This window comes from Mytilus edulis, chromosome 8 (assembly GCF_963676685.1).
Source record: "Mytilus edulis chromosome 8, xbMytEdul2.2, whole genome shotgun sequence".
Classification (NCBI taxonomy): domain Eukaryota; kingdom Metazoa; phylum Mollusca; class Bivalvia; order Mytilida; family Mytilidae; genus Mytilus; species Mytilus edulis.
The window spans coordinates 72010724-72082812 of record NC_092351.1 but is presented as its reverse complement, the minus strand read 5'-3'; the positions used below and the strand labels follow the sequence as shown (position 1 = coordinate 72082812).

Below are 72089 nucleotides of genomic sequence, written 5' to 3'. Positions count from 1 at the left end.
CTGACATAGAAGGCTATATTTTCATATACCATATAAAGATAAGGTGTTCTAGTAAAGCAAACTGATATTTCAGTCTGAATTTTACTTCGTCATTTGAAAATAAGGAAATCACCGATGTCATATTGTAAGTTCTGATGATCCCTGAAACTATTTACTAGTATCTTGTATAACTTTACAAGTTTTGGTGTTACAGAGTTTACGGCACCAGATGCGCATTTCGATCATTAACTAGCATCACTTGATCAACAAGGCCTAAAAAAGGAAAACATAAAATCAATATTTAAACCAAAAGGGACCTAAACCATTAGCATACAAAGAATTGGAACCATGCACGATGAAAATATTTCAGTCATATTAATGGTTACTTAAATATTTTAAAAATGCAAATTCAATAAGGAATGACTGTAATATTCGAAATAACATAAAAAATGTGGGCGTAGCGGGTTATTCTAAAATGTGCACCACATTTTCTATGTTATTTCGAATGGACAGAAAAAATATTCCAATCATTTCTTATAATTTAATTCTTAATTCCATTTTAAACCCGAGTAAACCATGACAAAACTTTGATGACGTCACGGTCACATGAGAAAATTATGTCTACTGATAAACAAAACAACGTCATCCAATAAGAAGACGCGTTACATCCGAAATTAATTTATTTTGAAATGATCACAATATTTGAAATTCTAGTACCGACGTATTTCAAAATCCAATTGTGTGTCATCGTCTGCAGAAGTTTTCACATGGTCCAAATTTTAACATCAACGGTACCGAACTTTTCCAAAGAAATGCTTCATCATGTTTACGACTTTTATATTGCTATGACTCACCTTTACATAGTCAATAATAGTGCATCGTTGATATGTCAAGTTAATGCACTATTATTGTCTTAATACTGCAATCTAGAAAAAAACCATTTCAATTGTTGTTTAATGTTTAAATTTTATGATGTCAAAAATTGGGGAAAATCCACCTTTATAAAGGTCTCATATCAGGCAGAGAAATATACAGCACAATGAAATGTACATTGCCTGTTGAAACCTGCAATCCATGGTGAACGAATTCGTTTAAGTATGGACTAAAATATCACCAATAAGAATAAACATCATGATTTATAGGTTTCAAACAAATACATATTAACAAAAATTGTAAAAAGAAATAAGTTTGAGTCGTTCCATGCATCATTGTATACATTGGAAACAAGAACATTTGAAGAGGTCGTATGAAAATTAAATTTTGTATGCATGGGGAAAAGTGATATCGGGTTAATGACTGTAGATGACATATTAATATACAGTCAACGCATTTTGACTGCTCAAATAGAACAAATGCCGCGTAAAAAAGTATATGATGACTATGTTGCCAACAAAAAAACCAGATACACACATGAGGGAGATATATTCAGGGTATTTGTGATGTAAACAAAGATTTCCAATTATCTATCAAAGTTCAGATGAAGTAGGTGTAAAAGTTATAAGCAACCATGGTGTCTCCAGCAATGAGAAAAACTAGTATCATACCGAATGTCGATGTTAAATATATTTGCTGGAGCCAAACCCTCTCCATATTATAATCATTTATTCTTACGTTATGCGCCTTTTTGTATGCTCACATCATCTGTTAGGAATGCAAAAAGTCTGAATACTAGACTAATTGTATCTGAAACAGAAGATTTCAAGATTGCTGAAGTATTTGGGAGGTTTAATCGAAATATATAAATTGTTTTTAGAATAAAATTGAGAATGGAAATGGGGAATGTGTTAACAAGCCAACAACCCGGCCAATGAGCAGACAACATAGTTTTTGTATAGAAATGCTTATGTAATTTCAATGATTTAAGTTCTTTAAGCAATAGTAACTAGATTTAGACTTCAAATGAGTAATTACCAATCAGGAGCATAGGATTTCAGCCTGGATCATATTTGGGGTTATAATAATCAATCGTATATTCCCTGTGTTTTGTAGACTGGTGTGTGCTTTTTTGTCGTGGTTTTATTATACTATAAAATTCTCTTTCATCTATTTGACTAATAATTTTTGTATTCAACTTGGTATTATATGTCGTATTGTCACAACAAAACGAACATCACTTCAATCTTAAGATACCATAATCTTGATTTAATCTGTAAGTTTACCGTTAACTGCATTTTCCCGAAACACATGCGTAAGTTGAAATATCAACCGAGTTTGGATTTTCATGCAAGGGTAAGCATGCCTTACATGCAGGGGACGCTTTAACTATCAAAATACCTGGTCTGTTAGTGTTCATGTCTTGTCCTCAATTTTTGTTTGTAACCGTAAGCTTGATATGCTATTCTTAAACAATGAACAAATAGACCATCGATAAACTACTGTTTCTATTAAATCAGATCTTTAGTATTTGGGGAAAGTCATTTCTTTTCTCTTAAACTATGAGCAAAAGAGAGGCGAAGTATATCAAAACATCCACACTGACGAGTCAAAATTTAACTGACAAAACCATGGCTATCAATCAAACCATTAATTTTGATTTTTGATAAATGAAGCGATCATCAAACATCTTTAAACAAGTGTTCAATTTGTAACCAGTTCAACAAGTAGTCTTTTAAAAGCTGATTCATTAACTCGCTTCTTTTTGGAGAACATATGATTCCATCCGATCTTGTTTGTGACCTTCATGTGTCTCTGTTAATTTGTAAAATTTGATTATCGATTAATCATTGTCAACTTAATCCATAATGTTAACGTTTCTCTTATCTCTTGAAATTTGATACCCTGAAGAATGACAGTATTGTTCGATCTCTGTATCCCTGATCAGGTCAAAGTTTTGCTTCAAAGTATTTTGCCTTGAAATAACTATCGCATTAGGTACACAGTTAATTAACTGGTATATAGATCAGGAGACGAGGTATGACTTCCGATGAAACAACTATCAAACAGTCACAAAAGAAAAACAGTGTTAACCAACTGTACAACTCCACAGTTGCCCTTCATTTTAACTTTGGTTGATTTTTGTCTCATTGGTAATTATGCAACATCTTCTTATGTGTACATAGACCGCGAACGTCCTTATACAATGCACAGTTACAACCTTGTATTAAGCCATAAGCATGATGAAGGTGGCACCTGGAAGTTTTGAAATAGTTGAGAAAAAAAACCTGCCAGACCTACTTTACAAAATAAGCGATGTCAAATATGACAGACACCATCCAAAACAAATAATTACCAAAGGATCAGCACTAGAATTTATAATACCACGGTCACGAGGGTTCAACTCATAACAATCTATGAAAAAGAACAACACCTCTGGCTGAACCCCTTTTACAAACATTTAATTACATGATTGTTATAGACTGTTTTTGAATTTGAACAAGCCGACAATGAACTGCGAGAACTCTCAGAACCGTTCTGATTTTATAGTTTACAGGCTAGGTATTATGCGCCAGCGAACTAGTTAAACCCAATCCCATTCTTAGTTGCTTGTCCTAAATCAGAAGCCTGTAATTCGTTTATGCCGTTTGTTGCTGAATATCATATTATTTTTTGTTTGTCAATTTGGGGCTGACTATGCATTTGTTTTTTTTCTTCTCATTATTGAAGGTCAAAGCTGATCTATAGTGTTGTTAACCCCTATGCTATTAGTCTCTCGTGGAGAGTTGTATCATCGGCAATTTTACCACATCTTCTTATTTTTCTAGGGACTAGTTATATATATAATAAAAAGTAAAATATGGTGCTCGATTTAATCTTTGTTGTCAGTTTTAGACCTGATTTTAACATCAGATTTGATAGCCACTCACCACTAGCTGCATAGTAAGTTGGAGCCTATGATTTGTAGTCATGACGAATAATGCGTATCAAAAACTATTATCTAATTAAATCTACATAGTTGTAATTACTCTTTTAACTTTTATTCCAACAATTTGCCGACCAGTGATATTTACAGAATAGTTTTATAAATTTCCTCTGTTAAAAGGCGCTCATTATCAGTACCGTCACTCTTTAGAAATTACACCTTTACATCAAAGCGGAAATCTAAATCATTCTACTGTAAGCATTCAACCAATCTACAGGTTTATAGTTTTATTGCTGCTAAATCTGTTGTGCTGGTGTTTTTCTAATTGTACTGTTGTTCACAAATATACAACTTTTTTTGTAGAATTTTACAATCTAATTGATGCACATGTTCAATGCCAAGTTTTTTTTCAGAAGTTTCAATTTTTTATTCTTACTTCATATACATGAGGATTAATCCTAATATTGTTTTTAAAGTATGCAGGCTATTTGGTCATTATTCTGATGACAAACAATGTAATAAGCGTAACACAAGTAATTATACTTCAACTGAATTATTGAAAGAGTTAATGTTGCAACCTACATCAAAAGTTAAATTTGTGATTTGTGTCATTGAGCTTCGTGTAGAAAAGATGTTAATGGGATTTTCGGCTTCTTTTTTTTTATCATTATTGGTTTTCTGTATTTTTGTTATTTCATTCTTTGTGTTCGTATGAAAAATAATACAAGTGATTGTTAATGGTATTTTAAATGCATTTATCATTTGTAATCATTAAAGTAATTTTTTTAACTACTTCACTCCGATATTATACTACTATCAATAATTATTTATTTTTTCATTTCTAAAATATCGATATGCCTTGCATTTAAAGATTACTATATGAATAACGTTAATCAGGATTAAAAATGCAGTTTTCCTGTTTATTAACTAGTTTAGGATGATATACACATTGAAATATGCAAGCTTTAACTTTCTAACTTGTTTAAGCTGTTCTTTCCATCCATGAATCTATGCGCGTCTTACTTAAGGTTTATGACCCCTTCTGTAGCTATTCTTGTTCCAATTTACAAACTTTCATTGTATCAAAACTACAGATATATATGAATAACAGAGAAGGGCCGTTTTTTACATACACCAAGGGGAAACTTGATGCAAAGCATTATTATTTACTGTTTCATTTCATTGAATCGAAAAAGAGTACTTTATGGGAAATAAACAAATATTTTCTATAAAAAATCCACAGCCTTTAATACAGCGATTTTTGTTATAAAATTTGAAACATAGATTACTCACTTGCTTTTCTATGATGTGCTAGTGTTTATTTTTTACAAAAAGTTAAAACCAACCTGTAAATTCCAAAATACCTCGTGCTGAGTCACTAAATCGAGCTCACCTTAAAAGGTGTACTTGATTTGGTCCATATTTTTATTTGTTTTAACCAATAACTACATTAATAAAAGGAAATCAATACTATCACTGCATGCATTAATCCTATAAATATATATCAGTCATCAAATTGCCAAGTAATCTATGAGGGTGCATGGATAAAGACTGTGGATTTTCTATAAAATTTCCATATGTTTAGTATTGAATCAACACAAGGATACATAATCCTTTAACCCTTCATAGCAACTATGCTTGAAAACGTATCCTTTTATCAAAAGCAAGTGTCTACTCATTCAGCCAAATGTTAATATCTCTCACTTGAAAGACGCACTTCCCCTACTCGCATTTATATAAAATACATTAAACATTTATCTGAATTTGATATAATTATCCTGAATATTGCATAATAGACTCATTCCATTCTCACTTTTCACATATATATTTACCAAAAGAAGACTCATCAGTGATTCACGATTTGACGAAATTGAAAAGACACAACTGTTACAGTTTCTACTAAAAAACAAAATAGTTAGTACAGATAAGTGATCTTTTTGTTGTACAGTTTGATTTACAACCTGCGTTTAATTTCTAACTTCAAATTAAAGACAAAGCTGGAATTATCTGTTGTTCACGATCAAACCCTGAACTCCTGTATTGTGTGCTCAGTTGGTGTGAAAAGGGTTGTTGCTGTCTTAATGTATTCTACTATTTCAGCATTTTAGTACCTTAGTGTTTTTTAAATGTTTTCTTACTGTTGATCGGGACCCTTCCGTTATCTTGGATAAAAAGAAAATAGCACAACGCAATCGATCTGAAATATATAGATTATAAGTGACAAATACAATTCATTGTTTTTTAAAAGGTCTGTTTTTCATATATTTTGTGTTAACTTGATTTTCATTTTTAATTTAAGGGGAAACATTTCATTTAATCCATTTTTAGAGTGATACTCTTTTATTGTGTTGTTTGTTGGTCAATGGAATTATTTCTAATGCCGCAATGTTTTTGGTTCTGAGAGTAAACTCTAAGAGCCGTCCTCTCATATTTCATTTCTAAATTCGATTGCTTTATTTCTATTTACACAAAAGTGAATCTTTCTTGTAAAATATTTACAACGTCTGTAATTTTGCAAAACCTGTAGAACCAAAAACAACTCGCTGACGCATATTTACATATAGTAAGATATTTTGAGGAAATGTCATGATAAAAACAAAAATTTGGCTGAATGATATTTTTTTTATTGTTTTACCACAACAACAACACAATTCTGAATTATTCACAAACCAAATGCAATCTAAACATCTTTATAAACGATATGATCACATGATAAACGTTTTTTTTTATTATTAAATGCACTTTATAGACCATTAAAAAATGCTATCCATTCAGGATAAAAAGCTTCAAGTAAAAAGTTAACAGCAGCAGCTAAGATCATGGCGAGGACGAGGTTTTTTTTCCAAAAGCGAACGAAGAAATAAAGAATATTTAGTATTTGATAACTCTTTGGGTCTCCTGTCGCACAGAAATATGCAAAATGTTCGCAATTATTTGTTATCAAATTGTACTGTGTATGTAGGAGTCTACCTCTTACATGATGACAAATATAATGGGCCCTTTCCTTGGAGTCAACTTTCGAAATAGCTGTGTTTTCATGGTGTAGAGTATATAAAGATGTAGGATAAAAACATTTTAAATTTTCTTTAATTGAAGCCTTGCTCGTTTGGGACCCATTTATATTTGGTGATTGCTCATAAACTGTGTACATGCCTTTTTCTGGATACACTTCCCCGACTATGGCATGGTGGTGATAATTTTTTGACTTTCCACTCCCTCTTTTAAAGACGACATGATCTCCAGATTCTAATTGAAATATATTTTCAACTAGTATATCTGTACCTTCTTTCTGTTCATTTAACATTAGTTTTCCGTAATCACTACCATGCCAGGGTATATCATAAAACTGCGTAAATTTCTGCTGGAATGAATTACGAAACATTAAATATACTTTATATATATATAGTCAATAATCAAAATATCTAGAGTATACATAATTAGTACAGATCTATACAATAAAAATCATTTGTTTCTGTATATCTGAATAATTTAAAGACACATAAATTTTCCCATGAAATTGCCGAGCATATTGAATGAAAAATATATTTGACTTTTAAAAGAGTTTTGTCAATGAAAGGAATAAAGTATGTAAAATCTGTTTCAGTATTTCTATAATTGCATGCATATGATGCAATTCAGTACATCTGAGTAACATTTACAAACATAAAATATGAAATAAAAAACCGTATGAATCTGAATGAACATTTTTATATGGTACTTGTCTTTCCTGCCAATTAAAATGTTGCTATTGTATAGATACAGTTCTAAATAAAATGTCGCATTTGCATTCATACTACATGTACATTTTAAAAAAACACCACATTTTGATTAACCAAATTCAATGTTTCATTTTTCAAATTTAGGTGTTTGTGCCAAGTTACAAAAAAGTATATTGAAGCAAACTCAGTGTGATTGATTATATTCATATAGAACTCATAAGATAAAATATAATGTTTAATGAAATAGTTCAACAATAACATTTGAATACTGCCTGTATACGTGAATAAACTGCACTGTAATACAACATTTAAATGTTCATGTTTGTGTACTTAATTTGCAATGTCCGCCCTCCCTAAGAGTAGGGGCTATTTCCCATTCTCCTTTTCAGTGTTCTAATTTGTCCATTCGTCTGCAAAGTACATCTGTGGAACTTGTGACAGAAAGTTTGAACTTCTAAATAAATGACTTTATATTTGGTCTGCAGTTTAATCAAGAGTGATATGTATTGTTTTAACACTTGCTATATATATGTAGGATTTTTTGTGTCACACTTCTTCAATGGATCTTTTTTGATAAAGTGTTTTACAATGATGAGTTACATGTAAGTCAGCACTTTCAAGATCTATAAAACCCCTTCTTAATGTTTGTTGATAAATTAAATTACTAGGGATATAACAAATCCCATTTATTCTTGTTATTTATGTATTTAGTACCTATATATTGCATTTCAAAACACCTTAGATTAAGGTTGATACTATTGCACGGAAAATAAAAATGGCTTGTAGAGTAAATCCTTGATTTGTATGTTGCAAATATTGTATAATAATTTTCAGCCATTTGCAAGATTCACGAATTTACCCGTAACAGCTATATTAAGTTACTGTTGAAATGGGAGACAACACTTACAAAACCATCTAAGTAACGGATGCATTTCGTACTCAGAAATGATGGAATTATAATCAGAAAGATCAGATACGTGCATACAAGCAAAATTTTGTGCTATATGACTTATAAACAATTGTGTCCTATAATAGTTGGGTCATTACTTTTAAACACAACATCAGGATGTGAGTTTGAGCATGATAAGAAAATACTTTTTTATTGAGAGTTTGCAGGTAGAAGCAGAATTAGTGCATATGTTCCGGACCATATGAGTATTTGGACCATACGCGTATGGTCATGACCATATGCGTATACTCATATGGTCCGACCATACGCGTATGGTCCGACCGTACGCGTATGGTCGGACCATATGAGTATATACTTGTTTGGTTATAAACGGGCCGGACCATATGAGTATTTGGACCATATAGGTATATTTTTCAAAAATATGCGTGGGAAAACTGCAAAAAATAACAATGATTGCTACATGCAATTGTATTATTTACAATTCAAATAACATTAAATATTGGTGGCAAAGCTAGTTTTCTCGCATTATTATGCGTAGGGTGACACTAACGTCAACATGGTATAGCTTTTCTTGGTCCCGGGTCATTCCGATGTGTCTACGGTGAAAACCCTCTAGATTTCCAATATCGCTCCAATATCGTAAAATGACTGAAGTACATCATATCACTAGACAACAGGTTTAAATAATAAACTAGTGTCCTCGCCGGTGACGTCATTCATTTTTTTAAATACAAAACATGTATAAGTATAAAAAATTATGAATATTGCACTGCTAATGCTAGTTATATTAGGTTTCAAAAGTAAGCAATTTATTAGACTCTCCATCCTGTTGACTTTTACGTCAGTTTATAGTAAAACAGCTCATTAAAATATTTTTGGAAGTTAACTTCCCAGGTCGACATTTTCCCATTCACTCGTGATAACATATCGGTAATGAAAAAAAATGTGTTAACTATAATTTTGACTAGTGATGCAATTTACTGTGTGAAACTGCTTATTTTATTTTTTATTCTTGTTATTACTAATTTTAATGAAAAAATGACCTTTGGTAGTGTCTTTTTAATGACGTAACAACTAACACGATTATATAAAGAGGTAAGCATTTATGTACATGTTAATTACCCCGACCATACGCGTATGGTCCGACCATACGCGTATGGTCGGACCATATGAGTATATACCCATATGGTCATGACCATACGCGTATGGTCCAAATACTCATATGGTCCGGAACACATACATGTATGTTTATTGATTACAGAAGAACAAGAAAGATCTGTACAACAAAATGTTCACAAGATAATAATTTTATTGTATATCAGATCAAACATAGACAATTTTTCCATTACAGGAATATTAATATCTGTTTGTAATGCTGTTATTATTTGGATTTTTTTCTAACCATAGTTGTTTTTCTTCCAAATCAAAACAGTGTTGATGACAGGTGTAGAATTAGACATGTTAAACGGGTGTCTTCTTTTCCGTCCGCAATTTTTAAGGAAAGTAGAGTCGAAATTTAGAATCATGGTTGAAACCTTAACCATGTTAACTGCACATGTATAATATAAAAAGAACATAATATTTTTGCTTTATCTAATTTAAAATTCGACGGGATAGCGATTTTTTTTCTTTTATTGTGTTTTTGTGTATCTTTCGTATTTGTGAATGCAAGTTTGAAGTAAATATAAAAAAAGAAAACGTGGTGAGATTGCCATTTAAACAAGTGAAAATTCTCAATTCAAAATTATGACTGAGTATAGTTACTGTATAATAATAAGGAGCCCAAAAATAGTTTGGCACTTGTAAATGCAGTTTGATATTTGGTGGGATGAGGGGTCAAATTAGTAAATACTCTATTTTGTTAGCATTTTAAGACTGATTTGCTTTTAACTAAATACCAGTTGTATCTAATTTTCATAACCTCTGCCGACAAACTGCATGTTTTACAGACATTATTATATAATAGGATCTTGCACGGTCAGCTCTATTTCATCACTGAGAAACCGTGGTTTTCAGCACATATGGTTTTGTCGACCAGTTTTGAAGTGTATATTTTTGAATCTGTTGACCAACAGATAGAAAATCTTGATCATGTAAAATATCTGCCGATTTTGAAGCTTTTCCTTTTTTTTCCTAGGTATATTTTGCATTTCATGCGATCAATTACAAAAACTCTTATTTCAAAAATTAAAATAGGTTACACATTTTCTTTGATCCATGTATGAATTGAAAAATAACCATTTTATTGAGTAGTTAAGCATGTTAAGTACGTTCACTACGCTTCTATAGAAACTTTACCTTTTTATACCACTTTTATTAATAACTACATTATGTAATCTGTGTGCATATAATGTGTTGATATGTCATAATGTGTGTCTATATTGTTGTTTGGTCGATTAAAGCTTGTGTAATATGTATTTGTAAACTAAATCTTAACTTCTAAAAGTTAGGAACTGCAAAAATATGTCTTGCCTAAAATACATTTATCGTCCTCGTGGTCAATGTGTAAGGTGACGTGAAGGTCAAACTACCTCATAATTTATTAATGATACCTCCACATGCCAAAATTGTAAGGTCAATGTCAAAAGACGGAAAAGTTATGGCCTGGTTGTGTTTTATACGAAAGAAAACAACATCAAGTTGAAATTTAGATAAATTTGAAGGTCATATTAAGGTCATTATAATGCAAGACACATAACCGCATGATAATACATTCACATGCCAAATATCTAAGGAATAAATCAAATGACATAAAAGTTATGGTCATTATGTACTATCATAATGGGCTTTTCTCTTATTTTATTGAATACATTTTAGAGTGGGGGCGTAAATTAAACTTTCATACGATAAAAAATCTGGTGGTTAATTTTATAAATGTTTGCAAGAACAACCAACTGGTATAGCATTCCAAATAGTTAGAAAAAAATTAAACGACACATTTTTTTTTCAAAAAAAGTTCTTCTCCAAATACTAGAACCATCACATTCACTTTTCGGGCTGACTCTGATGCCCTCTTTTTTTAAGTTCGAACAAAAATTGAAATCCAGAAAACAAAACATCAGGTAAATGGGTACCCTTATAGTCACCTCAGCTATCGTTATTAACTATGCTCTTGTTAATTGGTGATTTTTTTTAAAATAATAACATATTCAACATTTGCCCAATATTAGCATGTAAAAGATTCTATATTTCAGTGGCCAAATCTTTTAAAAATATGGTTCAAATCTTTTAAATGTTTTATAAGATGTTGAGCTTGGCTATTAGAGTTATTAATAAGAAAAAAAACAAGAAATATTAAACGACAAACTTTTGGGGGTATAGTGTTGGGCAACCTCTAGATAGGTACATTGTAAACAAATCTAGAATTTTCAGTTAGGTCTGAATTCAGATTATTAACTTTAAATTTGTTTATTACTTTTTCAAATTATGTTACAAAACATAGCAGTAAAGTCTTTATTCAGTTAGACATCTTTAAATGTTTTAAAAAAAACTTTTTCGGATCAACTTGGATTTACATCAAACTATTCAGCGATCTCAATTATCCATTCAAAGTAAAACGGAAATTTGCGACCGTCAAATCAAACTTGATTGTGGCTACTCCTCAACCACAGTAATGTAATTCCGATTCTTATGCATTACAAAAAGAAATAATACGTTAGAGCTTGAAGTAAATGGGAAATATGTCTAAAATAACAATTTCCCGAATTTTATAGTGAGTCCGTGTATATGTAGAGACGCATGTTATCATCCTTGTTTTCAGATAAACTGATTCAAAGTTGACTGCTATGTTTAGAAGTTTGTTTGATTAGAGGTTGTAAAATGTCCGGTGGCAAAAACTTCAGGCATGTTCAGGACGACTCAATACAACAGTTGTGGCTCAAAGACACATTTATAATGCATCCATAAAAGAATTACTATTAGAAATATTCCATCAGTTGTAAAAGTGATTGATAAAATAGCATATATTTCTAATGATGTAAACATGTAGGTTGTGGGCGTATTTGGGGACAAACCTTGCAGACTGTACATTTGAAAAGACCAAGTTCACAATTCTGTCATTCGTAAAAATTATGCAATAAAAATATATGAGAATATATTTATGCATCCTCTATAAGTAAACCACATGGTGCATTACGTAAATTCCAACCATTTCAAACAAAATTGACTAAAAGTGTCTCAAAAATATGCCGTTTTTTCACTCAATCCTGCGTTTCTAAAATTTGTATTTATATTTTGCATCCGAATTACAAATTCAATGTAAGAGACAGCTTAACAGTCAATGAAAAATTATCTGGGTTCTTGAAGCAGAATAAACAACACTTCTATCCTGTGAAAAGACAAGAAGGGACAAGTCACAAAACACAAGATATTAGATCGATTTCTATTGAAATGAGCTTCCCATACATTTTTTTTAGGTTTCAAGGCGGGAGACAGTAGAAAGGGGACGGGAGAATGGAGAAATGTATCCCCTGTCCAACCCCTACTAAATCTAAAACTGTTCAAGCGGCAACATCAAAATTCATTTATTCTGAGTTTTTGTGGTTAAAAGCATTGTGCATAATCTTTATATCAGTTGGTTGAGGCAAACTAAAGTTTGAGAACGGAAACCAATTTTAAAAACTATGATATGTAAATTCGGGTGGACGTACAAACAAACAAGGATAAAACTCAATGCCCCCTTTTCTACGGCGCGGGCATAAAAATGTACATTTATAAAATAAAATAGAATTCCGCGAAACTTCATGAATGGTTTTTGCACAAAGACGTTATGACTAAATAAAGGCAACAGCAGTAAACCGCTGTTCAAAACTCATAAATCCATGGACAAAAAACAAAATCTGGGTAACAAACTAAAACCGAGGGAAACGCATTAAATATAAGAGGAGAACAACGACATAACACTAAAATGTAACACACATAGACAAAATCCCACGAGAATAACAAATATAACATATATATATAACATCAAAACCAAATACATGAATTTGGGATAGACTAGTACCGTGACACGTCTTATCGCAATGTAAATTTACACTCAAAAATAAAAGAAAACAAACGACACAACGTTATAATGTAATACACACAGAAACGAACTATAATATAACAATGGCCATATTCCTGACTTGGTACAGGGCATTTTTAAAGGAAAAAATGGTGGGTTGAACCTGGTTTTGTGGCATGCCAAACCTCGCACTTTGATGGCTTTGTTAAATATAACATTAAAATGACAACATAATAATACAGGACTACAATACAAATAAAAAGCAGAACGTATTTGGCAAAGAAACACATGAATAATAGATAACAAAGGTCATCAGATTTTAAATTCATTACGTCAAAAACGCGCCTCGTCCAAACAAGACTTACCAGTGACGCCCAGATATAAAAGTTCGAAAGTCAAAAAAAGGGTTCAAAATAGTACAGCTCTGAGAATCAAAAGTTGAAAAAGGTTGTGCCAAATACGGCTAGGGTTTTTTACTTGTGATAAGAACATCCTTATTATATAAAACAATTTTATGCTATTGCAAACAATAAATTTTATGAAATGAATATAAAAGATGAGGATGTTCACTTTGATGCATGCCTTTTTGTGCATCTTCGTTACATTTTTTGTTTTTATAGTGATTAAGATGATAACACAATGTTGACTACTGTACCCCTATTTTTGACATTTTTACCTATTATGTCTGTTTGTTTTGTTCACGCATCGGTGACAATATAATGGAATTTGATGCGACTGTCATACAAGTGAGAGGTTAAGCTAGCTATAAAACCAGGTTCAATCCACCATATTCTACATAAAAAAATGCCAGTACCAAGTCAGGAATATGACAGTAGCGCGACGTCATATAAATGAAAACTAACGAACTGAAGGTCATAACGTTACTTGCACGATTCAAATTTTGATAAAATTACATCAAAACGGCAATTTTGAGTTACATTGTAAATAATCAAACCAATTTAAATTGGCGGGTCCCTCCTTTTTTCAATTATTTGAAATCGAGTTATCTCCATGTGTACGAAAATCTATTACCATTCATATATTTGAATTTTACAGCAATAAATCAAATTAACAAAAAAACCTTCTTTTTTTCAAGATAGATATATAATTTAGTCTTTAGATAGCTTTAAATTTGAATGTAAATCCAAGTTGCTTTGAAAAAGTTAAAAAAAAACACATTTAAGGACAACAATCTGAATTAAATCCGAACTGCAAATTTAGCTTTTTGTAGCTAGATTAATTAAATCCTTAGATATGACAAGTGCATAATTTGATGAAAGTCCAAGTTATTTTGAAAGAGTTATAAACGAATTTTAAAATTACTAACTGAATTCAGTCCAAACTGAAAATTCTAGCTTATTTAATAACCTATCAATTAAACTCTTAAATTTGACATAATAAACCAAAGTAACGAACAACCTAGCATCCTCTAAGATCAATATGTATTTGAGATAACTGAATAATTTGATGAAAATGTAAGTTGTTTTGAAAAAGTTTGAATAATTTAAAGATGAGTATTTGAGTTTAGTCCGAGCTACAAATTCTAGCTTTTTTTTAACTAGCTAAATAGTTTGATGAAAATCCATGTTGATTTAAAAAAGTGATAGAAATAATGAAAGATGACTATCAAAACTGAAATTCTTGCTTTTTGTAACCTATTAATTAAATCTTTAAATTTCAAAGCAATGAACTGAACTACCAAGTAACCTGAGGTTTAGTAAGATCAATTAACAATTGAATTAGATGGACTTGTTCAGACCGGTCAAGCCTAAATTTGAAGATCAAGACAGAATCAAGACAGTTCGAGACAGGTCAAGACTGACTCGAGACTCGTAGAGTCTTTGTCGAGACTGGTCGAGCCTTTGTCGAGACTGGTTAAGACTAATAAAGACTGGTCGAGCCTTTGTCGAGAGCATTTCAGTCTACAGTAAGATTATCAAGAAATTACTAGTCGGACTTATTAAGTGAAGTCAGGTACAGTTAAGTACAGTTAAGTATTGTCTAGATAATGTCGATTCTAGTCGAGTAAAATCTGTGCTCGACCTTAATTCAAACTATGGTCATTTCAAACTCTATGCAGTTTGTGATGTAAGGAATGCGTTGCTAAAGGGAAACGTTTTGAACTGTCGTCACTTAGTATATTTTCTGCTATGGCGTACATGGTATATTTATCATCTTTATCTCTCTTTTGAAATGATCAACCATTGGTGAGGCGGTTATCTCTTTGTTTCAATGAGAGCTTAACCACTGCTCAAGGGCGAGAGTCTTTGGCTCGATCCTCGCCAGTTTTAAATTGGAAATTCACTACCTCTCTGCCAAACACGCAATATTTAGGAGATATAACAAAGATTGGTCGATTCAGGGTCAAAATCATGCGTCTGAGTAGGATGACATGTATTTCGGCAGTATTATACAACATTGGTTCATATTTATCTTCTCGTCCTTAATATGAATATGTAGCATACATATGCAACGAACACGTATATATTTTATCCTACCTCCTATCAATACTTCTAATGTCAAATATCCTTGTCAAATCCTTAATCCGCATCAAGCAAAAAAATCTATTACATAATGATGGTCAATGTTACTTACATTACACCATGCCGGCAATAATTCTTTCAGAAAATTGAATTCCTGGACCCTCTGAAATGGATAAAATACTACAACTTGATTTACTTTAAAAAAAAAAAAAACAATGCCTGGAAATGTCTTTTGTATTTGGTCTCCGGTATATTCCTGGACCCTCTTAAATGGATAAAATACTACAACTTGATTTACTTAAAAAAAGAACAATGCCTGGAAATGTCTTTTGTATTTGGATTCCGGTGAATTCCTGGACCCTTTGAAATGGATAAAATACTACAATTTGATTTACTTTTAAAAAAAAATGCCTGAAAATGTCTTTTGTATTTGGACTCCGGTGAATTCTTGAACCCTCTGAAATGGATAAAGCACTACAATTTGATTTACTTTTTAAAAAAAAATTAAATAAAACATACCTGAAAATGTCTTTTGTAAATTGAAGGGATAGTTTCATCTCGATTTTCAACTTTAATTTTAAGAGACAGATTTTGACAAACTCTGGTTTCCATGATTCTGAAGTTGTTTGAAAATATCCTTCTAGATATTTTACGCCCAAGAAATATGATACGAAAATAGATAAACCTTGAAGAAAGACATAAAAAGTCTTATTGGGCATTCATTTGCAAAGAATATTGACAAACAATTGTCATAATTAAAAATATGAAAGATTACTCATATCGTACGTATTATAGGTATGAAATACGTGAGTGTCAAAGTGATCACCAGCCCCATGGTTAGCATTTCTGTGTTGACATGAATTATCATTGACGTGACATAATTAAAAATTAACTGTCACGAAACTTTGAATTTTTGAAATATTAAGGCTTTTCTACCTCAGGAAAAGGTAATCTTAGCTGTTTTTGGCAAAACGTTTTTGAATTATTGGTCACCAATGCACCTCAACTTCGTGCTTTACACGATTAGATAAAAAAATCATAACGCCAAACAAGTTCAAAGTTGAAGAGCATTGAGGACCCAAAGTTCGAAAAAGTTGTGCCAAATACGGCTAAGGTAATCTTTTACTGGTATAAGAAAATACTTAGTTTTTCGAAAATTTAAAAAAAGCTTTGTTACAGAAAATTTATATAAATGACCATATAATTGATATTCATGTCAACACCGAAGTGCTGACTACTGGGCTGGTGATACCCTCGGGGACGAAACGTCCACCAGCAGTGGCATCGAACCAGTGGTGTAAAAATTAAGTCCATACGTCGAGATACCTATGTATGTCATTCTATTGGGAATCTTCACCAAAACATTGTCTTTTACGTTTTAAATAGATAATATTACTCAAATCTATTAAGGTAGATCATAGATATATATTTCTTGAGATAACATTTTCGAATACTATGCCAAGATGACGATTTTACAATGCCTTTTCTAAAGAATCATAAACAAAATATGGTTCATCGTGCCATTGTCCAAGCTATTAGAAGATGCAAATTGCCTAAATATGATTAGATTGTTCATGAAAAAATAAACAGTGTGCATAAAAACAAACTTTATGGGATCAAATTTTTGAAAAAGTTATGAGAAATAGCAAAATATTTGTTTAAAAATTTGACTCATATAATAAATCACAAAGTTTTCTTCACATATAAAAAGTTTAACAAATACACTGCAAATCTGTCTTTAAGTTCGCAGACTTGGCCAAATAACTAGACCGATTTTGTACTTGGGTTGTACAATCAGAATGGCGGTGTACCATGAATCTACCTTAAGCGTAATACTATTGAGATATTATATCTTTTATCTGCAGAAAAAAGTCTTAAAAATATTTTGAAAACATGACACCTTTTATGTTTCTTTGGATATAAGAGCAGAAATGAATGAAATGAGCACTTTGAATTAAAAGTCTAATCTGATGGTGTTCATTTTCATAATAAAATGTGGATGACGATAGCAAATGTCACAAGACAGTTCTACTTATACAATTGTACCTTTAAGGTGTAATACCATATAATCATTGTTCGTCACATCCTGATGCATACGAAATCAGGACATGATTAAACTTTACTCATACCAAGTATTTCTAAGATTGAAACACATTCTTTAGAAAAGTGCAAATTTAACAAGGACGAATTGTGGAAAATCATTGATGGTTTTACAGCTAATATTGGAAGCTGTACATGCATCGGTTAACCTTGTGAGTACTCTCATGTGTTAAATTTTCTTTCTATTTAAGTGAAATATTACAAATAATAGTTATTCTGAGTTGATTGAGTCTCCAAAAACACATTTTATGAGAAAATGTCCTTGAATTAGGACTCTACCATGAATATAAGTTGAGGTGTAAAACCACAAATCAATAGCCCATTTCTTTAAATGTTCAATTTTACATTAATGGCTACTTTGTCTGAAGTTCAAATAGAGCGGCATTTATTTCATGTTTAAACTATACCCTATCCTGACTTGTGCTCAAAAATTCTCCATACCTTTAATTGCATTTGAGAGCGTCCTGGTTCCCGGTCGTTTGAAAGTACAAAAGCATGTACTTCTGAACTGTACAATAGGACAAATGTGCCCTCCAATTGAAACCTAATATATTTCTCTATTATTCAAAAGAACCTTTCAAAGAAGTTTCTAAAGTGATCATAAGTCCTCAAGATTTCATTTAATACCAACACTATCCAAATATATTCCAACTATTGACAAAGGTACAGCTATGCAAAGGAACTATTTTGTTTAAAATATGTACTACTTTCTTGTATGTTCTTATCGACAGAGCCTGAATTAGTGGTAATAGCCCTTGAAAGAACAAGCCATACTAAGTGTTTTGGGGAGCTTTTTCTCCTTATTTTTTATATCCAGCCATAATAGAAATTTTCCCTTAAAAACACTTGAAGAACCATATAGGTATAAGGAAATGAAACTATTTTTAAAGCAGTTAGCAAATTTTTCACTTAAAGATATGCTTTTGATCGCCATAATTACTCATTTATAATAACATTTCAAATATAAATATGTGAAAGTTGAAAGGAATGCTCTTAAAAGTCACAGTATTTAAGAAAAAGATCTTCTTTAACATATTTCATGTCCATTCATTCCAAAATATTCTTTTTTTTTCAAGACATTATCACCAGCCCAGTAGTCAACGCTTCAGTGTTGACATGAATATCAATAATGTGGTCATTTGTATGAATTTCCTGTTTACAAAACTTTGAATTTTTCGAAAACCTAAGGATTTTCTTATCCCAGGAATAGATTACCTTAGCCGTATTTGGCACAACTTTTTGGAATTTTGGATCCTCAATGCTCTTCAACTTTGTACTATTTTGGCTTTATAAATATTTTGATATGAGCGTCACTGATGAGTCTTATGTAGACGAAACGCGCGTCTGGCGTTCTAAATTATAATCCTGGTACCTTTGATAACTATTTACACCACTGGGTCGATGCCACTGCTGGTGGACGTTTCGTCCCCGAGGGTATAACTAGCCCAGTAGTCAACACGTCGGTGTTGACATGAGTATCAATAATGTGGTCAATTGTATGAATTTCTTGTTTACAAAACTTTGAATTTTTCGAAAACCTAAGGATTTTCTTATCCCAGGCATAGATTACCTTAGCCGTATTTGGCACAACTTTTTGGAATTTTGGATCCTCAATGCACTTCAACTTTGTACTTGTTTGGCTTTATAAATATTTTGATATGAGCGTCACTGATGAGTCTTATGTAGACGAAACGCGCGTCTGGCGTACTAAATTATAATCCTGGTACCTTTGATAACTGTTCACAAGCATTACAACAAATATTTTCCCAAGAAACATAAAAATGTCCCAATGTTAACAGAAAATGGTAACTCTATTTAAATCAACAAACAACAAACCAACATTATGTTAAACTTATACTTACCTGCTAAATGCTTATATATACTTACATTTGTATTGTTTTTCATTTGTACGCGACCTAGAAAATAAATGGAAAAAAAAACAGAATAACACAGCTTTTGTTGTACAATAGTAATACTTCATATTGATTAAACAATCTGTTTATTAATCATGAAATTCTTGGTATAAATGATAAGAAAACTTCGAAGGTGTCAGTAAAATAGGGAATCTTTCTTATATGTTTAGGAAAACTGTCATGTTTGTACTTTACTGAATTTACACTTTCAATTATATACAGTCAACTGAAATACATGCGTGATACTGTTACAATATAACAAAATTCTTTTGACAAAAATTGTTTTCGATACTGTACATATCTTACTGTATACGTTTTGATTGTCTCTGCCAGTGTTTTGAAGTTTTAAGTGTACACATTGTACATCAAAAACTTATATAAAACTATTTTATCAGAATCAAAAGCTACAATAGCTATACAAGTTCATATAGTTTTACGTTACAACCCAATGAATCATCAGTATAAATGGTCTTTTGAAAAAATTCATATAAAGCAGTGTTTAAGTTATCAAAGAAATCGGTAGTCTAATATTAACTAGTACATGCATAACTGTGTTTTTTGGGGTCAATAATAAAAAGATATCAATCGTTTTTAGAAGTTTAAAAAAAAGTAAAATCACAAAACTCCGATGAAAATTCAAAACGGAAAATCCTTAATCAAATAGAAAAACCAAATGATAAAACACATCAAGCGAATGGACAACAGCTGTCTTATTTCTGACTTGGTTCGTGCGTTTTCAAATGTAGAAAATGGTGGACTGAACCTGGTTTACTAGCGCTAAACCTCTCACTTGTATGAAAGTCGCATCACATTCCATTATATTTACAACGATGCGTGAACAAAAGAGTCAAAATAAGGTAAAGTTGTCAAAATAGAAGTACAGCATTCATCAATGTGTCACAATCTCAATTAAAACAAAAACAAACAAATATTTAACAAAGAAGCACTAAAAGCACATGATATAGTAATAAATGTATACCACGCACACATTTTTTCTACTAGACACCGATTCATGAAATGGCTAAACCAAGATGATAGCAGATAAATAATTTGTTGTCATTAATAACTGTTATTTTGACCGAAAAATGTAATAATGACCGAAGAATGTAATTATGACCGAAGAATAAAATTATTACCGAAGAATGAAATAATGACCGAAGAAGGTAATTATGAACGAAGAATTAAATTATGACCGAAGAATGTAATAATGACCGAAGAATGTAGTAATGACCGAAGAATGTAATTATGACCGAAGAATGAAACAATGACCGAAGATTGTAATTTTGACCAAAGAATGAAATTATGACCGAAGAATGAAATTATGACCGAAGAATGTAATAATGACCGAAGAATGTAATAATGAACAAAGAATGTAATAATGACCGAAGAATTTTATTATGACAAAAGAATGAAATTATGACCGAACAATGTAATACTGACCGAAGAATGTAATACTGACCGAAGAATGTAATAATGACCGAAGAATGTAATTATGACCGAAGAATGTAATTATGACTGAAGAATGTTATAATGACCGAAGAATGTAATAAAGACCGAATAATATAATAATGACCGAATAATGAAATAATGACCGAAGAATGTAATTATTACCGAAGAATGTAATCATAACCGAAGACTGTGATAATGACCGAAGAATGTAATAATAACCAAAGAAGGTAATAATGACCGACTAATGTTATCATGACCGAAGAATGTAAAAATGACCGAAGAATGTAATAATGACCGAAGAATGTAATTATGACCGAAGTGTGTAATTATGACCGAAGAATTAAACAATTACCGAAGAATGTAATTTTGACAGAAGAATCTAATAATGACCTAAGAGTGTAATAATGACTCAAGAATGTAATAAGGACCGAAGAATGTAATATTGACCGAAGAATGTAATTATTACCGAAGAATGTAATAGTATGTTATAATGACCGAAGTGAATATAAATATGACCGAAGAATGTAATAATGAACGAAGAATGTAATTATGAAAGAAGAATGTTATCATGACCGAAGAATGTAAAAATGACCGAAGAATGTAATAATGACCGAAGAATGTAATTATGACCGAAGAGTGTAATTATGACCGAAGAATTAAACAATTACCGAAGAATGTAATTTTGACAGAAGAATCTAATAATGACCTAAGAGTGTATAATGACTCAAGAATGTAATAAGGACCGAAGAATGTAATATTGACTGAAGAATGTAATTATTACCGAAGAATGTAATAGTATGTTATAATGACCGAAGTGAATATAAATATGACCGAAGAATGTAATCATGAACGAAGAATGTAATAATGACCGAAGAATGTAATTATGAACGAAGAATGAAATTATGACCGAAGAATTCAATAATGACCGAAGAATGTAGTAATGACCGAAGAATGTAATTATGACTGAAGAATGAAACAATGACCGAAGAATGTAATTTTGACCGAAGAATGTAATTATGACCGAAGAATGAAATTATGACCGAAGAATGTAATAATGACCGAAGAATGTAGTAATGTTCAAAGAATGTAAAAATGACTGAAGAATGTAATTTTGACCGAAGAATGAAATTATGACTGAAGAATGTAATAATGACCGAAGAATGTAATACTGACCGAAGAATGTAATAATGACCGAAGAATGTAGTTATGACCGAGAAATGTAAGTATGACTGAAGAATGTAATAATGACCGAAGAATGTAATAATGAACGAATAATGTAATATTGACCGAAGAATGTAATTATGACTGAAGAATATAATTTATGACCGAAGAAGGTAATAATGACCGAAGAATTAAATAATGACCGAAGAATGTAATTATTACCGAAGAATGTAATTATTACCAAAGAATGTAATCATGACCGAAGAATGTGATAATGACCGAAGAATGTAATAATGACCGAATAATGTTATTTTGACCGAAGATATAATAATGACTGAAGAATGTAATTATGACCGAAGAATGTTATTTTGACCGAAGAATGAAATAATGATCGAAGAATGTAATAATGACCGAATAATGTAATAATGACCCAAAAATGTAATAACGATCGAAGAATGTAATTATTACTGAAGAATGTAATAGAATGTTATAATGACCGAAGAATATAATAATGACCGAAAAATGTAATTGTGACCGAAGAATGTAATTATGACCGAAGAATTTTATTATAACCAAAAAATGTAATTATGACCGAAGAGTGTAATTATGACCGAAGAATGTGATAATGACCGAAGAATGAAATAATGACCGAAGAATGAAATAATGAACGAAGAATGTAATGACCCAAGAATGTAATAACGACCGAAGAATGTAATAATGACCGAAGAATGTAATAATGACCGAATAATGTAATAATGACCGAAGAATGTAATAATGACCGAAGAATGTAATTATTACCGAAGAATGTAATAGAATGTTATAATGACCGAAGAATATAATTATGACCGAAGAATGTAATTATGAACGAAGAATGTAATTGATGACTGAAGAATGTAATTATGACCGAAGAATGTAATTATGACCGAAGAATGTGATGATGACCGAAAAATGTAAAAATGCCCGAAGAATAATTATAATAATGACCGAAGAATTTTTTTGTGACCGAAGAATGTAATTGTGACCGAAGAATAGAAAAATGACCGAAGAATAATAGAAAAATGACCGAAGAATAGAAAAATGACCGAAGAATGTGATTATGACCGAAGAATGTAATAATGACCGAAGAATATAATATTGACTGAAGAATGTAATTATTACCGAAGAATGTAATAGTATGTTATAATGACCGAAGTGAATATAAATATGACCGAAGAATGTAATCATGAACGAAGAATGTAATTATGAACGAAGAATGTAATTATGAATGAAGAATGTTATTATGACCGAAGAATGTAATAATGACCGAAGAATGTAATTATGAACGAAGAATGAAATTATGACCGAAGAATTCAATAATGACCGAAGAATGTAGTAATGACCGAAGAATGTAATTATGACTGAAGAATGAAACAATGACCGAAGAATGTAATTTTGACCGAAGAATGTAATTATGACCGAAGAATGAAATTATGACCGAAGAATGTAATAATGACCGAAGAATGTAGTAATGTTCAAAGAATGTAAAAATGACTGAAGAATGTAATTTTGACCGAAGAATGAAATTATGACTGAAGAATGTAATAATGACCGAAGAATGTAATACTGACCGAAGAATGTAATAATGACCGAAGAATGTAGTTATGACCGAGAAATGTAAGTATGACTGAAGAATGTAATAATGACCGAAGAATGTAATAATGAACGAATAATGTAATATTGACCGAAGAATGTAATTATGACTGAAGAATATAATTTATGACCGAAGAAGGTAATAATGACCGAAGAATTAAATAATGACCGAAGAATGTAATTATTACCGAAGAATGTAATTATTACCAAAGAATGTAATCATGACCGAAGAATGTGATAATGACCGAAGAATGTAATAATGACCGAATAATGTTATTTTGACCGAAGATATAATAATGACTGAAGAATGTAATTATGACCGAAGAATGTTATTTTGACCGAAGAATGAAATAATGATCGAAGAATGTAATAATGACCGAATAATGTAATAATGACCCAAAAATGTAATAACGATCGAAGAATGTAATTATTACTGAAGAATGTAATAGAATGTTATAATGACCGAAGAATATAATAATGACCGAAAAATGTAATTGTGACCGAAGAATGTAATTATGACCGAAGAATTTTATTATAACCAAAAAATGTAATTATGACCGAAGAGTGTAATTATGACCGAAGAATGTGATAATGACCGAAGAATGAAATAATGACCGAAGAATGAAATAATGAACGAAGAATGTAATGACCCAAAAATGTAATAACGACCGAAGAATGTAATAATGACCGAAGAATGTAATAATGACCGAATAATGTAATAATGACCGAAGAATGTAATAATGACCGAAGAATGTAATTATTACCGAAGAATGTAATAGAATGTTATAATGACCGAAGAATATAATTATGACCGAAGAATGTAATTATGAACGAAGAATGTAATTGATGACTGAAGAATGTAATTATGACCGAAGAATGTAATTATGACCGAAGAATGTGATAATGACCGAAAAATGTAAAAATGCCCGAAGAATAATTATAATAATGACCGAAGAATTTTTTTGTGACCGAAGAATGTAATTGTGACCGAAGAATAGAAAAATGACCGAAAAATAGAAAAATGACCGAAGAATGTGATTATGACCGAAGAATGTAATAATGACCGAAGAATATAATTATTACCGAAAGAATCGTGAATGTCACCACCCCTCCCCCATAAACGAGTGACCGTCACGTAACATATTTTTGTAATAAGTTGTCAAATGTTGGCTTATACTGGAGTAGAAGTCATTTATTTAAGAAATGAGATAGGCATGATTTTACCTGTTATTAAATATAATAATACGCGTATCCTTAGTGTTGAACTGCACAATTTTCTTTACTCGTTGAGATATATCATCTTTTCAGCTCTCTACCGAAATATTATTCATTTATTTATTTGCTCTATTGTTCAATCTATAACATGTATAATGCATTTATATTTAAAAAAATATTATCCTATTCAAAGTTGATTTATGAAAACGGACAAAAAAAATGACAAACATCTTATTTTTGATAAGGTTTTGTCGTAGAAAATTGTTTCTTAACCGGAAAACGACGAAGATAATATTTATAGGTTTCATAACTAGTAAGAAAGGGATATTGCTTGATATCAACTCGTGTAATTGAATTTCAATGTGATAAAAAAAAAACGAGCATTCGACAAATTTATTTACTAGAATTTGACCCATAATTTTCTTCCGGAAATATTTGAACCACTGTACAAATGACACAGTTACGTTAACTGTTAAACATTTACAACTTATCAATTAAGAATTTGAAATAACACAGTAACAAGTTGCAAACTAACAATTTACAAACTAAGAATGTGATCCTGTTGGCTTCCCATAATACATATAAAAAGTTTTTGTATTCCTAATTTTAAAATTAAATGGTAAGTTTAAACATTTTAACCAGATTGCATGCTTTGAAAGATCATGTACCTCTTTCGGTTTTTTTAAGTTATACTGAAAAAGTTTTCAAAGAAATCCGTCTTGGTTTAAAAGTATATTATATATTCAGCTCATGTTAAAAAAAGAACACTCCAACGTAAATTAAAAAGACAGTCAAACAGCAGAAATATATTATTTAGTTGGACAATAAGGTTGATTTGTGAATATCCATACAAACCAAAATGCAGTCAGTTATATAGGTAGAAAAAAATATGCATTGTATGAAATGTTATACAAGGTCCAAACCTTTTGTCCAATCCGGTTCTTTACATGTACTCAAAGAACATTGAATGGCATGGCCTGTATAAACGATAATAATTAAAAATAACTTAATATTACGCTTGCAATTCATGATAATTTGAAATAAACAAATGAAATTGAATAAACATATAATATTTAGATAATCATACTACACGTATATGAAGGAATATAATAGTTGTTACTTCAAAAATGTATGCATATTATTGTTGTGTCGATTATACTTTGTCATTAGTTTATGCTTCACAGGCAAAACTAGCTGTGCTAAAACCAAGGTGATAAATCTTACATAGTTGATGTGATATATAAAATACATAAGTTTTTCTGTTCAAAAGTGAAACTGTCTCAGTACGTTTTATATATTGTACAGAAATCATTCCAAAGTAAGTTTTAATTAATACCTTATCGCTAAATCTACCACTTGTATGGCAGGTGTTAATATGTCCGTTAAATTGACAATATTGTACAAGACCAAGAGGTTATAAACTTTATGAAAATATGACCAAAGTAGCGTCCACCGTCGAAAATACGAAGAGTTTCGTTAGGTTATTAACGCTGTTCTTTCGTGCGTTTGTAAACGAATGGAAACATGTTTGTATATTGCTGACATTCGTATATCAAAATTCTAAAATAATTTAGAACTGAATAAAAAAGCAAGTAATACGCCAATTTCTCTGACCATTAACAGAATACAAGTAATCGCTAAGCGTTTTGTTGTTGTAACATCCAACAAAGCAACCAACAATAGGGTGGTGGTATGACTTAAATACTACACTGAAGTGTTATTGCTTGCTCCATGTGTGTTCTTAATTGGATAAAAAAAAAATCATGTTGTTTCAATTTTGATTGCTGAAAACGCAAAATGATTTTATGTGTTTAAATCTTTATATTATTTAACATGTTTAATCTAACTACATAATTACCTCCTCTTGATTGCACCGTAACAGTGTATCTGGTCAATAACCTCATCACAAACTGTTTAGCTAGAAAGGCTTCTGATGCAATGAGCCCATCAGTGATAGCCAACATAAGTAATCTTTTCCAATCTTCACGTTCAATAATTGGATCCCAAAACGTTTTAGCATATCCATAACTCAGTAGATAAAGGAAACCATCAAAAGATCTACTTGCAAGCATACCGCCGAAAAAGGATCCTATTGGACCTGTTAGTAAACCTCCGAAGACACCAAACAATGGTATAGCTGTATTATGTCTTGCACATCTTAATGCTTCGGCTGCTAGTTCTCTTTGCCCTCTACAGAAATATATGATTGCGGTCAGTTGACCTAGAAAAGGAGTTCTATCTAACCAACTAATGTTAGGAGCTACAGGATTCATGTTGTCATCTGAAATATTTTTAAAATTTTTTATTAAATGTGACGCAGACATAAAAAAAAAAATGAAGTCACATATACAAGATACCAAATACTCAATTTAATTGTTGTCACGTATATGTTTTGAGACTGGAAAGCGTTTGCTTATCGATTTATATCCTGTAATTGCGGTCGAACTTGCAATATAGATGTACCTACACAGAGACATCCCATGGATTTGTCGTTTAGAGTTATGCTCTAATCAAATTTCGATGAACGGCAATGAATTGTTTCAAAATCCTAAAAAATAAGTCTTCTGGAAAATTGGAATTGATGGTATTGGTTCTTGTCTTGATTATTTCATCTATTTAGAAACCATTGGAATATTAAGGTTTTTCAGGTGAAATACAATTAAAAAAAAACGACGAAAAGACAAACCAAAGATTAAAAACTACTACATAAGAAGCTGAAGACAGAGTAGCTAAATCTAACTAAAAATCTGGGGAACTTAAAGAATCACCGGGAGTTATAGTCGGTCCTCCTTCACATGTGATAACCATCATCGTCATGTTCATGCAAGTACACATTTGGTGATAAATGCTGTTCAACTTGTCGTTACCACACTCCCTTATTTTTTCTCCCTCGTTTGTGACATAACAAACAGAGAATAAACATCAAATGTGAATATATCATGACTAACGAATTGTGAGTGTCCCTGTAGGATCTTCCATTATTTGTTTATGTCTGCAGCAATAGTGTTTTCTGTTTCACTAAATGTCCATGAAAAGTTTGGCTTTACTTTTAAATTTAAATACTAAATTTGGTTGTCTTCTGTTAAAACTGTTTTCATTTTTTTATTATTATTCATAGCTTTAACTTCTCCTTTTATTTCTATTTGTAATAATTTAAAAATACGGTGGGACCTGTGATAATTTACTTAATTTGGGATCTTTGGAATACAGTATGAAAATTGATGTTTTACGGAAATTCGTAGTTCACCCAAACTTATCAATTATTAGAAGGTGTCTCATCAGACAATAAAGTATAGTTTATTTGATAGCTATCGTGTATTAAGCAAGCATTTTCAGTTTAAGATTTAATCATTTCAATCAAATATTTCTATTAGTTTTTACCCAAATTTTTGTAATATAATCTTCCAATTTTACACTGCCATTACTCCATACTGTTAGTTTAGTTTGAAGATCTTGTCAATGATCGAACTGATAAGGTGTGCAAGTAAGCAAACAAAATAAACACAGGCTTACACGAAGGTTATATGATCTTATCAATTCATGACGGAAATCAAAATGACATTCTTTAAATAATACAAAAGGTTATTGCAATCTCGCAATACATGATCTCCATATTGTCATGCTGATTGCACCAGTACAAGTTCATTATTCGTAGCTTATACGGCTGGACTTTCAAAGCGATGACTTTCACATAATCGACATATTTCTCCAAAAGTCTTTAAAAAGACCAATTTTTGTCTCAATTTGTATGAACAATTACTCAACCTTCTCTCAAAGTATGACTTGTGTCTTAATTTTCTTTTACCGATTCAGATTTATATTAAATGTGTATGAAATTTATTCGACATTCTGAATATGGTCTTTGACAAATTATCGACATTTGATTACTGTCTTGAAATTTCTCGACATTTGTTCTCGGTATGGCTTAACCTATTCTGAACATTTTTTTACTAAATGTGTCTTAAATTCAGTTGAAATTTATGGGTTTGACAAATCATGACTAATATACAAGATATTTCTTTATCTTTATTTCGCCTTTTAAAATATACTGTTATTTCAAGTTGCAATTTTTACAACAAAAAGAAGCCAAGGTTGACAATGCTTCCCGAGGGGTACCAATCTGCTCTATCACCCTCTCAGCTATGTGTTAAATAATTTATCATACTGAATGTCCGATCATTAATGTCTTTACATATGAATTTTATATAAAATATTTTCTATGACGTCACGTACATAACAACGTTACGGGTATTAGAAAAATAAACAGAAGTGAAGCAAGATGAATTTTTTTAAATTTTATTTTGACAGTCAAATAGTAGAATTTGAGCCAAATCGTAGCATTTATATCAGTGCTTCTTATAAAATTGAGAATGGAAATGGGGAATGTGCCAAAGAGACAACAACCCGACCATAGAAAAAAAACAACAGCAGAAGGTCACCAACAGGTCTTCAATGTAGCGAAAAATTCCCGCACCCGGAGGCGTCCTTAAGCTGGCCCCTAAACAAATATATACTAGTTCAGTGATAATGAACGCCATACTAATTTCCAAATTGTACACAAGAAACTAAAATTAAAATAATACAAGACTAACAAAGGCAAGAGGCTCCTGACTTGGGACAGGCGCAAAAAAGCGGCGGGGTTAAACATGTTTGTGAGATCTCAACCCTCCCCCTATACCTCTAGCCAATGTAGAAAAGTAAACGCATAACAATACGCACATTAAAATTCAGTTCAAGAGAAGTCCGAGTCTTATGTCAGAAGATGTAAACAAAGAAAATAAAAAAATGACAATAATACATAAATAACAACAGACTACTAGCAGTTAACTTACATGCCAGCTCCAGACTTCAATTAAACTGACTGAAAGATTATGATTTCATCATATGAACATCAGGCACAATCATTCCCGTTAGGGGTTTAGTATCATACCATCATAACATATATGAGAAGATCATAACCCGTGTCATGCCAACAACTGGTTTTTGAATATTTCCGATGTAAAGACCCTATAAGTGATATCTATCAGCAGATAACATACCTGCACTGATATCTCATTAAAGTCGAAACGGAGATCACAATCAAAAGGGAAAGGATACTTTAAAATTGGTAACAGCATTTTGGATAATAATGAATATAAAAAACATAATAAATGGCCTAATTCATAAATAGAGAGATAATTTAAAACTTACCAAGAACATTGGACATCATTATAACTTATTTGAGAATACACGATTGAATCCTGTAAAAGAAAAGCAAAACAGTACAACTGTTTTAAATTGTTATTTCTGTGCCTTTTATAGCTGACTATGCAGTATGTGCTTTGTAAATTGTTGAAGGCCTTACGGTTATCTATATAAGATATGGTGCGACATGTAAAAAATACCCTCCCCCTTTTTTACAAAATACTCAATAACTTAAAAATGAAATTTTGAATCCTCACCAAAAAGTATACAGATATTAAGATTAATATAACTAAGAAGTGTTTAAAGTTTTAAGCAATAATCAAGAATCGTTTTTGAGATACGGTGCGACATGTGAAAAAATACACACCCCTGTTTTAGTTACAAAGTGCCGTAACTCAAAAAGTTTAAATCTTGTTTTCACCAAAAAGTATAGAGATCATTTTACCATCATAATAAACAACTATATTAAGTTTCATGAAATTTAGATAAGTCGTTCTCAAGTTACGGTGCGACATGTTTACGCCGGACAGACAGACAAACAGACGGACAGACGGACGGACGGCCGGACACCGAACATTTGTATACCATAATACGTCCCGTCAAATTCGTCCCGTCAAAATTTGACGGGCGTATAAAAACTGTATGTTGTTGATACATAAATTAATGATGCAAAATAAAGATAAAGTCACCGACTTCGCTTTAACGTTATACATCATTCAAAGATGTGTTCTTTGTGAAAAAAAAAATCAAATAAAACGTAAAGATAATCGTAACGTCACCACGTTGCAGGCCGTAAAACGTTGATTTTTGACGTTTTTCACTACCAACAAGGTAACAATTTTATTATAAGGCACAAAACGAAGTCGGTAACCATATGATTATTTTGAATCATGAAAACAGAAATTCATGTGTCAACAATATATAGTTTTTAAAGAAAATTCTATGGAGTAAAATTAGAGATTTGACAATTTTGTGACAAATTTTAGATAGTTTTTCGCCGATTTTATGTGCTTTCTATACAAATATTCACCCATATTAAAAGAAATCAATCAGCAATATTTCAGATAATAAAAGAGAAAAATGCATTATTTTCTAGATTTTCGGTTGTAGTTCACCGAGCCAAGGTTATTTGCCAAATTTTAGCAAACTCTGCGACATAGCCCATTTACTGTTCCTTTCCCTTATGCTTTAAGAAGATTCTATAACTTTGTCGACATATATTATTCATAGTATCGTATGCCTTGATTGAAAAAGACTCTCTAATAACTGGTTTTTTTTTATTGTCTTATTTAAAGTTTTCTTCGATTTTACAGTTTTGAGATGTCTCATTTTGATGTCCATCATAAAATTGAATTATAGACATTTTTATACTTAATAGTGGTCGGTGCGCATAGTCAACACATTTTCCTGAACCATATCTCCCGACCATATAATTAGGTGAAAACGTAAGAAATATGTCTCCCAAAGTGTTGCAAGGTCACAGTTGCTATGGCAACCAAGTCAATAAGTTTTCCCGTATATTTCATGGATAGTAATAAAACAACTCTTTTGCAGACAGTAAAACTAGGTTTCAATAAATGATACTTGTTAATATTTTTCAAAAACATACTACTTTTTAATGACAATGTCTCGCACAGGGCACTCTCAGGAATAAACAGTATCTTTGTCCCAGAATTTCTATTCCTTCATTTTTTTAGATATCAAAGACTGCTAGCCACTTTAATGTTAAAGAACCAGTTTGATTTTGTATTTTTATTAAAATGCTTATTGTATTTCGATACTATGCGAGTAAGAGTGTTATATAACAGTTCTTGCAAATTCGTTTTTGATGTGTTTTGTCATTTGATTTTTTCCATGTGATTATGGACTTTCCGATTAGATTTTCCTCTGAGTTCAGTATTTTTATGATTTCTACTTTTGATGTATTCATCAATAGAAACATTTTGTTTTATGGTCTATCACAGGATTGATTTATATTGTACAGTGTGCCAATGATTACTTGTTTTATTTAGAAATACAGTGAAACCTGACTAAACCGAATCCTGCATAAACCGAAAACCTGTATAAACCAAACATGTTCGTAAGCACCGTCATATCAAATTATGTGCGTTGTGAACTTGATAAAACCGAACATAGGCCAAAACCGAACAAAATCTTAAGTCCCGAAGAGGTTCGGTTTAAACAGGTTTCACTGTAGTAGAACACACCCGCAATATCGCGGCACTGTGACTGAATTAAAGTATATAACTATGTGTAAGCCTTTTTTTTAGTCTGGATTGTTAGTATTGGTACTGTCATCTGATAGAGTCATGCTGATTATAGATTGAAATAAACAATTAATTTCCCCATAGGCGACAATGGTAGCCTTTTTCGAGATACAGACTTTAGACAGTTGATTTTTTTAACGAAACCTTGCTAGAATCAAATAAAGGTTATTAGGACAGTATTTTTTGGTCCAAAAAATATAGGTTCGTGTTGCTTTTCTTAGCGTATTTTGTACTAAATATCTCCCATGCCTATCAATTTTGCCCTTAAAAATACCTGTCTTGTCCTAGCGTTGAAAAGTCATCTCACTGCCTTTAGGGCTACGGAATAATTTTTATTTTGCCTTTTGTATAAAGCAGAGTGCACGAAATCTATAATGATAAAAAATAACGGGCGCACAATTCGACCAATCAGGATTCGCCATCTTAATTCTGAATACCATGTTATGCTCGATAAAATGACTGCGCCCATAAAATCTAATGGTGTATTGTAACCTATACGGTATTTGATACTTTCTTGTATCGTGCAATTCATAGTGCGTTAGATGCACAAATATATATGCCAAAAATAAATCATCTTCAAACCGTTCTGGCTTTACTCTCTGAATTTTCACAATTTTTTATCGGAGGTTACCCCAGTCGAAAAATGTGAAGAAAAAAAATCTGTTTTTTTTTTAGTAAATGCGGTACTGTTAAAAGGGGACTGAAGATAATACCCACTTTCTCCAATGATTCTTTATATATCATCAAGTACTGATTATATTGATACCAAAACCATTCCAATATATAACTACTACGGTGAATTTTGAACAACAGTTTTAAATGAAACCATTTTCGTATAAAAGTACATTTTTGAAACATCGTACGTTAGTAGTTCTTTGTTAATTTATGTATAAACATGTCATTTTGTTGACTTTCTTTTGTCACCTATTCTGACATCGGACTCGGACTTCTTTTAAACTGCGTTCGGTTGGTTTGAACCTCTGATTTTACCATTTAATAGGGGACTTTCATAGGAGTTCAGTAACCATCCCTACATTCGCCCTATACTAAGAATGATTACCGAACAGATAAAGTGATCGAGTCTCTGGATGTATACGGATGTTTGTTTGGATTATTCAATGTAACGGAATTTTGTGCAACCGGTATTTAAAACATCCCGCACAATCAAAGACCGATTCACTCCATAGGGGTTTTATTGCCGGACGGGAAAAGTCACGGTAATTTTAACAAACCCCTTTTAATCTTTATCAGTGATCAACCAAATGTACAAAACGAGTGTGCAATAAAAATCTGCATCACACTGACAGAGACATGTATTCAGATTCCATCAGCCATCTCAACTTGAAATAAAGTACAATGTATATTCGTATTATGCCATAAAGAAAATGTGTATGAAAAGATCAAATTAGTTTATAACGGGTTATTGGTTTTCAAAGAAAATAACATTAAATCATGGATTTATTATAGAAAATATCCTATTTTTTTCTCTATTTTACTATATCATGCCGTATGCTTTATGTACAACGAGCGATAAAGATCATTTGAATATAGTTTAATCTTTTATTTGTAAGAGGGTCTTGGTGGGGTTTACAGAATATAGAATAATTGATGAAAACTAAAGACAAATGAGCCTTAAAAATAAAATAAAAAAAGAAGAAAACACTTAAAAAATCAAAAATGCTAGTATTAAAAAATGGGTTGCATAGATATAAAGAATGCCGAGAGAATACTGGGGGAAAAAATAATAGCGATAAATGACCCAAAAAATTATTAGAGAATACAGAAAAAGACCATCTGTTTAAACCCTCTCGTATCATCCTTCAACAGCATGTTATTCGAATTTTAATGTTAAATGTTTTACAGTTGGTTTTTTTTACAAAAATAAGAAGTGGTATAATAGTTGTCAATCAGACAATAATCTATCAAAAATGAACAGACAAAGGTATAAACAATTACAATTACCGTACGGTCTTCAACAATGAGCAAAACAAAAACCGTATAGTAAGGAATAAAGGCCACGGGAAAGTTAGTTAAGTTTATTCTGATATCTTCTCTGGTCCTTTTGAGTACGGGCATTACACAAAACGATGCTAGCTGCTGAAACGCAAAATAACAACAGTTTCATAAACGAATATCAAAAGAATAAGATGTAGTATGATTGCCAGTGAACCAACGATCTAACAGAGAATAAAGGATAAGGGTGGGAAGTCCTTTTAGCTCACTTTATTGTTATGAGAGAGAGGCAAAACATACCAATGGGACATGCAAACGCATAAGTTAAAAATAAACTGACAATTCTATGGCAAAACAAATAGACCAATAAACAAAGAAAAGTATAAATCACAGAACACAGAAAACTAAAAACTGAGCAATATGAACTTAACCAAAAACCGAAATGATCGGAGGTGCTCGAAGAAGGTACTGGAAGTGTTGTTAATCGAAGTACCAACCCGGTGATAGGTATAATTCGGTAGATCACAATCGACGGAAAGAGGACGGGATAGTGGTCCGAGACCACAATTATTTCGTAGTGCATTTCTTTTAGAACTTAAATGAAAATTAAAAAAATCCCACCTGCGCTTTCTCAAACAAACTTTTACAGTGTGTTGAACTACTTTTGGGACAAATTATATAAAAATCATAGAAAACTTCATCGGCTCTAACTCAAAATATGGAAAATTTTATGTTTAGGGCGTCTTGAAATCTTTTGACAGCTTCCGAAGTGCTAATTTTAAACCTTTTTTAGCTGGACCAAATCACTACTTTCCTTTAAAATTCTGGACCCAAATTTTTTTTACAGTGTAATGTCATCCCCCTACTTGCAATTTGAAGCATTAAACATGGAGAAATAAATTTGGAAGGGGTATAAAAATTAATGGCAAGTAACCAACTATCAACACTAGGGACTATATATTGTCCGTCGACATCTGCAACTTTTGAATATCATATTAACTGGGACATATTCATCCATATACAGGCGCTGCTACAATGTTGCTACATAGAAACGGAAAGTTAACAATTTGAAATCTGAAATCATTTTTTTGTGTCGTAAAGTTTTGTTATAAACCGACACTGTATTGTCAATGTCTGGATGTGAGTCATGATATGAGATAGAATTAACTGTATAATTATGTTGTTTCCTTTATTTCAAATTCGATGGGATAAATTCCTTCAACATATATAGTTACCAAATTGAGAGGGCACCATCTAAATAACTGAAAGTAAAGCTAAAGGAAAAGTTGATAGTTGATGGCAAATTTTTGATAGACTCTGTGTATGTTTTTTACAACTTGTTTTAACTTGGAGAGAATAAGCACAAGCCATATCACACAGTCTTGGCTACTATTGAACAACCTCTCAATGTAAGTTTGTTGAAGGAGGCTATTATCCGACAGAAACAGAAAAATGTCAATCAGTTGCTTTTATCGTTGAATTTCTGTTTCATGAAGTACACCTCCCACATCTCTTTTAATTTATACATTTGATATTCGTTTTTGATTAAAATTTTACCGACGTATTTTCTTTCATATAATACTGACAATCACTTAGCAGTTATTTTTTCATCACTTTTCATTATTGCCATCTGGTCCTAAATGTATATAAATTTATGACAATAGACAATAGACAATACTTTATTAATAAACCTCAGACACATAGGTGTACAAGAGGACATCATATATACACGTATACACATGTTTATACTCAATACATTCACACTAAACATAATAATGCTACATACATGGTAAAATATAGCAAAATGTCAATTTACAAACTACCATAACATTCAACTCAAAACAGACTAACATAAATCACAAGTATCGTGTAAGAATTTTTTTTAATATTGCTAAGTTTTTGTAAAGTTCTACATGACAAAATGTTAAAAGGTGTTTCAATTTGTACTCCGTTGGATTTGCAATATAATATTGTGGTATATATTTATTTCTAAGCAGTTTTATTTCCTGTTTTTGACTTTTAAAAAAATAATGAAATTCATCTCCTATTCCATTTCCACAGAGATGACAAATTCGTGCATTTTTTGGAATTCCGGACCATCTTCCCGTTTCTACAGGAATTTTAAAATTAAAAAATTTTGAACATCTGAGTTTTGACATATAAATCCTGTCACACAGCTTCAACTTTATCAAATAGGTTTCCAAACGAAATTCCTCTTTATAAAATGAATAAAATGACCCTCTTGAAGAGTTATTCATTTGTGAAAACTAATGTTGGATGAATTGGTCATTCAGTTTTTGTGAAATAATGTTCTTTAAACACAGTTTATCCAATGGAAATTGATTTTGCCAAATAAAACTAATCCCATTTTCGTCAAACAGAGGCGGATTTAGGGGGGGCAGGGGGCCCGGCCCCCCTTTTTTGGAAAAAATTTGGTTGCTTATATAGTGAATCACTGAAGCATGACTGGAGCGGGCCACCTCTTAGGTCAGTCAGTGGGCCCCCACTTATGAAAATTTCTGGATCCGCCACTGTCAAATATGGATTTAACGTCCGCAATCCATTTAAATTTTGTGGGGTTTTGAAAATGTAATTTGAGCATTAATTTATACATAATGGAAGATAACTTGTTATTTATGAGACATTTGCTTCATTTTGTACCATATGTCAATCAACGAGAAATCAATAAATGCATTAATTTGAATGAAATGTACATTGTTGATTGTAAGATAACTAATTTCATCGTATCAGATGATATTTTAAAATCTAATACATTTATGTCCATCTGTGGTTTTAGAAGATCATAATCGATAGAAAAATCAACCACGTATAAATTGCTCGCATGAATGATTTATAGTATGTACTAAAGGATTGCTTACTAACAAATCTGGGGAAGGGCGAGGTTCTATCGATCCCATCTATAGTTTTGCGCCGAATACAAACAAGTTTATATTTTATTACATTGACCTAATATTGCTTTTATACTGCAACTTGAAGTACATTGATAGCATTGTAAATTGTAACACAAATTTTAAACATGTGTTCATCCCTTAATAATTACATTAGATGTATGTTTCATTATAATACGTTATTCTGATTGGCTAACTGCACATCACGTGTTATTCCTTAAGCAATTGCCTTACCCAATAAAACTTATCATTCAGGATAACACGAGGTCCCACAATAAAGTGCACAGCTGAATTAAATAAAAAAAAATATAAAATTCGTGTTTTCATGATCCTACCTAAAAAATGTAATTATAAGTATTGAGTGCTTCTTTACACCCCAATAAAGTTACAAAAAGAAGCATTCAATTCTTAAATGAACCCCTGCTTGTGGAAAAAGTGAGCCATGATGAAATTGACATTGCACAAAATATAGCTGTGTTACTATAATTAGGAAATTAACACAACTAGTTGCAGTATAAAACAATTGTAGAAATATGTTAAATGGCTGTTAGACATGCTTTAAACACATTAGAATTTTCGATGAAGGATTATTTGTAAATAAACGTAATTATGTGCACTTATAAAGAAACACAATATGTGGTGAGTAAATTACCACTACAAAAAAGTAATACAATTAAGTAGTACAAGTATGCAAAACACAAAAAAGTACAGTTTAACAGTGGCGGATCCAGAATTTTTCATAAGTGGGGGCCCACTGACTGACCTAAGAGGGAGCCCGCTCCAGTCATGCTTCAGTGAGTCCCTATATAAGCAACCAAATTTTTTCCCAAAAAGGGGGGGACCGGGCACCCAGCCCCCCCCCCCTAAATCCGCCTCTGTTTAATTTAGGTCGGACGTTACACTAAAAATGCGGCGTCAAAGAGGGTTTTTGACTTTGATTAATTTTTGCAAGTTTTATTCGTTTTTTTTATATGTTGTTGGTTGATTCTGGTTCTGTTCTTTTTGTGATATCATTTTATCATAAATTACTTCAAGTTGTGGAAATCGATTTAATAATGTTTGCCTTTTAAGTTATTTCACCTAAAAATGCAGTGCTTACTGTCGCAAGTAATGTAGGAAGGAAAAATTGGACGGAAGTACATGTATACGGTTTCCATAAATAATGTGCAAAACTTTTATCATAGGATGTTTAACTTTCATGGTGCATATCATCTGTTATTGTAAAATTTCTATATCTTAATTCAACCCCAATACAAATATATCTGACACTCTGCAAGTAAATCGAAACATTTTTAACCTTGATTAATTTGAATAGAATTGTATTTTTCTTGGCACATAATTTGTCGAAATACACCCCTTCAATTTCTTGAATCTTGGCTTGAGAATTATTTTCCAAGTCTTCTAAAGTTGCTTGCTTAAATTGTTTAACTTCTGATATACATTTTAAAATAAAGTAATCTACTCTTGAATTGTCCGTAAAAACGGCTAATATAATCCCGGGTTTTATTAATTCAATGAAACGGTTTTCGTCGCTGTTTTGGATTTGTCTTTCAATTACCTCAATTTCATGCACAAGTTAATATTGACGAAAAGTTCCGGCTTCACTAGTACATGAAGTACAGGAAAACTTTCAGTTATAACATGAATAGCAGGACAAATTGCAAGGTAAAACATTCCGTGGACTTGTATTAAGTCTAATAATATAATTGGTGAATGCACCTTACTGAAGAGACTACTTTAAAAGATCTATTTCGAAGTCCTTCCGCAACATAAATTAAAATTCGCATTTTACATTTAGAGGATTGTCTTGGTGTTTCCAATTTGTCTTTGCAAAAGTTGAACGAAGTTCATGTAATGCGATTTAAGGTAGATGGGGTGTCTAAATTTTAATCCATAGAATTTCATAATAATTTGCCAAAATGTAGTTTATATCCTGCTTGTTTAAGAACATTCATAAAAAGAATGGGTCACCGGACTTATTTTCACACTACAGGTTGTGCAAATTTGTCAAATTTTGTATAGATTATACATGGAAAACCCAATTTTCGGTCATTAAACGAAAACTACACCATAGAATTTTGAGATAAAATATGAGAAGATAGCTCCAATATTATTCCTTCAGATAAGAAGAAGAAAAAATGGGGTCACCGGACTCGTTTTCTTGCTACATAATAAAATGGGTAAATTCCTAACACATTCTATTGTAAAAGTAACACTATCTGAATTATCTGCCCTTGCATTTGAGTTGTCTCCCCTTATTCAGCAAAATTGGAAAAAAATGAATCATTTAAAAAAATTTGTATTTTGGTAAAATACAAATATAAATATGATAAAACATGGCATATTCTATATTATAATGAAAAATCTTACTCCTAAATTACCTACTAATTTCAAACTTTGCACATTTTATCAAAAATCTAGACCTTGTTTTCTGGTATTTCAAAATCCAAAATGGAGGAAGACACCCTGTCTACCTTAATTTCCCTTTTCACGATTCTTTTAAATAAATCGATAAAAGCTATAAACGATCAATAAAAATTGCAAAATTTAACCTGTGTCGAATCTCTGTCCGGGTCGGAGTCTATACATGTAGCAACATGCACTATTCTTTTTTTTTCGGCAGCCATCAACATCTTTTTCCAAATTTCACCAAACGATTTGTTTTAATTATCATGAACATTTAATTGAAACTTTAGGACATGTAACGTCGGAAATTGCTACCGTTTTGTAATGTGTTGAAAAAATTTATTCCTTAAAGACCCAAATATGTAGTAATAAGAAAACATTTTTGGCATTTTGTACTCTTCGTGTATCTAACTTTTGTTTTGGTCAATTATAAATAACTTATTGAAATATCAGTTCAAAAATACGCGTTAACTGCTTTGAAAAATGAAATATCAACTTGGAAAAAATGGCTACCGATTTAAAAACGACTGTGTAGAGAAGATTTTATAAAATCTGCAATATTTGAACTCACGAACAATGAGGTAAATATTTGTACTTTTGGTAGATGTTGTTATTGTCTTACTCTTTTTATTCGTTTTCCGCTATATCTACTTATAAAATTCACTTTCAGTCGTTAAGTTACCGAAAAACGTCGTTGGACATTTTTCTTATTCAAGCTTAATATGCGGCCACCAAGTCAAATGAAATTTGACAAAATAACGGCTTTAACGCCACAAAAAACCGACACATACTGTCGTTCCTGCCAAGTTTCCGGAAGATCAGAGAATCAGAAATATGATCACTATACATAAGAGTCAAAACAGTTTTTCATAAATGTAACGTTGGACATCCGTTTTTTTCACATAGCTTTGTTATTTTAATCCTCAAATATACTAGATATTACTTGGTACATGATCAAGAGCTATAAAAACATAATTTAAAACATATATTGAATTTGTTTTATAGTGGTTCGTGTTTGCTAACATTTTTATTTTGTTTTGCAGAGGAAATTTCGAAGATTGTGTTACAAATCCTAGGGGTTGTAGGAACAGCGTGCGTAACGTTTAACCATCGCTACAATAGGCCTATAATAAAAACGATTTCCGAACAGATAAAGTGAGTGTCTGGATAAATACGGAAAGTTGTTTCGGTTATTCAATATAACGGAATTTTGTGCAACCGGTATTTAAAACATCCCGTACAATCAAAGACCGCTTCACTCCTTATGGGTTTTATTGCCGGACGGGAAAAGTCACGGTAATTTTACCATATTTACATAGATTCATGTCATTATTACCTTGTTATAAATGTAACTAAGAAGGAAGAATAATGTGTTAAAAATTTGACTGTCCCTTTGGTATCTTTCGTCCCTCTTTTAGTTCTGGAAACGCTTGTTGATTTCTACAGCTACTTACAAGTGTTTTAACGAGAGGTTTTATGGCTATTTTGTTCCCGTTTCGAAGGAGTATACGTACATCGGCCAATATTAGAGTGAAGGATAACTGTGTGTAGTGATTTTGAGATTTTCCTTATAATGTATATGCATGTGATTCCCACTGAACCACATTCTAAATTATAATGATATCTTCATTTAACTAATATCTCGTTATTATGCAAGTCACTAAAACAGTTTTTCAGCATTTTTTTAAAACACTACTTTACTATTTTAGGCTTCATAATATGTGTTTACATTTGATGTTGTTATACACTAAAAAATGTTGCAAAAAGTTTTGCTTTCGATCTTTTGAGTATCTCAGAAAACAAACAGACAATTGCTCACACATTGTTTAAACTAGTAAATAAGGACGAATTCAAGTCATCGCTAACACAAAATATTTGATCTTTTGATTCTATAGCATGTCCAGAAACGGTTGTTACGTTTAATGGATCAACGTACTTAACTGGTATCAAGCAGAGGTATTCTTTTCATTTATATAAACATACCGTAATGGTGATATTTGGGTAGTATGCTTCCGCGGTGGTTATATATCATAAATTGTTACCTTGTGAACTAGCATTTTACAACGTTTTGGTCTTTATGGTCTTATTACATGAAGTAAAAATTGCAATATCAAAAATACTGAACTCGTAGAAAAACGGAACTTCAAATCAAATGGCCAAATCGAAAGCCCAATATTATCAAACGAATATATAACAACTGTCATATTTCAGACTTGGTTCAGACATTTTCCTATGCATACAATGGCTCATAATACCTTTTTTATAGCTGGCTTAACCTCTCATATGTATGAAAATCGCATAATACTTTTTTAATTGGTCAATCATATATATTGATGATCTTTTGTGATCTTTAATCCAAATTGCAATGATAGGATGAATTTTATGCATGTCGGATCTCTTTTTAGATGATTGATCTGTTCAATAGTCTAGTTAAGGTCTGCTTCTCCTTTTTATCTTTTACTCAACAAAGACACAGTGTCTTCAAATTCTGATAGACGTTTTCATTGATTTCCAATCTTGCAGTTGTAACATTTCCACTGACCCCTCGGGATGTAGTTTATATATCGCTATTGACAAAGCACGCTTGTGTTTACAGTTAACTGCCTTCTTTAGCAAGGGTGTATTCTAAAAAAGAATCCTTGATCAAAATAAAGACTAAAAACGAGTGAGATCGACAGTAAATAGAATTCATTGTCATCTCGTATGTGTTAATTTTAAAAACAAAAGTAATCAGCATATATTTAAAATCATTGTTTCCTTTTTTTCAATTTAAACATTTTTTACTGATACATGTGATAATGGTTATGGATTGTGGTTGATGTATACGTTGCAGAAGGTAATTAAATTGATGTTGTATCCTGTTGCTGTTCTTTAGGTTATGCGATATCGTTAAATTACGTTCAGCAGCTTGGTGTATCTCTCTTTATTAGATTTTTGAAATTTGAAGAATGACAATTTATTGTTTCCTTGAATTATTTTTTGAATGGCAAGTACACACAATATAAGGAACGTGTATTGCCTTCAATAGGGGAAAATAAAAATCTTCTGTTTTCATCTTTAATTACAATGTATCATGCAAATCTTCACCCATTGAGAATCTGGAAAAAAATACGCACAACTAGTAGTTACTCTATTTCCTTGATAGAGATTGCTACTCACAAGGGAGCCAAGAGTCCCAAGTGGTAAAGTTTGAATCATCCGTTTGTAAATTTAACTGACGCCATCACGAGTTGGTTGAACGTTATGGAATGTACGTTTACAAATGGTTTAACAGATGATAGCGTATCCCGTTCCCTTTTCTAGAATAAAACCTACCGAATTAACGGGTTTGTATTTACATAAGCAACATGAAATGTGCCATAAGTGGAGCACGATACGTAATCAGTTCCGAGCTGCAAGGTAGATTTTCGTAGAGTTCAATTTGCTCAGTTGTTCACTTTCTACGTTGTGCTTTGTCGTTCTTCAATGCCATGGTGATGTAAGTGTTTTTTCGGCTTATGGGTGTGCTTGCCTCTCTGGTATCTTTCGCCTCTCTTTAACAGATCAAACGACAATTTCAATACCAAAATGTAAAGACTGTTATAGCTTTTCTCTCTTTCTTCCTTGAGTTAAAACAACCAGGTATCCTATCAGTCAAGCAGTTGTTGATAGTGACCGTGACACATGTTTAGTGTTGCTTTCAGTCGTTATATCTGATAAACTTGAATTTATTAAAAAAAAATCAATTTCAAACATGTCAGATTTCAATTTGAAATAGATAAAATATACAATCCTCCTTGGTTCTTTTATTTCCGTCAAATATTTACAACGCGAATGCATGGGGGGGGGGGTTCTTTTTGAAAAAAGGGGATAAACCAACGCTATTATAATATAATGTATATGTAAGATTTTGCCAAAATCTTAAGCAAAATATCTAAAATATTTTTTTGTCATCGACTATAGCATTAACAAACACTACGTCGTGAACGTATACTGATAAACTGTATTGTTTAAAGAGAATAAAGAATAAGAACGTAGTTAATACACACGACATTGTGTTAAAAAAATGTGTTTGTTGATCTGAATATTGTCTACTCTAGACTTACTGTGAAAGTCAATCTGGACATCTGACATCGATTGAAACAAGGGAAGAAAACCAATTTCTTAAATATGTAGTTAATTTGATAAGGACGACAGGAGATGCTTCTCCAGGTAAGGATTTATTCAACATATTTACGAGATCATATTAAGGTTATATGTTTCTATATAATAACTTTTTAATTGTTTTTTTGAGAATTCTAAGTACTTTTGAGGTTGATTTGTATATTAGCATTTTTATTTAATTGAGCATACATAATTTTACGTGCTTTACAAAACGACTGTATGCCAATTTTTCGTCCTTAGTCATATAAGGAACATATACAATCTTTGACCTGGCTGACATAGATGAAGGATACCAATTGACATAATAAACTCGTTAACACATACACACAAACTACAATAGTAAAAGGTATGTGTAATACATGAATTGCTCTAGTTAAATTCCTATCAATTGGCATTACTGTATACAATGAAAATTATACCAAGTATTTCGCTCATGAAAATCAAATCACCTTTAGAAATAAAGAAGAAACAGACAAAGCAAATATGTAACCATTTGTTAAGTGAATTGCATGCTTCACAACCTATACATTTTGATATGATTTATTTATCTTGTCATATTCGCAGGATTTAGATAGTATCCATATATTATGATATGCTGATGTCCATATATATATATAGAATACGTACATTGTTAGGTTGCTGTCTATAATAGAAGAGTATGTAGACTGAGCTGTGCTGAAATCACTACCAACAATTTAATATGTCAGTGGGACATGCTAAAGTTCATAATGAAAACGAATGTTTGGTAGATTTTAAGACGGAAAACGAATTTGCGATAGTCGGGTCAACCACAAAAAATCTTTGCTGTGTGCACCTACTTGATAAAATTATCAGTTCACATAGAACGACACAAGATCAGTTATCTTGTCCATAGAATAACTTGAACATGCGTCGAATCAATTTACGAATGACTTTCATACTTTATAAATTCTCTTTTTGTCATTAAAAAATGTTCTTTCGATTTTTAACTAAGGAAGTAAATCAATGTCAACTTATGGTTAATGTTATTTTAGATCACTGGTGGATAGGTCTAACAGACATAAAGACCGAAGGTTCATTTGAGTGGATTTCGGGTCATCCTCTATCACACACTGACTGGCATCAAGGTCCTCCCATTCAACCGGATAATACAGATAGACCAGGAGGAACGACTAATGTGGACTGTGTTTCCTTAGGTCCTCGCAAATTATTCCAATGGATTGATGAGAATTGCGTGGGTGCTAGATCTTGCCAAGCATTGTGTGAAATATGGTCAGTATTCATACATATATTCCGAAATAAGATATAACTTGTACATTTTTGACATCCTTGCATCCTTTTTTCATTTCACGTGTATAAAATACTGTGGATTCATTTATATTCGTTGGATACCAATTTTCGTGGATTTCGTGAGAACAGGGGAACCACGAATTTAAATGTTCAATGAAATACAAAATTTCAAAAGGAATGCATGCAAACTTGTCTCAAACAACGAATTTAAATATCCATGAATATGCAAGTTTCCCGCAATCCACGAAAATTGGTACCCATGAAAATAAATTAATCCATAGTATTTGTTCTTTCATTAGTATCAAACCACATAATGAAATAAAAAGAACTCATACTCATTCTTATATATGATATCACTATTTCATTCTTAACAACATTTTCAATTCCATGCGAAAATATCTGATACAAATTATTTATTTTGAAATATGGTAGAACGGGTTAAGCATTTAAAAGCAATTGTCTGTTTTGGAATTTCGACTTTACTCCCTCTCTGAAATCAGGATGCTTTAATAAACGTGTCTGTGAAATCTTATATTGGATATAACAGACACCGAATGTAAATTTACAGAATTAGTTGACAACGAACATGATAAATCAAACTCATGTGTGATAAAATGTCAACATATGTCGGCTTGTAAACACCTTTGATTAAGAGCACATCATGAACTTGTCAGACAACAAGCATTTGAGTATTGATTTTCACATGCTAATGTATTATGTTGTTTTGAAAAATTTTTAACCCGTTTTTATTATTTTCCAAAAGCTCAAAATGGCCGGTATCTTTGTTTAGCTTTCCTTTTTACTATTACTAAAAAAAAGTTAACAAATAGTTGTATGCCACGAAATAATATATTGATTTAATGATTACGTATTAACTTATTTCGTAAATGTATATTGTTAGATATAAGTATTTACATATAAGCTTATGTTTCATTTTTTGTAGATAACAGTAGCAGTCATCGATTTCAAAACAAGGCAGTACAATGTGACATTCTGATATAATAAAACAATTAGCAAAGTCAATGTCGTATATCTGTTTGTCTTCTGTCTACCAATATATTTTAAGATCTTACATCTTTAAATACCAAATCAATTCAACAATTGCCCACTGAAAAGTGTCCTATACCCAATTGATTGTCGATTTAAACGACGGGTAATAGTTGCATTATCGGAGACGTTATTTCTATCAACGCACCATGTCTTGTTTTATTTGTAGTTATACGGTTTCCTGAGAGTTTTAATTGCGAATAACTTCATTTGTCTTCCGAATCGTTTTATGCAATTTGATGAAAAGTTAACTACTGCTGTAACTTTTAATTTAATATGGATAAAAGAAAGAAAGACAAACACAGCTATAAGACAAAACGTATTACTTTGCTGCCATCATAATTTGCCTTTTAAAATCTCGACTGTCTACTCATTATGGTTGAATCTTATTGGTCTTTTGTCAACCTATATGCTCATTGAAAACCACTCCGATACATAGAAAGATCTATTGACACCAAACTTTTATGTTTTAACAGAGTAACTAGTAAAATAAATTCTGACTAATTTGCAGGGCTGTCAATTCAGTTCTCACATACTAGGATGAAGAAAAAACCGATGTGTTTTAGATATGTTCGTATGTTATACTCGTCACATCAGAATATCCAAACAAAAGTAAACAAACTATAAGGCTTCAAATTTATCACAATAATGTTGCTTCAAATTGTATCAAGTCTATCCTTTGAACACCATCTCTTTGTCTTTTTCAGTCCGTTTTTTACATAAGAATGTGAATATGTTCTAACTATTTTATGTCATTTTTTAGAAGCAATAAACAAAAAAACTATGTCAATTGGACATGCTTTGATACTATATATACCCTTGAATTTTTACTAGATACCATTTTTGTTCGCTTTGGAGATTCCGTATATCATCAGGTTATCGGAATTTCCATGGAAACTAACTGTGCACCACTTATTGCGGACCTGTTTTTGTATTGCTATGAGTTACAATTTATGACAAAAAAGACCCATCGAAACAATATCTGATAAACAAATTTTATAATACTTTTAGATATTTGGATGATATTTTGGCTTTCAATAATGACTACTTCAGTATGTATACTAAAGAAATATATCCATTTGAACTTACTTTAAATAAAGCTAATACTAACAATGACCACTGACCTTTCCTCGATCTTGATATCTATATCAATAACGGAAAGCTTAATACTAAAATTTATGATAAAAGAGATGATTTTTCATTTCCTAAAGTTAATTATCCATTTTTAGATGGTGACGTTTCCTTGTCACCATCTTACGGTGACAAGGTACGATTCACTCGTGTATGTAACAATGTTTTAGATTTTAACGAGAGAAATTTATGTATTACTGAAAACATATAACACCAGGGTTTTCGATATCACAAACCAGTTAAAACCTTTACTAAATTGTATCATCGGTATAAGGACATCATTCGTAAATATAGCTCTACATGCAGACTTCTTTTACGTTCAGGTATTTCACATCCAATCTGTTTATGGAAATATTTTTTATAAAGCACAAAAATATCAGTATTCACCTCAGAAACTAACAAAACCTTTAAATAGACTCATTAAGAAGGGATATAGTTCCGATACTGTTGTCATGTCATTAAAGATTGCATATTTTGACGTTAACTGCTAGTAGTCTGTTGTCATTTATGTATCATTGTCAATTTTGTTTATTTTGTTTGGTTACATCTTCTGACATCAGACTCAGAGTTCTCTTGAACTGAATTTCAAATGTGCGTATTGTTATGCGTTTACTTTTCTACATTGGCTAGAGGTATAGGAGGAGGGTTGAGATCTCGTAAACATGTTTTACCCCGCCGCATTATTGCGCCTGTCCCAAGTCAGGAGCCTCTGGCCTTTGTTAGTCTTGTATTTTTTTTAATTTTAGTTTCTAGTGTACAATTTGGAAATTTGTATGGCGTTCATTATCCCTGAACTAGTATATATTTGTTTAGGGGCCAGCTGCAGGACGCCTCTAGGTGCGGTAATTTCTCGCTACATTGAAAACCTGTTGTTGACCTTCTGCTGTTGTTTTTTCTATGCTCGGGCTGATGTCTCTTTGTCTCTTTGACACATTCCCCATTTCCATTCTCAATTATATTACAATTAGGAACATATGATAATCGATGTTCATTTCGTCGTGAAAAGAAAATCTTTAAACATCTCCTTTTTATTACTGATCTACATTTTGTTTGGACTTTAGACGATGTAAACACACAATACTTCACGATTGGGCTTTACACAGGTTGTGCATACTAGATTTTCAACTGTTTTGGGTTTAACCATTCCTGATGAATGTAAAATGTAAAGTAGTTATGCTGTTTAGTAGTAATATTTGGATGGTAGGTTTGGGTTAAACGTTGAAAATACAGTAAAACATTACATTTACCAATATAATGTTATACATAATTTATTTTTTTCAATATTTAAGCAATAATAAAGGATCTACTAGTTTCTGAAAATAAAATAAAAATGATACGGTTCAATGTTCAAAGTAACACCGATTACAATGAGTTGTATTTTAACGGCGAACTGTAAGTTGTGAAATATTTGAAGGAACGCATCGGTGATTTCTATAATAATCGAATCATGTTAATCATTTCGAATAGTTTATTATTTCAAATCGGATTTTTATAGATATTAAATAATAGCTTCTTATCGTATTGTACCATAAAGCAAAGAAATACAATGTTATAGTTGAATTATAACTCAGAAAAGATACAGGATTCGTGGTTTATGCAATTTAATTAAAGGTAAAGATCTGCTGTTGCAATTATTTTTATCTTTAAACCGATATAAATATGACCAGAAAGAGATGATGAATAAAACATAAAGAAAGAAAAACACGACTGCAATACAAAACTTGTTACTTTGCTGCCATCAAACAATGCCTTGTAAAATGTCAACCGTCTACAAAAAAAACTAGACAAATAAATTCTAGAAGAAGAAGAAGAAAAAAAATATTCGTTTTAGTTTGGTGCGTATATCATACTCCTGAATATCTTAACAAAAATAAACAAACTAAAAGCTTCAAATTTATCACGAAAAGGTTGCTTTAAGATAACGAGCTTATCCTTTGAACACCATCCCTTTGTCTTTTTTAATCCGTTGTATACATTACATTTAGAAACATGTGATGAATCGATTGAGAAGTTTCATTTCGTCGTAAGGCATGAAGTCGTGAAGAGAAATTCGTAAAACATCTTCTTTCTATAACTAATCTCTATTTTGTTTGGAATTTAGACGATGTAAACCCACAAAACGTCATAATTTGCCTTTACACAGGTGGTACATACTAGATATTCAACAGTTTTGGTTTAATCATTCCCGATAAATGTAAAATGCAAAGTTTTATTCTGTTAAATAGTAATGTTAAGCTGGTAGGTTGTTTTAAACGTTAATGACTTTAATCTTTAAAGTTAATATATAATTATGAACATATCAATGATAACTCAAGTCAAAACAGAAGTGCTGAATACTAGTACTGGGCTGGTGATACCCTCTTGGAAATAAATCTCTATTAGCAGTGGCATCGACCCGGTGGTTTCAAATAAACTCACCATAGATTCCAGGATTAAAATTTTATATTTACACCAAAAGCGCGTTTCGTCGAACAAACGACAACCACTGAATAACAGGCTTCTGACTTCCGAAAACCGTGCTCAACTAAGGTTCCATGAAAGTGAACATAATTTGAATTTAAGAAATTTCAGACAAGGAATGGAATCTTTCATAATACCAAACAAGAAGACTTATATACACGCATTAGCACCATTGGTGCGGCCATGTTTGGTTTAATTAGTTCTGTTTTTAGAAAAGATACTTTATTGACAGACGTTCGAACGGACTGATTACGTTAGCCAAGTTATGGCTAAAGCTCAAATAATCTGTCAGGTCATCTGAGGTAAAGTTTGACTATTAAACAAAGCGAACTGAAAGAAATATAGAACTTATAAGCATTTTTCGACTTGTCATTAGTCTATACAATCATGCACTCGAAAATTCGAAATAGATCTGTATTAAATGTTCATGTTGCATTTAAGATGGTCTGAAAATCCTTAGCAAACAGATGCATTTATTTGCAGTTGACATAAAATATAACTCAACTTCTGAAAAATCAATGCATGTATGTACAAATGTATCTAAAAACCCAATATGGGCTCTTTGTATGGCCTGTCGCAAACTGTTACACTCTCTCTAATGTCATTGAATTTCTGCTGCCACCTGAAAAAAAAAATTGTCAGCTGGAAGTTCCTTAGTTTATACGAGTCAATGGTGTCTGCTAGATGTATGAAAAATGCATCCTGGAAGGATGAAATGTCGTATCTGCAGACTGTTTCTTGTGCACTCATCTAGTATAAAATCCAATACAACACGTATGTCTTGTATAAAACATGTTCATATTTATACCACCCTAACTTTCTATTGTTCCAATATAAATGTAATATTTGTTATTGGGCGTTACACATTTGTTTATCACTTTCATCCTTTTTGTCCAATTACAATACAGCCAAAATTTATCGGGATATAGTATTATATATATTTCGCATCGAAGTTATATATAATATATTTGATCCAGTTTCATTTTGTTTTGTTAATTACCCTTTCTTTCAAATTGTTTATCTTTCGATTCGCACTTTGTATTCACCCCATAGTATCATACCTGTTATCAAATAATAATATATCTAAGCATTAAAAAAGGCAACAGTAGTATACCGCTGTTCAAAACTCATCAATCCATGGACAAAAAACAAAATCGTGGTAACAAACTAAAACCGATTAAAACGCATTAAATATAAGAGGAGAACAACAACATACCACTAAAATGTAACACACACAGAAACGGACCGAGCTTCAGACAAAATCCCACGAGAATAACAAATATAACATCAAAACCAAATAAATGAACTTGGGATGGACAAGTACCGTGACACGTCTTATCGCAATGTGAATTTACACTAAAAAAATAAGAGAAAACAAACGACGCAACGTTAAAATTCAACACACACAGAAACAAACTATAATATAACAATGGCCATATTCCTTACTTGGTACCGGACATTTTTAAATGGTCGGTTGAACCTGGTTTTGTGGCATGCCAAGCCTCGCACTTGTATAGCTATGTGAAATATAACATCAAAATGACAACACAACACCACATGACTACAAAATGAATAAATTGGAGAACATAATTGACAAAGAATCACACGAACAACAGCCAACAAAAGGCAACAAGTTCGAAATTTTAATACGCCAGAAGAGCATTTTGTCTACACATAAATGTTTCATCATGTTGTCATCTAAAAAAAACTATCAACCGTCCGGTTATGGCTGTATTTCTGTCCACAAATTTGTTAGTCAAGTATTCAACACATCTCATGAAACCAGAACAAAATGAAAAAAAGTTCACCCACAATTATTGCATTTCTTTTAGAACATAAGTGAAAATTAGAAAACGCCCACCTCCGCTTTCTCAATGAATTTTTTACAGTGTGTTGTACTACTTTTGAGACAAATATCAAAATTATAGAAAACTTTATCGCCTCTAACTCAAAATATGGACAATTTTGTGCTTAGGGTGTTTTGAAATCTTTTGACAGCTTCCGAAGTGCTAAATTCTAACCTATTTCAGCTGGCCCAAATCACTACTTTTCTGTAAAATTCTATCAATAAATTTGGAAGGGGTATTTAAATTAATGGCAAGAAACCCACTGTCAACACTAGGGACTATATTCGTGAACAACGAAAATCAAGGGTCGACAACTGTGGTCTCCGACCATATAGGCAAATTTTGAAATGCTATTATTTTTTTAGAATCTTTATTGTATGCAAAGGGTAGAATACCGGAACCCCAGCGGTATACCCATCAAATAAGTATTAAAGTGCAACCCCCTCCCCTTTGGACCCAACTATATGACTATGTAAAATACTAGATAGATTGGTAAATTTGGAAAGAAAAATGTAGATTTATCAACTTTCAGCATTGATTTGTTAACTTCATTTTACAGATCATAATGATTTTAATAACAATGTTATTTTAAACATACCTGTATGCCGATCTATCTCTCAGCTTTTAGTTGATAATAATATTCTAGAATACGGCTAAATTGTAATGGGGGTTATGTGTAACGAAATTGTCTACTGTAAAAGTTTGAAAACGTTGCTAAATGTTATATTAACATGTCTTTATAGTATAACAATTATCTTTATGACATACACATATCACATAATAGTTTAGTTAAATGACTAATCCGTATGAAAATGTAGCTTCATGTTATATTAAGATGTCTTCATAGTGTGAAACATTATCTTCATAAAAATGTGAAATGAAAGAATAGTACGAAAAGATAGCTCCATGTTTAATCAAAGTGTCTTTATAGTATATAATTTCATATTCATGATATAGCAAATTTACAAAGTATAATAGTCAAAAATCGTTATAGTATAGAACATTTGCCGCATGTTATATTTCCACCTTGAATGGTAGGGATTTTGTTATAATTAATTAGCTGTGGCGTTCCATATATTGTGTCCACATAGATCTAGAGTGCAGCATGTCCTACTTTTGTTCAATATAATGATATGGATTACATCATACATAAATTTATTAACGTTGGCAAATACCTGAGTCCGTTAAATTTTTTGAAAAAAATCCAATATCTCCATTAGAAACGACAAAACAAACTTTGCAATTATGAAATCAAAATGAAACATTTATCTCACACTTTTTATAGTAATACATTTGATATTTTATGAGCGAATCGTTGTTTGAGTAAAGATCAGTAGCAAATATTTCTGTGTACGTCTACTCGATTCGGAAAGACCCCTTTTTATATGATTTATGAATATATCAAGTTTAGACAAATATTTCTGCAAAGAATTTGATAAATAATTGTTATAAATATCAATTTTGTCAAAAAATCATGTCTTCCTTAAATATACATAGAAAAACTAATGTTCTAAATGCCTAGTTTTGTTTGTACACTTCACCTACACATTGCCTACATCGACTTTCGACTGCATGTAGACAAATAAAGGCAACAGTAGTATACCGCTGTTCAAAACTACATGTAAACATGTTCTATCAGTGGTAACGTAATTGTATTTAGTTTACGTGTAAGTTACATTTACATGATTTACACCACACGGACTTTAGGTCAATGTGAAAACGGCCTTAGGCTTTTCTACCTCAGCAATATATTACCTTAGCTGTTATTAAAAAATAATGTAAAACTTTTTTTGCCGTTTTCAAGGTTTAGTTAACTGTTCACTGAGAAAAATTTAAACTGTTTTAACTGTTTTTAACCCACTGCGTTACCTGTTATCAGTATATTTGCTTTTGCTGTTAATTCTTTCGGCCAGTGTACCAGACAGCACTCGCAACAACAAAGTGGAAAGTGATTAATATAAGTTGCAAAACTTGTTTCCAAATCCACTATAAATAGATATGTTTAAACTAAAGTCGAGGTGTTGTTAACATGTTAATGGACCCTCTAGCCCCCCGCCCCCATCTATATCGATATACAGTAATTAACACATGCCATTGAATCATCTCATAGTACAACACGTAGTAATAATTGTCATAAAACTATAAAATTTATTTAAGTTATATGCTTCCAGCTTTCAAATTTTCAATGTCTCAAAGTTACTTAATAGTCACTGTTCAAGTACCTTAAATATATGATTATGATGGCAGTGATGCTTTTGTTGGACATTTTGTATTTGTTGAAATCATAGTCAAACTTCTTTATACACATTTTTCCTGTTTCATGTATTTGCCTTACATAAAACAAGTGTCGGAAGTATACGATAAAGAAATTAATACATGGCCTTTTCCATATCGGCCCGGGTCTCATTCCTCGACTATGTTTCGAGCTGAAATTGGGGTCTTTGAATGATACCCGGGCCGATATAAAAAGGCAATGCATTGATCTCTATCTATATAGACGATGATAATAAGATATACATGCTTTTTGATTTGACAGTAGTATATTAAAACAATAGTTTTCACAATACGTAAGTGGAAGATCGAATACATCGCCCTGCAGTCTGAATTAAAAATGATACAGTAAACGTCCTTGTCCTAGGTCATAGAAACACTAACATTTTTAGGAACTCCACTAATTCAAATTATTAAATAATACGATAAAAAAAAAGCCCTTATACTACCAACTCGGCATGTCTCATACCGGTGACATCGTTTTGGTCATTTAAATCACGTGATCTATATTGTTTTCGGCCCGGTATAATACTTCCAATACGCACTGGCAATGAATCCTGAATAACATGTAAACATATACTTTGCATGTAATTCAGGACAATTCTTATTGGAAATATTGGCCCTATATTCACAAGTAATGTATGCAATACAGCATTCAGAACAAGTCTGTATTGACAAAGTTAGATAATTCAATACAAGTGTTATGAACTGACTGTTTCTGAATTGGCATTGGTATAGATTCTCGGTCAGCTGTATTGGCCATCGACACTAATGTTCTCGAGGCCAATACAGCAATGCTTGAATCTATACCAGTGCCAATACAGACACAGCCATTTCTTAACACTATCGTAGTCGTTATTAATTTATGTAGACTGTTGTTTCCCATTTGTTTGTTTTTTTTGTTTTTGTCGCCTTGACCTTTGTCGTTTTGTTTTGTTTTTGATTTGTTGCATACCTTCATTGTTCTTCCCTTTATTAAACGTATGTGTCTAGTTCTTTTAATATCTATGATCATTCATATAGTGTCTAAAGAACGAATACTTTCGTATTCATGCTATTGCTTGAATGGCAATATTTCCACTTAGATAATTAAATTCCAAAAATCTCCCACTGTTACTGTAACAAGAAGTTACTGGAAAGTAACATAATTTATTTTAAATGTCTTGTGAATATGGTGTATTGTAGTCATTTTGCGAGATTTGAGATCTATATCTCTAGTAAGGACATCTTAAAAACACCGTAGAGATCAGAATGGCCAAAGACCTCGGTATAACTGTACGCAGCTGCAAAAAAGGCTAGCTTTTCATTCGCAAACAAAAGGTGTAACTGAAAAGGATCGTGCACTACCATGACTCGCAAATGCAAAGGCAAAATAAAAATATGATACCACGTGGTAGTAAATGTCAACCAAAACCTACATGCAAGAATGTAACTAGCGATGAAAACTAATTATAGCATCAATACTTAATTTTTGCGTTATCTTTGCATTATAAAATTAACAAATTGTCATGTAACCATCATTGTTTTTTAGATAAAGTTTTTGTATGATTGAAAAATTTATAATGTAATTTGAAAGAAAAAATACTAAATGGTCTAAAATGACCAAACGAGAATTATACTCATATGGTCCGACCATACGCGTCCGGTCGGACCATATGAGTATACGCATATGGTCATGACCATACGCGTTTGGTCCAAATACTCATATGGTCCGGATCATATACATATCCAATGATATTTCATATATATATATTAGTAATGTATTTAGCAATTGAAAAGTGACAGAGTGTTGCTCCTTGTAGATTTGCGTTTGTACTAATCACCATGATCATTGCTACAATGATGTTATTTAAAGCTCCGAAAAGATAATAAAAAACCAGAAAAAACATCAATAGTTATTTAAGTTAACAGTCAAATACATTAGAAATGACTGTCACTTAACAACCCCCACTTCGTTTTGTCCGTGCATTTTATTGAACTTCAGATCAAGGATACTTTTAGCTTCATTGTAATGTTGACAAGCTGTGTCTTTGTCACCTGATATTTCACAACATACTCCAAGTATTGTATATGAATCAGACATTTCGTCCTTTGAAATGAAATATCTTGTTTTAACAGTAAGAAACAAATCATTTAGTACCTTTTGACTGTTGAAATAGTCACCCAAATGATGATAGCTTAAAAATCTAAGACAGTGCGCCATTACAACAGGGGGTAAACTTATCATACTTTTTTCAACCATAAACTCTAGTTCCGCTGGTATAAATGGTGAATGTGACATGTACGAAACACAGTCTATCGTGGCTATTTTCATCTTGGCTTCTAAGGAAACTGAGTAATGTACAAGCTGTGCATAACTTTTCATATCTGTTTTATTGCTTGGAAAACTTATATACACCATATCTAGTGTACATCTTGATAGGACATAATCGATTAGTCTCAATGCTATTGTGTACTGTCCGGTCACATAATAAAATGAGGCGTATAACAACCATGCCGACACTGCATCTGTCTTTATACTATTTTGTAAATGTCTACGATTACATTTGTGCATGCTGTACTTTTTTGTTTCATCTTTTGTGGTTGGTGTTGGAAGTATTTGTGCTGCATATTGACTTATTTTTGCATAGTGGTATTTACAGGCATCAACTACAAATGGTGACGATTCGGATTTCAATAAAAATTCAATAAATTTAAGAATTGTGACCATGTTGTAACAACTTGATTCATTTGTCACTGTCACTAACCCACAAATTCTGTAAAAAAGAAAGTCTAACTTAACGAAAGAAATGTCATTGTCTGTGGTTAAAAGACGATAATTTCCACTTTGAGGTGGGAATACATTCTCTATCAATCCATTAATTCCACCAAATACTATGCTATCCAGTACCTGTAGTAGTGTGTGATTGTTATTCCGGGTTATCTTTCTTATGAACATGTTGTACGCAGGAATCAAATAATTTGGACAGTAACAGTGTGTCACCCAAGACATTATTTTATTTAGGCAGAGAAAAACACACAACAATAGTTTTGATAATTGAAATGAGTCAATATCAATTTCCTCCGAGACCCAGAATAAAGCTGTTTTTAGATAGTAAGAACATAGCAAATCTTTGACCACATACATGTGTTGATAATACGCTTTAATATTAATTTCAAAAGACCGTAACATAAGAGTTGAGTGATATTAAACGAATGAACAAGTTGTTTTTTTCTGCTAATGAGAATGATAATCTCCATAGTAAGTTATTTCCTGAGAGATTCCTTGGTCCTATGGGTACGACCAAACATCCCATATGTTTTATCTTGTCAATTAAATTATTAGGTGGCCATTGGTATCTGTGACGGAAAGACCATGGCAAGGCTTGATAAGGAAAACATTTACTCTGAAATCAAACAGCAATATCAAAATCCTGATCCTTGTCTGACAAACATGAGCCGTGTGAATACCATTGTATCATTGACAGTTTGATTAATGTTTCAACATTATTCATGAAATCATCTACTAATAAATATGAACCGTCTTTAGAACTGTTAAATAATGCATATCCTAGATTAGAATCATCAGTCCCTTTTTCTAGCAATTTTAGTCTAGTAAATCCTGGATGGTCAGAATCTGTCTCCATAACTATTGAAGTGTTTTGTATTGGGTTTTTGTATGTTCGTTCATTCCGAAGCACATTAACAGTTTCCAAGATGATCATCATATCTAAGTCACTGCCTGGTAAATCAAGTCCTTCTGCTAAACTTCCACTTGATATGTGTGTTATAATAGGGGAACCTATATTTTTTATCATATCCTCAATAATGAATAATCTTTGTCTGGTACGAATTTCTATTTCAGTACCAACTGTATTTACAAGGTGTTCGAATACATATTTTTCCATCAGGTCATGGCCAGGCCAATACAAGCTATCTATCAAAAACAAAAACGGTCCTTAAAACCATATACTGACATTCATAAATAAAAAGTTATACCAACCGAGATTTATTGCTAGTGATTTACCTCAATATTCGTGAATATTGAGTCTAAAAAAGACGAAGTAGTCGTGATTTTTTGAATTTGATATGAAACTACGAACATTTAAAATACAAACCATTTTAGCTTTTTTATTTTCATGTGGAATGTGTTTTGTCCATCGCTGAAGGCCTTATATCGACGTATATTTGTAAAATTTTACGTCATCTGGTATCAGGTTGTTTCATTGATATTTATATAATATTTTACTTTTTTTATGTTTTTAATTCTGGTTTTTCATGGAAGGCGTTTTTTTTTTAGATTGCATTTACTGGTCATTGATTGAGAGATAACAAAGTATTTACTTTTATTGCAGTCTGTACACGAATTCAAATATTCCAAATATTCGTTTGAAGATTTGTCGGGATAGCTAATGTTCAGTATCCACTGTTCTTGTTTTATCCTTCTATCTTAACATTGTTTGTACATTTCTTCAAACTGTCTGATTGTGAGTCCAAACACATCATTTGATAGTGTGAACCCTCCGTCGAACGTTTGATAAATTAATGGTGTGTAACGGCGCTTCCCCATATATAAGGAAAACGTTTAACCCCGAATTTGTCCCAATACAATGTTTTCCGTATTCCATACATATTATAATGGTCGTCATTTTCTTGGTTTCTACAGTTTGTGTCCATTCTGATTCTATAAATAGACAAAAACACTAAGTATAAGTATTTATAGATAACAATGAATATATTACGCATATATTCGAAGTATAGATAATCAATATCGTTAACTAATGTAAACATAATTGTTTGCATTAAGGTAACAGTTTATCAATTATCATATTAAGGATTACGATTATTTTTGCTATTGATTTAACAGCTATAGTCTATGTGTCTTTACATTTTCCATACGAATGGAGGTATTAACACGAAGCATCGACATATTTCCAATGACGGATTGACAAACTATTGTGTACAGTGTACTGTTGTTTGTCTCTTTTCCTTGCATATTATTTTGCATATTTGTTGGTATATTTTGCCTCTCTTCGGTTAATTGATCTTTTGATTATATTGACCATGATTTTTAATAGAAAAAACGTGTAAAATGTAGGAATCTGCATTACATTGACTCAAAAAGACCTCTGTCAGTTGCTGCATAACTTTACAAGATAACAATCGTGATCATATTGATGACATTTATTTTAGTGATTTTAGATACAAAAAAAGTAATTATGTTTGAAGAACTTACTGTTTTAATTGCTCATTAGTTATTCACTGATTAAAATAGAAAATACAATGAATCATTTAACAATTTCTACTTTCAGATATGACAAATTACTATGTCACTATATATAGCTATGTGACGTATTGAAAAGGAAGTTGTTGTTATTTAATATCTGGTTCGCATCATCAGATATTGAATCTATTTTTGAAACTTATATTAAACTAGTGTGTCATTAAACTCGCATTGTCTACCAAAGGGGATATATAATTATTTATGTTGTATAAATGTTGCGGTTCATTTCAAATTGTGAATAATAATATAGTTTCTGTATTCAAAATGTAAAAATGATCCACGACTCTGTTAACATGGTTAAAGATTACCTGTTCCAAATAATATAATTGTCATACTTAAAAGTAACAGTGCTGTCATATCGAACTAGAAAAATGTAATTGTCATTGATATGTCATGCATATGGACATTTATTTTAAAAGATACATTCTAAACAATATTGCAATAAGAATTTGTTAATGTGTAACTATACATGCTATACTATTGTCAATAATCATTGAGACATCGAATGCATCGTACGTTTTTCCTAGAAAAAGGGAATCGTAGTACTAGGTCATAAAAAAACTGAAGAAATTAATTATTTCCCCGAAACTGCTTCATGACGAGCGGCAAATATTACAGTCATAATGTAAAATATATAGTAACAAGTTTGTGATGCAAAACATTGCTCTAGTGAAATAACAACTCCAGTTGATAGATTCTTGTTACCAAAGGAACGAGCCGTGTAGAACACGTCTGAAATAAACAATGATGGATATATCGATTTTTAGTTTGTACTGCCACTTTCATCAGTATGCAAACAGTAATTTTCATTATCGGAATTTACCAAAAAATCGAGAAAGAAAAATTAATAACTGGTACCATGAGCCAAGGGAATCATAGTTCATTCATCCCTGTATTTTGTCGCTTGGATGCTGTCGCATTGAAGGATACTCGCATCTATATTTTTAACGTCAAACTTGCATAACTCTTCTGGTTATTTGTGTCGGTAGGATGCGGCTCGTTGACGTTAACACCCCACTTGTTTTTGATGGACATTGTAAAATGTTAAACATGCAGTTAAGGTGTTATTTCATATCTGATAAAAGATGAAGAGGAGATAAAAGGACCTAATAGAAAAGAGAAGACATGATCTTTTTTAAAGACAAAAATGACCTGTTTGGTTGTTCGTATTTCGGTTGTCTATAAATATAGTTCCTGCCATTTTTTTTTAATGTAAACTAAAAGTACTGTGTTTTTTAGAGGGACATCAATGGCTTAAAATGATTAGTTATGCTTTTTTTATAGGGAAGATTATCATAATTTTTGAAAGATTATTTAATTTTTCAGATGGCATTGTGAATTACAATGTCAGATTTGTATGGATGTCAAATCTGTCTATTCAACAAATGAAATAGAAAATTGTATGTTAAAAAATGCGACATTTTCAATGTGTCTATTGACGCCATTTAAATATCTAAGCAGTTAAAATATGTTAAACATTGAGTATATGTCAAGATGCTCAAGAGATTTTCAACTTTTTCTTCATTTACTAACTGTATACCGCAAATGTGTGAAACCAAAAAATATGTCTTCACTGGTAACTCTAGAGCTGAAACATGAAGACTTCAGTTTAGCAGGGACTTACAATGTAACTCTAAAGCTAGTTTTTGGTCATTTTTGCACATAGGAACTTAACAGAAACAGTAAGTGTGAAACTGTTGTGCTTCACGATGACATGTCTTTTTAACTACAGAATGACGCAGTGAAATAGAGACTGTGAGATACATTCACAGAATTTTGGAAAATTTTCGACAAAAAATCACCTTTTCATTTTGAAAATAAAAAATATATATCTATTGGTGTGGACCTAAAGTTGTATGACAAGTTTACTTTAACTTTAAAAAGTTTAATTAATATAGACTTATAAACAAAAGGTCACCACACATAACCTGTGATGGATACAAAGACATTAAAAATCAGGTCCTACCTATATTGTTTTGTTCGTCCAACCCTTTATACTTCTTAACCATGTACTGTTTTTATTTTAATTTACATAAAGTTGATTAACGTTTCCATCATAATTCGGGTTTAAGAGTATCTTTTGTTAGAGGTATTGAAGAAATCATTTATTTCCCCGAATATTTTTCATGACCAGCGGCAAATATTACAGTCATAATGTAAAATATATAGCAACAAGTTTGTGATGCAAAACATTGCTCTAGTGAAATAACAACTCCAGTTGATAGATTCTTGTTACCAAAGGAATGAGCGTTGTAGAACACGTCTGAAATAAACAATGATGGATATATCGATGTTTAGTGTGTAATGCCAATTTCATCAGCATGCAAACAGTAATTTTTATTATCGGAAAATACTAAAAAATCGAGAAAGAAAAATGTATAATTGGTACCATGAGCCGAGGGAATTATAGTTCATTCATACCTATGTTTGTCGCTGACATGCTGTCGCATTGAAGGAAACTCGCATCTATTTTTTTGACGTCAAACTTGCAAAAGTCTTTTGGTTATTTGTGTCGGTAGGATGCGGCTCGTTGATGTTTACACCACACTTGTTTTTGATGAACATTGTAAATTTTTAAACATGCAGTTAAGGTGTTATTTCATATCTGATAAAAGATGAAGAGGAGATAAAATGACCTAATAGAAAAGAGAAGGCATGATCTTATTTAAAGACAAAAATGACCTGTTTGGTTGCTCGTATTTTGCGTGTATATAAATATAGTTACTGTCAATTTTTTGAATGTAATCAATAAGTACTGTGTCTTTTAGGGGACATTAATGGCTTAAAATGATTAGTTATTCTTTTTTTAAAGGGAAGATTATCATAATTTTTTAAACATTATTTTATTTTTTAGATGGCATTGTGGATTATAGTGTCAGATTTGTATGGATGGCAAATCTGTCTATTCAACAAATGAAATAGAAAATTGTATGTTAAAAAATAGACATTTCCAATGTGTCTATTGACGCCATTTAAATATCTAAGCAGTTAAAATATGTTGTCAATTGAGTATATGTCAAGATAATCAAGATATTTTCAACTTTTCTTCATTTACTAACTGTATACAGCAAATGTGTGAAACCAAAAAATATGTCTTCACTGGGAATTCTAGAGCTGAAACATGAAGACTTCAGTTTAGCAGGCACTTAACTCTGAGGCTAGTTTTTGGTCATTTTTGCACATAGAAACTTTACATAAACAGTTAGTGTGAAACGGTTGTGCGTCACGACGACATGTCTTCTTAACTACGAAATGACGCAGTGAAATAGATACTGTGCGATACATTCACATAATTTTGCAAAATTTTCGACATATAAAACACCCTTTCATTTTGAAATAAAAATTCTATATCTATTGGTGTGTACCTAAAGTTGTATATATAACTTTGGAAAGTTTAACTTAATATACACTTTTAAACAAAAGGTCACCACACATAACCTATGATGGATACAAAGACCTTAAATAGCAGGTCCTATCAATATTTGCTTTGTTCTTCTCACCCTTTATACTTCTTAACATGTACTGTTTTTATTTTTCTTTATATAAAGTTGATTGCCGGTTCCATCATACTTCGGGTTTAAGATTATCTTTTGATAGAGGTATTGAAAAAATCATTTATTTCCCCGAATATGCTTCATGACCAGCGGCAATTATTTAAGTCATAATGTAAAATATGTATAGTAACAAGTTTGTGATGCAAAACATTGCTCAACTGAAATAACAACTTCAGTTGATAGATTCGTGCTACCAAAGGAATGAGCGGTGTAGAACACGTCTGAAATAAACAATGATGGATATATCGATTGTTAGTGTGTAATGCCAATTTCATCAGCATGCAAACAGTAATTTTTATTATCTTAATTCATACCTATGTTTTGTCGCCAGGCTGCTGTCGTATTGAAGGATACTTGCATCTATTTTTTTTTATCTTAACCTTAATGGTGTCTGTAACTCTACTATGAATAATAGCTGTAACCCTAACCCTAATGATGTCTGTAACTCTAACGCTGATGAAGTCTACAATCCTAACCGTTATGATGTCTGTAATCCTAATCCTAATGATGTCTCTATGCATTATCCTCATTATGTCTGTAACCCTAACCTTAATAATGTCAGTAACCCTGATGAAGTCTGTCATCCTAACCCTAATCTTGTCTGTAACCTTTACCCTAATGAAGTCTATAACTATAATCGTAATTATGTCTGTAACCCTAACCTTTATGATGTCTGTAACCCTAACCCTAATGATGCCTGTAACACTAATCACAATTGTGTATGCAACCCTAACACTAATGATGCCTGATACTCTGATCCTAATGATGTCTGTAACCCTAACACTTATTAATGCGTGTTACCCTAACCCCAATGATGTTTGTAACCCTAACCCTAATGAAGTATGTAATCCTAACCCTAATGCTGTCTGTAACCTTAACCCTAATGAAGTATATAAGCATAATCGTAATAGTGTCTGAAACCCTAACCCTTATGATGTATTTAACCCTAACCCTAATGATGTATGTAACCCTAACCCTAATGATGTATGTAACCCTTACCTTAATGATGTATGTAAACCTAACCTATATGAAGTTTACAACCCTATCTAACCTTAATGGTGTCTGTAACTCTAATATAAATGATAGCTGTAACCCTTACCCTAATGATGTCTGTTACTCTAACCCTGATGAAGTCTATAACCCTAACCGTTATGATGTATGTAATCCTAACCCTAATGATGTCTCTATGCATTACCCTCATAATGTATGTAACCCTAACCTTAATAATGTCAGTAACCCTGATGAAGTCTGTAATCCTAACCCTAATGTTGTCTGTAACCTTAACACTAATGAAGTCTATAAATATAATCGTAAAAATGTCTGTAACCTTAACCCTAATGATGTCTGTAATCATAACCCTAATGATGCCTGTAACCCTAATCATAATGGTGTATGTAACCCTAACACTAATGATGCCTGATACCCTGATCCTAATGATGTCTGTAACCCTAACCCTAATGATGCGTGTTACCATAATCCTAACGATGTTTGTAACCCTAACCCTAATGAAGTCTGTAATCCTAACCCTAATGCTGTATGTAACCTTAACCCAAATGAAGTCTATAACCATAATCGTAATAATGTCTGTAACACTAACCCTACTAGTTTAAACATATTTTTTTAAAGTGGATTGGGAAACAAGTTTTTACAACTTATATTAATCCCTTTCCACTTTGCGGGTGCGAGTGCTGCCTTGTAGCGGCATTAGCCTACTCTTTTTCGAAATCTACAAGGGTGTCTTTAACGTGCAAGAGATATGACTCTCTCTTAACACGGGTCAGCCATTTATCGTCCCCGTCCGACGGACTATCATCGTTACTGATGTCTGTAATCCTAACCCTAATAATGTATGTAACCCTTACCTTATTGAAGTCTGTTAACCTAACCCTTATGAAGTTTATAACCCTATCTAACCTTAATGGTCTTTGTAACTCTAATCTAAATGATAGCTGTAACCCTAACCTTAATGATGTCTGTAACTCTAACCCTGATGAAGTCTACAAGCCTAACCGTTATGATGTCTGTAATCCTAACCCTAATGATGTCTCTATTCATTACCCTCATGATGTCTGTAACCCTAACCTTAATGATGTCAGTAACCCTAACCCTGATAAAGTCTGTAATCCTAACCGTAAATCTGTCTGTAACCTTAACACTAATGAAGTCTATAACCCTAATCGTAATAATGTATATAACCCTATTCTAAATGATGTCTGTAACCCTTACCATAATTAAGTCTAGTAGTATAGTACTTGAACGAGTCCAGCGCACCCCCAAAAAAAAAAATTTGACCCCCAAAAAATTACCCTCATTTCAAGTAAAAGAGCCCTAAATTTTCATAAAAAAAGCAAAAAACACCCAAAAAACACCAAATTTTCTTACTCCCAAAAAAATTTTTTTTTTACTTTTTTATGAAAAAAAACGTTATTAAAAACACCCAAAAAAACAACAAAAAAATTCCAAAAAAAAATAAATAAAAAAACCGGGAGAACAGGCAGAGAAAAAATTCTGTGGGATTTAAGAGAAAAATAATTTCCCCAGTGCGCCCCAACCTTGATTTTTAATTAATTTTATCAATATAGTCTAGTAATAAAACGGATCAATACTACTACAACTTAAATTGCTTTTTACATTTGCTATTTAATAGGACATGACTTTTAAATAGACTAAATCGATCATTGGAAATATTTACATGGTTGTCAAGAGTATGTTTACATGTTGCCTAGACAATGTTGTCATCACATGTAAACATATAGCAGACTGGTGCGGTCTTTTGTTTCAAATTAACAGTGGTGAGAAGACGTGAATTAATGTTTCAAGAAAGTAATTCTACAAAAATACAAATGGAAATTCAAGAGTGTCAGGCGCAGCCTCAACCACAGAACTGGCCATGGAGTTTAGAAGAAAGTAACATTTTGATAGAAAATATCAGTTACTATCAGAGAATGATTGAGACAATCGAAAGAGCTAAGAGTTTGGGACCGGTTAAACTTCCAAAAGCTCCGAAAAGAAAGGTGCAGGACTTATTTAAAGAAAAACTGGGAAAGAAAAAAAAAGCAAACTATCACGACCCCTGAAGAACTTCACACCTTTCTAATAAGCAGAAAGGCGGATTTATCAAAGACAATTTCGAGGCAGAAGTTTATTTTTAATAGAGAAAAAGACCCTGTTAAACAGTTACAAGAAGCATACAAACACTTGGGAAGACATAACGCCCAAGGTATGCTGTTTAACATTACTTTCGGTGATTTCCTTAATGATTTGAGAGACTGGTTTCTTTCGGCAAAGGTCAATACAACGTGGGACACATGGTTATCATCTAAGATAGATATATCTATACCTCATGCTCGGAAATTAAGACAACTTGCTAATCTACTTAAAGGATTTAATGGTTTTCTGAACATTAATGTTTCAATCAATGATATTCTTTCAAAACAAGAACTTATCAAACAAATGTTAGCAATTGATCAGTTTGCCACCTTTTGGAAACAGGTAGACTATATTCCAGCAGATTGTGAACTTACTCCGTCACAAGAAGTTTGATATGTATGTGATATTGTATTCCATATAAGGAGTGATCATACATGATCAGTAGGTGGGACATAGTAACGGTTATTCATAACCGGGTAACTTTTAGTGGATGTGACAGTTCTAACTTTGAACAGTGATATTATGTTTATAGTGTTTGATTTGTATGTATTCATTGCACTTTTGTTTTTCAAATTAAAATTTTGAAACTGATTATTGTTTTGGTAATAAATTAACCGTAAGTAAATAAAGATTTAAAACTTAGTCATCTGTAATTCTTGTTCATAGAAAGAACCCGTTATTTCTTCGCCTTTTAAATCAATTATTTTATAAGTAAAAGGAATTGTATTTAAAACTTTTTCAATTACAAATATTTCTTTAGTCCAACGAGTAGTATAACCCTTTTCAAATTTACCCTTCTTTTTTGTTATTCTTACTCTAGTACCTGCTTTAAATTTAGGTTTTTTAATTTTCTCTTCCTTTTCTGGATATAAATTTTTATACACTGTTAATTCATTTTTTAATTTACTTGCTTGAACAGGTGTCATTTTAATTGAAGAATGTACTGTATTATTATAATTTTTAACTAATTTATCTAGTATATCATAATATTTAAAAGTTTCATTAGCAGTAAAGTATTTATACATATGTTGTTTCATTGTTCCTATCCAGCGTTCCACTACACTGGATTTTTCTTCATTCTCAGTTGAATATAACTTTATGTTATTATCTTTTAACAATTCTTTTACTTGTCGATTATAAAATTCAGATCCTTTATCTGACCAAATATACATTGGTTTTCTTTCTTTAAATAATGTTTTAAATGCTTCACTCACTGCTACTCCTGTTTTATTTTTCAATGGAATCAACCAACCATATTTACTAAAAACATCTATAACTGCTAATAAATATTTATAGTGTTTATTTTGTTTTGAATATTGTTGTATATCTATCAAATCAACTGCCCATGTTTGATCTATTGAATGAACATAAACACGTCTTTTAGGAAAAGATTTTACAACTCTATGATGTAGTTCATCTGCTAATTTATTTGTTAGATTTGTTTTAGACATTTTGAAGTAACTAAAATGTTTTTTTTTTAAATGGATGAAAGAAAACATTGTTCAAAATGTAATGAATACAAGTTACTAAGTGAATATTACAAAGCAAAAGACAAACCACTGGGAGTTAAATCTGCATGTAAAGAATGTTTAAAACCTTCAAAACAAAATCATTATCAAAATAACAAAGAAAAATATAAAAAAGCTTTTAAAGAATTTATGGAAAGAAATCCTTTTTATTGGAATTTATATCCAAGAAAATAATATAATTAAAATTTAATATTACAAAATGGGATCTAAAAAATCCTTTAAAGATCTTATTACTGAAACTACTATTGATGATATAGAAGAAATCAATGCAACTAAATACATAAACTTATTAAAAGATAAAATAGTTATTAATCAATTTCCTTTAAAAATAAAGATAATAATAACAAGTGAATTTACAACTCCTATGGCATTTGATAGAATAGAAAGTCATTACTCTCATCCTGTTGAAGTTGTCCTAACACAAAACAATTTATCTACATTTTACAATAATTTGTTAGATAAATTTAAAGCTTGGGTAGATAAATTTCAAGAAAGAGGATCTGGTTTTGTTTTCGATGGTATCAAAAGTGTAAAAGTAAAACTATATAAATATGAATATCAAAGAGCTTCGTCTTATATTCCCCTTCAATTTAAATCAAGTAATATTATTAATGTCCAAAATAAAAAGGATAATAAGTGTTTTCTTTGGTCAATATTAGCAAGTTTATTTCCAGCCAAGAAAAAGAAACAAAGAGTAACAAAATATAAAGAATATGAAAATGAAGTTAACATGAAAGGAATTGAATATCCTGTAAAAATAAAAGATATTCCAAAAGTAGAAAATAAAAATTATTTAAGTATAAATGTATTTGCTTTAGAAGATCAAACAAATAAACAATCTTTATTTCCAATTTATATTTCAAATGTAGAAAGTGAAAACGTAATTGATCTCTTATACATTGAAAGTAACGAAAATACTCATTATTGTCTAATTAAAGATTTAAATAGTTTTATGTGTGATAAGAATAGAAATAAATCGTTTATATGTAGAAATTGTTTGCAAGGATTTCAAAGAGAAGAAACACTAATAAAACATAAAAAAATATGTTATGATAACGAACATTGTAAAACCATAATGCCAAAACCAGGAAAAAATATTCTTAAATTCAATAATCATCATTTTAAAAATAGATTACCATTTGTTATATATTGTGATTTCGAAGCATATAATATACCCATGCAATCCTGTACTCCAGATCCTAATAAATCTTATATAAAACCAATAAGTAAACAAGAAATAAATAGTTATGGTATTTATGTTCATTCTAATTATCCAGAAATATATAAACCACAATACTTTTCTTATGTTGGTGATGATGCAGTAGAAAAATATGTGGAAAAAGTAATGAAGATATACAAAGAAATAACTTATAAGATCTACCTTAACGAAAAGAAAAAACCAATATTAAATAATCATGAAGAAGATGAATTTCAAGAAGCAACTGGATGTTATATTTGTGGAGAAGAATTTAAAGAAAGCGAAAAAGTAAGAGAACATAATCATCTTTCAGGTAAATATAGAGGAGCAGCGTGTCAATCGTGTAACACAAAAGAAGGTAAAGCAACAAAATTAATACCCGTGTTCTTTCATAATGGATCAAATTATGATTTCCACTTTTTAATCGAAGAATTAATGAAATATGAAGATGAATATAATAAAGTAAAACTTCTTTCTAAAAACTCAGAAAATTATATTTCTATAGATTATGGATCAAATTATAAAAAATTAAGATTCCTAGATTCATATAGATTTATGTTAAGAGGCTTATCAGATATTGCCAAATCAATGGATGAGTTACCTATTTTAGAAAAAGAGTTTAAAGGTAATATAGCTCTTTTAAAACAAAAAGGATTCTATCCATATGAATACATAGATTCTATAAAAAAATTTGAAGATAAAAAACTTCCTGAAATAGAAAAATTTTATTCTAAATTAAAAAAAGAAACAATTACAAAAGAAGAGTACAAACATGCACAAAGAGTCTGGGAACATTATAATTGTAAAACTTTATTAGACTATCATAATTTATATCTCAAAACAGATGTTCTTATCTTAGCCGATGCATTCGAAAAATTTAGAAAATTCTTTATAAAATATCATGAAATAGACCCATGTTATTGTTATTCTGCTCCAGGTTTAACATGGCAATGTGGATTAAAATATACAGGAATAAAATTAGAATTGTTGACTGATGTTGATATGTTACAAATGTTTGAGAAAGGAATAAGAGGAGGATTTTCTGGAGTATTAGGTTCTAGACATGTAAAAGCTGTTAATAAATATACAACAAATTATAATGAAGATTATAGAATAATAGATGAACATGAAGAAAAAGAAGGTTTAGAATTAATAAAAGAAGGAAAAGATTTAGATAAATTTTTTGAAGAAAAATTTTTGTTATATCTAGATGCAAATAATTTATATGGTTGGGCAATGTCACAAAAACTTCCTACAGGAGATTTTAAATGGGAAAAAGAACCAAATTATTATAAAAAAATTCCAAAAGGAAGAGGATGTTTAATTGAATGTGATTTACAATATACAAAAAAATGTAAAAAGAAAACATATAAATATCCTTTAGCACCAGAAAAGATGAAAATAAAAAAAGAAGAATTATCTGATTACCAATTAAATCTATTGGGAGACAAACCATTAGGTAATGAAGAAAAATTATTTTTAACATTGAGAGATAAAAAAAAATATATAATTCACGATAGCATTTTAAAAGAATATATAAAACTTGGAATAAAGGTAACAAAAGTTTACAGAACAATTTCATTTAAAGAATCAAATTGGTTAGCAAAATACATAAATTTCAATACAGAACAAAGAACTAAAGCAAAATCAGATTTTGAAAAAGATCTTTGGAAACTGATGAACAATAGTTTCTATGGCAAAACATTAGAAAATATCAGAGGAAGAAGTGAAATAAAATTATTTACAGACAGGGAAGAAGTAAAAAAATATATAAAAAAACCAAATTTTAAAGACTCAATAATATTTAATGATAACTTTGTTGCAATTGAAAATAATGTTACTTCTGTTAAATTTAATAAACCTATTTATTTAGGACAGGCTATATTGGATTACTCAAAACAATTAATGTATAGCTTTTATTATGATGTTGCTAATGAATTATGGGAAAAGAATGAATTAGTTGCAAGTGATACTGATAGTATGATTTTGAGTGTAAAAACCAAAGATATTTATAAAGACATGGAAGAAATGATAGATGAACTTGATACGTCTGGTTATCCAAAAGATCACCCTTTATATTCAGAAAAAAATAAAAAAGTAATTGGTAAATTTAAAGATGAACTTAATGGGAAAATTATGAATGAAATAGTTTATTTAAAAAGTAAAGCATATTCTTTTACATTAACAGATTTAAGTGAAGAAAAAAAATTAAAAGGAATTGGAAAAACTACAATAAATAAAGATATTAAATTTGATGATTATAAAGATTGTTTGTTCAATAATAAAACCAAAATGAATAAAATGTGTACAATGAACTCTAGCAAACACAAAATGTTTGTTAATGAAGTAAATAAAATAAGTATGTCTTCATTCGACGACAAAAGATATATTTTAGATAATGGAATAGATACTCAACCTTTTGGATTTTAATTTATTTTATTACCCAAACAATAAAACCAGTTAATGCCATACCACCAACAACAAATGCAATCTCTCTATTTTTCTGGTCTTCTGATGGAGTATAAAAATCACTTAATGTAGGTTTAGGTGATAATGAAGTTAATTTTTTATTCGTGACACGATAGTATAGTTTCATTGCCTGGTCAACATCATTAAAAGTCTGAACCGCATGATGTTCCTTTTGTAATTGTTCATTTATAAAATCTAATCTTTGTATTCTTTTTTTATTCCATTCTGATTGTGCTTTTTCTAATTTTTCTATAGCTTTATCATGTCTTATTTTCTCTTCATTTGCATTACTACCAATATGTGAAAATAAATAATTACTACCTGAAAATGCAAAAGCATTTGTTATTGCCCCACCAAGCATCATTGTTAAAGCACTTGCCATTTTATAAAAACAAAAATTACTTCATAATATCAGCAGGTATAATACCTTGCTTAATCAACATATCTTTTGTTGCCATCGCAAGTAATATATCAATGGATAACATTACAACATCATTCATATTAAAATCCACTTTTGGTGCTGGCCTCCTTAATACCTTTTTACCTATTTCTGCATATCCAACTGTTAACAATGTTTCCACTCCAGCATGATATAACATATTTGCTATTTGTTTTCCGTCTTTTTGAGTTGTCATTTTAATGTACTAAATTTAATTAAATTCAAAAGGATCAATTTCTTT

General features: G+C 31.3%; 2 protein-coding genes across 2 annotated transcripts; one reads left to right on the top strand and one right to left on the bottom strand.

Moving 5' to 3' along the window:
• Positions 1–56179: 56179 nt before the first annotated feature.
• On the bottom strand, positions 56180–57184 carry LOC139484317 (uncharacterized). Its single transcript, XM_071268054.1, has one exon. The coding sequence runs from the start codon at positions 57182–57184 to the stop codon at positions 56180–56182; it is 1005 nt and encodes a 334-aa protein (XP_071124155.1).
• A 10757-nt stretch (positions 57185–67941) lies between these two features.
• Positions 67942–71370, top strand: LOC139484316 (uncharacterized). The gene has a single exon (XM_071268052.1). The coding sequence runs from the start codon at positions 67942–67944 to the stop codon at positions 71368–71370; it is 3429 nt and encodes a 1142-aa protein (XP_071124153.1).
• The last annotated feature ends 719 nt before the right edge of the window (positions 71371–72089 follow it).

What these genes read in the sequence shown, in the direction of transcription:
- LOC139484316 (XM_071268052.1), top strand. Translation starts at nt 67,942, where the DNA reads ATGGGATCTAAAAAATCCTTTAAAGATCTTATTACTGAAACTACTATT.
- LOC139484317 (XM_071268054.1), bottom strand. Translation starts at nt 57,184, where the DNA reads ATGTTCATAAGAAAGATAACCCGGAATAACAATCACACACTACTACAG.